The 72,089-nt window shown below is 39.4% G+C and overlaps 1 protein-coding gene across 4 annotated transcripts; it reads left to right on the top strand.

Annotated features, from left to right (window-relative positions):
* The first annotated feature begins 14,457 nt into the window (after positions 1 to 14,457).
* On the top strand, positions 14,458 to 71,634 carry CASD1 (CAS1 domain containing 1). Of its 4 annotated transcripts, none has more exons than XM_051852982.2 (18): positions 14,458 to 15,342; positions 23,623 to 23,719; positions 24,223 to 24,343; positions 35,204 to 35,248; positions 36,822 to 36,884; positions 41,907 to 41,951; positions 42,721 to 42,844; positions 44,201 to 44,415; positions 46,445 to 46,867; positions 47,892 to 47,981; positions 55,596 to 55,715; positions 56,685 to 56,841; positions 58,616 to 58,695; positions 61,528 to 61,629; positions 63,261 to 63,401; positions 64,207 to 64,284; positions 69,157 to 69,249; positions 70,096 to 71,634. In XM_051852982.2, the coding sequence occupies exons 1-18, from the start codon at positions 14,763 to 14,765 to the stop codon at positions 70,360 to 70,362; spliced, it is 2,841 nt and encodes a 946-aa protein (XP_051708942.2). In that variant the 5' UTR covers positions 14,458 to 14,762; the 3' UTR covers positions 70,363 to 71,634. The 4 variants fall into 4 exon arrangements, 3 of the variants coding, with proteins under 3 accessions (XP_051708942.2, XP_051708943.2, XP_051708944.2); XM_051852983.2 differs by having other exon boundaries at positions 14,574 to 14,697; XR_007922246.2 differs by having other exon boundaries at positions 14,714 to 15,342; positions 61,528 to 61,616.
* Positions 71,635 to 72,089: the final 455 nt, after the last annotated feature.

The following is a 72,089-nucleotide window of genomic DNA, read 5'->3' as shown; positions in this document are numbered from 1 at the left end:
GGATTCAGAGCGACTATTTGCATCAGTGTAGCAGGTAGAAGTTTAAGGACTGTGTTGAGAGTGCGGAGAGGTCTGTAATTCATATTAGAGAAGAAGCTGGGAGCATTGCTGTGGGAGAGCTGAGCACACGTCTTGTGCAGTGCACGAATGCTTTAACTTGGTTATAGAACCACACTCTAATGAGACGCAGTGCACACTGCTCTGGGCAGAGATTCCTACTTCTGCAGTTTAAAGCTAAATCCAAGAGGAAAGGTTTCTTATTCTGGGTGTTAAGTCAATAAACACCAAAGAGTAGGACTTTGAGCTGACATGCTTCCACTACTTCTATACAATTTATATATGCTAGAAAATTAATAGCCTTCCTTTGATATGATTAATATGAACTATTTATAAAAACACTTGGACTTATTATTTCAATATCTTAGCAAACAGATATATTATCCAGTTCCTAGATGTCAGTTAAAACTATTTAAGCACATGCATACAAGTGGTGGACCAGGATTTAATCCTTGGGTACTAAGTACTGAATGCAATGAAGATTAGAAGAGCATAAATGAGTTCTTCATAACTGCTTGGATACAGGTGTAACATTGGAGTTTTGTTTCTTTTTTCTTGTTCTTAACTAAGACTTTTCAATCGTTCATATTTTCTCAAATTCCGTAAGACTCAGGGACAAGTGGATACATGAAGCAACTGGGACAGTCTCAGTTCCATCATCAAGGAAGCACTTCATATGTGCGAAAGTCTGGTAGTAAACAGCCAACAACAGCTGTCATGGATGAGAACAGTATTTGGGAACCTAATTTTATGGTATAGTCATAACGACCAATCTCAGTTTCTTTTAGCTGAGAAGTTATTTTTTAAAATATTTATATATGCATAATTCAGAATTACAGAGAGGGAGACACACACACACACACAGAGAGAGAGAGAGAGAGAGAGAGAGAGAGAGAGGCAGAGAGACAGAGAGATTCAGAGAGAGGTCTTCCATCTTAAGGTTCACTCCTCAAATGGCTACGACAGCCAGAGCTGGGCTGATCTGAAGCCAGGAGCCTGGAGCTTCTTAAAGGTCTCCCCCATGGGTGCAGAGGCCCAGGCATTTGGGCCATCTTCCACTGCTTTCCCAGGCTAATTAGCAGGGAATTAGATTAGGAATGCAGCAGCCGGGCCTCGAACCGGTGCCCATGTGGGATGCCGGGATAGCCAGCAGCAGCTTAACCCACTGCACCGTGGCCCTGGCACTGAGAAATTATTTTTTAAAAATGTTTTGCTAGCCTTTTTTGTTTCTTTAACTATTTATGAGGTCAACTCAATTTAAGCAAAAAAAATTATGCTCATTGAGAGTAAAACATCCTTTTGAGATCTAAACTAGTGATTTTTATGATTCTGCATTTCCTGTTGAGGTTGTGGAACTGAAACTGCAAGTTCTCAAAATATCTAGGTTCTCAAAATATCTAAGACTGAGAAAAACCTTTACTTCTTTTTGTATGACGTTTGACATTTCTCAACTTCTAAAGTGTTTAAATAAGTTAAATTATAATTTGGCTCATAGAAAGAAACACTTAAATAATTCTAATATTCCCAAATTTCTCAGGAAAAAAAATTGAATATCAAAAACATAAACTTGGGAATTCTTATGGAAACCTCATGATCAACCCCAGGTTAGTAATAAAATACAAGTTCACATTGTGAAGATGAATCTTCACAGATTAGGCTTGTTTGATAAATTTCAATCTGACAGCCGCTCTATGACTTTTCTCTCATTTTATCAATGCACTGCAATTGGTCTGGTATTGCTATGGAGTAATATTACCAAAAAACTCCTCCGCTTAAAGCAACAGACATTTACCAACAACTCATAGTCCCTGATGTCCAATCAAAGCTAAGTTTATTTGGCCTACTGCAGTAAGGAAGACCACCTAAAGAGATCCTAGAACTATGTCAAAATGGGACAGTAAGAAGAAGATATTGGGGTAAATGGTGCCTTGCTGCAGCAGGCTAAGCTGCCACCTGAGATGCCCATATGCCATACCAGTGTGCCTAGGATCAAGTCCTGCCTCCTCTCCTAAGCCAGCTTCATGCTAACATGCCTGAGAGACAGCAGATGGTGTCTTGAATTCCTGCTAACCACATTACAGACCCAGATGAGAGTTTCTGGCTCCTGATGTTGGCCTGGCCTAGCCTCTGCTAGTTCAGCATTTGGGAAGTGAACAAGTATACAGAAGATTCTCTTTCCTTCTCTCTTTCCTCCTCTCCTTTGCCCTCTCCCTCTTGACTTCCTCTATCACTTTGACTTTCAAATAAATAAAGATAGAGGCATATAAACATTTTTAAAACAGGGCATTTACGAGGCTTAGGGATCTGGACTTAAGAGTTTAAGTAGGTTTATGATGATAGGGAATGGATTGAGCTGGAGGACAGTCCATGAGAAAATAGTTTAAGGCTGAGACACAAGAATGCCAGCTGTTTGATGTGAGTCTTGGGAAGCATTTCTTTAATAAGCTATCTACTTGGCTATGTGAATAATCTATTACCCTGATGGGACAGTTGTTTGGCCAGAAAAACAAACTATATAGATAAATTACTTTTCAGAAACTTCCTGAAGTAAATAATAAAGTTGTTATTGGTTTAAAGCTTTATGTTCTAGGGCAAGAATTTCTCAGAATAGTTAAGTCAAACTGATAGGGGGGGCTCTCCGTTCTCAGTCCCAATCAATAAGCTATGTGAATACAAATGGTCTACATTCTTAAACTACAGTGAAAATATACCAGCAAGTGATTTTGTAAGTTGTAGTTCGTCAATGTAACCAAAATCCTCCTTATTTAACTTTAAAACCTCATACTATTCTTAAATCAAGTTATTTGATGGATAGTCTTGAACACCTAGATAATTTTTAGCTGAAATGGAATACTGAAATGTGTTCATCCAAAGTATTTTCAGTACATGCATTTTGTTTCTTACAGTGCATATATCTGATGGTCATGTTAATGATTGTGTTTATACTGTTGATTTTAAAAAATAAAAACTGGATGTGTGTGACAGTAGGGGAGTTATGAGTGTATTTATGAGTTTTGCTAATTCCCTAAACTGTGTGTGATAGATACTTTACTCCCAGTTTTCTTTAAAAAGAGAAATTAGCTAACTTGAAAGTTGTCGTTCATGCAGGTAATTAAAGACTACTGAAGCAATAGTAGCTGAAAACTATGCACATAAGATAATGCAATATGTTATTTTCAAGGGAAGAATAGCTTTATCTTAAAGTAAAAATTCTGGTGCTTAATCTACACTTTGAAAAAGAATTGTGCAACAAAAGTCTTGAATAGATACAGAAAGTTTTAGGTATGTAGAAAACACTTTTACTTGCCTCAACTGAAAATAATGAGGAAAAGAAGAAGCAACAAAATGCATGCAAATGTTGCCAAAGTTCACTCAGTTTTCATGGGTTTTATATAAGATAATTTTAAAAGTAGGACAGGGAGCTCTGAATCCTTTTCTTCTAACATACTATTAATGTAAAACTAGAATTTTGTTTTCTATATATTAAAATGACAGCTTATCTTGAACTATTTGGTCTTCTCTTAACAAGAGGCAGTAAAAGGTTATTCTTTTACATTTTATGTGGTCTGCCTACATGGCAGAAATGCTATTTCCCATCAAAACTGTTTTATGTGTTTCATACTGACTTTGTTAAGTCCTTAACTAGTAAGTAACAACTTCCAATTTCTTCACTTCTTAAAGAGCTAGAACTCCATTTTTTTGTGCCTTCTTTGATTTTAAAGCATTGTATTGTCACTTTGACTAATAGGTATTTGATTTACTGTTTCTCAAACATACCTGATCCTGTCTTTTTTTTTTTTTTTTGACAGGCAGAGTTACAGAGAGAGAGAGACAGAGAGAAAGGTCCTCCTTTTCCATTGGTTCACCCCTCAAATGGCCGCTACAGCCAGCGCGCTGAGCAGATCCAAAGCCAGGAGCCAGGTGCCTCCTCCTGGTCTCCCACGAGGGTGCAGGGCCCAAGCACTTGGGCCACCCTCCACTGCACTCCCGGGCCACAGCAAAGAGTTGGACTGGAAGAGGAGCAACCGGGACGGAATCCGGTGCCCCAACGAGGAATAGAACCCAGAGTGCAGGCGCCGCAGACAGAGGATTAGCCAAGTGAGCCGTGGCGCCAGCCTGATCCTGTCTTAGTAGGTGATACAAAAATACTGTGATAACTCTTTTGATTTTTCAATCCCACAATCATATCTCAGATCCAGAAAAATAAAATTTTCAGAGTTTTGTTTTCACATAAAACAACAGTCACAATTTCCTATAAAACCCATGGAAAATCATGACAAATGATTATTTTGCCTTATAAAATTAGTGATGCCCAAAACATTTGCTTTCCTGACATTTTTCCCTAATTAGCTCAACATTATTGTAAAAATTAACCGAAAGAATGGTCCAATTAAAAGATAAATTTCATAGGTAAAATATGACTCATGTACATGTTTCTGATCCAGGATCCACTTGAGAATGACCAAGAAGCCATACATCTGCCCATACTCTCACTGGCCACAGTATGTTCTTACTCCCAAGAAAGACACTGGCTAAATTCTTAATGAGAAAAAAGATGTTTCATTCTAATGGAGAATGTTCAGATTTGACACTGCTGGTTTGCCAGTGAATTAACTGGCAATAATAATAATCATTTAGTCTCGTTGGCAGAGGATTTTGGTTATTTTCTGATGCTTGGCAAAAAGCCTCAGGAGTTGAGTTTTGTCTTCTGGAAAGTTCAGCCTAGGAACTTCAAAGAAAGGACTATCTCAGGCAATCTGAATTATTGACATTTCAATGACTCATGAGTAACAGCTTTGGAGTATAGAGATAACATTGGTTGGGACAGAGTTTCGACCCAGTGGTTAAGACATCACCTAAGAAACCCAAGTCTCCTGTCTATGACTCCCTTCTCCATCTTGGTAATACAGACCCTGGGAGGTGGCGGTAATGTCCCAAATAATTGAGTTCCTGCCACTCATAGGGGAGACTTGCACTAAGTTCCCAATTCTCACTCCCCCACTCACCCCCAATGCCACCCGACCCCAGCCAGGGGTTATTAGAGGCGTCTGGGGAATGAACCAGCAAATGAGAGCTCTTTCTTTCTTTTAAGATTTATTTTATTTATTTGAAAGAGTTACAAGGAGAGGTAGAGAAAGATCTTCCATCCACTGGTTCACTCCACAAATGGCCACACAGCCGGAGCCAATCTGAAACCAGGAGCCAGGGGCTTCTTCCGGGTCTCCCACAGGGGTGCAGGGGCCCAAGGCCTTGGGCCAACCTCTGCTGTTTTCCAGGCACATTAGCAGGGCGCTGGATCAGAAGTAGAGCATGCTCGCACGGCAGGACAGGGCTTGAACCTGCTGCACTACAGATCGGCCCCTCTTCCTCCCTTCCTTCTTTCCTTCCTTCCTTCCTTCTCTTCCTTCCTTCTCTTCCTTTTCTTCTTTTTCTCTCCCACTCCTTTCTCTTTTAAATCTCTCCATCCCCATCTCTCTCAAAAATAAAAAAGACAGCTTGGCTTTTACACTGAGATGTACAAGGAATCTTTTAAAAAATCACAAGTATTATGAAAAAACTATGCAGATTTTTGAAGTGTTTTTCACCTGAAATAAAGCTGTCTTTTAATTCCATTCTTCCATGAACTTTTTTAGATAAACTTGTATGTGGGTACTGAGCTGGGATTTCTGCTACTCCTTTCATTACAGAAGCAGAGAATTCATGAAAGCAACCAAACCACTCAAGAGTCAACAGAACAAGAAATAAATGATAAACTAAATGCACTGATGAGAGGAATTTAATTATACTTTTTTGGTTTGGAATATTGTTGGCACTTATTTGTAATTTGCCTCTTTTCTGACAAGCATATGGAGAAGTCCTTTCTAATACTTTGTAATTTATTTCTAACTCTCTAAGTCTCAGAGAGCCAAATACCTTTATTGTCTCCACATCTTCCACGGAAATAAATTTACTTGCATAGAAGCAATAAAGAAACTGTCTAAGTTCTCACCAGGAATCAAATTCTTATTTTAAAAAAAATTATGTATTACAGCACAATAAAGAATTTTGCTGTCTTCAATTTTGACATTGCCATACAAGATCATACTTGGAGCCATCTTTGAGAATAAAAAGCATTTAATCAAATATGGAAAGCCTATCATCTTGCCTACAAATCTCACCCAAGAAAATGGGCTTCTTGTACTGCTGAAGTCCCACAGGTGGTGAGCAACAGGCTAGGAACTTCAGTGTACCTATAGACTTCAAATAGAAAAGAAGTCACCCAAATCCATAAGTTATGAAGGTAAAATCATGGTGGACAGATTTTCTTGGGCTTGGTTTCCTTGTCTTGAAAGAGAAGGGGAAAGAAATAGTGGAGGCTTCTAAATTATTGAATCCCATCTTCCTTACTGAAGTCATCTAGCAGAATTTAGTTCTTCAGCCTTTGTAGTAAATCAATGTTGAGTGCTCAAGGAAGCATACAGAATTATTTAATACCTCTTGTTGAGCTATGTAAACAATCAGGCCATATAATGAAACTATTCTTGTGTGTGTGTGTGTGTGTGTGTGTGTATGAGAGAGAGAGAGAGAGAGAGAGAGAGAGAGAGAGAGAGAGGAGAGAGAGATAGGAAGGAAGGGGGGAGAGAAAGTGGGAGGGAGAGGGAGAGAGAGATCAACAATAATCTCCAGAGGTTATTTATGATCAACAGAGGAGACTTTCAAACAAAATTACTTAAAAGTTGGAAATAAAGTATAAAAGGGAATTGGTAAAAGAGGGGTTCCTTTGGTGCCATACTGAGTTATGTTTTCTTTAAAACAGGTTCAACCAAGGATTATTTAATTATCCCGGAGATGTGTCTGTATGTGACTTGGCTATATTCTGTTAATTAGATATCCAGTCTCTATGACACATAAATTTACTTGTAGATATACAGTGGTAGAGGGCAATTCAAGAACAACTGCTCATGAATTTACCAGTGACAATGAAGTTTGAAGGAGGAAAAAAAGAATTTTTTTATTGAGCATCACTCGAATGTCAAGAACTATATGTTCCTCATTTAGTCATAAAAACAACCTTGAGTGACAGGTGTTATTATCTTCACTTTACAAGTAAGAAGTTGAAGTTCAACAGGTAAAATGATTTGCCATGTTATTTAGCTAGTAAATGGTAGATACAGGTGTCAAATCCCAAATGTTCTTTTAAAACCTACGCTCTTTTTACTACATTATTCTACCCCCATAGTAAAAACTTTTTTTAACGACCACAAAGTTATACCTGCCACTTTTGCTAACTGAAAATGATATCTAAATGTCACCAAAAATATGCTAGTTAGGAAGGTGGAATTTTACGATGAGAAATGTAAGTATATGTTCTGGGTGCAGGGAGGGGAAGATCGATGAGTCATCGCTTGCAACCCACTAAGTGTTTAGTAGAAGATTGCTCTTTGTCATCTAGCTAGATGGCAATTAGGAGTGTGTGAGACAAAGTATCCCTTAAGAAAAATCCACTAAAGAATAAATCATTTAAAGTGCTTTACAGACATTACCTAATACATTTTCCCACATCCCTGTGAGCTACACAGCTCTACCCAAAGAGCAATCCTAATTTGTTTACAGACATTCAAAGGTGATCTAGTGTAAAGCGAAAGGCCAAGACTGCTAACAGCATTAGACTTACCTAAGCCCTAGGGCAGTTGGGGACATTTCAGCTAAAACACCGCTAAGTTAATTAACCTCTACTGTTTTCCTTCCCCTGCTTAATGAAAATGCCAGTACCTTTCAGGCCACGACGCTGTGAAACTGGGTATATCACTTAGAATTCTCTTTTCCCCTTCAAATTGCCCCTACCCTGGTCTGACCAATGGTTAACATCCTTCACCTAAGACACAATGGAGCCTATTCATAGTCACCTTCCCCCAGGGACACAGGGACTTTGGCAAAGCAGTGAACTGTGAACTCCCAGCTACTTTCCACGGACTGTTCTAAGGAGAGCAGAGTTTGTCTTAGCCTTTGAGGGTGACCCAGGACAACATACTTGCCCCACTACCATTCCTCTCCACCCTTTTGTTTAACTCATTGATGAAAAACATTGATTTCACCTGAAAAAGGTGTGCAGCTTGGGAACACAGTGGGTGGTGATATACATTTTGTATTTCTGTCCTGGGGAAAGGGTAGTAAGGATGGTGAGGTAGGGCAGAGTTTCCTATATAAAAATTTAGTATGAGTTGTACTTTCTAAGATTTGACTTGGAGACCTATCTGACTGTGAACAAGAATACACTGAAGCGATAGTGTGATGCTATTTCCTAAGCTTGTTCCTACCGGATCTTTACCACATCAGTAAGTGGTCCCCGAAGCCACGAGTGTTTGGACCAGAACCAGAAGTCAACTTTGATTCTCCCTCTCCCTCACCTCCCATGGGAAGTCCATCTGTGACAATGGTCAATTTGACCTCTAAAATCCATCTCCAGTCTGTCCACTTTCCCTCATCTCCTCAGCTCTCACCATTGCTGAAGAGTCTGCGACAAATGTGGCCACCGGAGCAGGAAGTGTGTCCTCTGAAGTGGATTTGATTAACCCTACAGTTGAGAGACTAAAGGAAAAATAGAAGCTTAAAAAGAATGTGCTTATCATAAGTAGAGAATTTAGAAAGGATAAAAGACTTAAAGTTGAATCTCAAGCACTTTTAATCTGAAGATAAACAGGACATGTACGAATATAGACTAAATTCCAAATGATTAGTGATATTCTGTGTCATTTTTTTCAAGGTGAAATATTAAAAGTTTTTAAAAATGACTAAAATGTATAAGAAAATATTGAATGATTATTGAATCATAGAAGCATTTTAAAGAATTTCTTAAATCTACTTTTTTATTTTAGTTTTTAAATAGTTGAGTAAGTACAATTTGGAATTTTTTTTTTGTTTTGGGCACATACACTTAATCAAAGGATCTAAAAGCTGATGTTAAAATTTACTGTGATGAATATAAGTCTTTTTCAATCTTCTAAAAGAAACTAATCCCTCATTTAGACAAGCAAAAATTCTGTTTAGAGAATATTTCTCCACTCCATACTCTTAAAAATTCTAAGAAAAGTATTTCAATTTCTTCCACTCTTCTTCATTAAATGATCTTTAATCTAAATTTAAGAAATATTAATATTTAGAAGCTTAAGAAACAGCCATAGATCTGGCCTTGTGGTATAGCAGGTCAAGCCACAACCAGCAATGCCACCAACCCATCGGAGCACTGGTTCAAGACCTGCCTGCTCTATTTCCAATCCAGCTCCCTGATATTGCACCTGGGAAAGCAGAGGAAGATGGTCTAAATGCTAGAGCCCTTGCCACCCACCTGGGAGACCTGGGTGGTGTTCCAGGCTCCTATGTTCAGTCTGGCCCAGTCCTGGCTTTTGTGGCCATTTAAGGAGTGAACCAGCAAATGGAAGACAATCTCTCTCTCTCTCTCTCTTTCTCTAACTCTGCCTTACAAATAAATACATTTTTTAAAAAAGATCATCAAGGCTTTCACAAAGATATAAAACTTTTATTAAATCTATTAACTATCGAGGGATCATCAAGATGGTACAACTGATTCAAAGGAAAAATCTAAAGAACCATACACTTATGAGTTAGCAGGAATGGTGAAATAAATATGCTTAATGGATGTACAACTTCACATCTGTTCTATACACACAGAGCAATAATCAGCTGAATCTCAAATGAGATACAATTTGCATTTCTATGGATGAGAATAATTTGCATTACTGTAAGTATTATATAATTTACAGCAATGCAAAATAAAGGGCACAGAGACTCCATAGAATCAGGTCATCTAGACAATGCTCAGTTTTCCACTGAAGATAACCACAATATTTTCATCTTTTTCAAAGTCTTTTACAAGTTTTCCTAACAAGTAATACAAAAAAGACTAAGTCCCTGTGCCCCAATCCATAAAAGCTGGAGGAAAGGGAATAAAGAAAGGAAAAATAAAAATAACTGAGTAGATTATAAGGTGCAGTGGTATATTCCTCAAAAGTAGAACTGATAATTACCCAATACATACAATATGTACAAGTAGAAAAAAGATAACTGTTCTGAGTGGTGCCTGTGCTGGATGCATACTTAGGAATAGATAGAAAAAGACGGCTATGAGAAATCACAAGAGAAAAAGAAACGTAGCAGGTGTTTAAAGAAGAAATATTCTAAATAAGCAGACTAGGAAATGTGGGGGACAGTATTTCAAGCTAAGGGAATGGTAAGAGAAAAGACGGATATATAGGTAATGTCCTTGCCTTGCAGTTTAGCATGTTTGGACGAAATGAGAGCTGCAAGGAAAGAGAAATTTAAGACAAACCAGACACACTGAGATGTTGGTATCATTTTCCTCCAATAAAGAGCTATCAAAATTTTAAACCAGGGAAGTGACAAGATCAAATATAAGTCTTGAAGAGAGAATTCTGGTACCAATTTGAAAACAAGAATTGAAGAAATGTGGAATTAGAAGCAAGGAGGCCAGTAGAAGCTTGTTGCAACGGTCTGGAGCCTAAACCAGCATGCTGAGGAGAAGGGGGGAGGGGGATTTGATAATTCATTAGGCAAGTGATTCCATTTTTTAGACAGTGCACCCATATCAGCTAAAAAGTTGAGCATGCGCCCCTCTAATTTACACATATTCAGTTATAAATTATAAATTGCTCTCATTTATTAATATAATACATGTAATTTGAAACATTCACACATGCTCACAAATCATTTGCTCTCAAAGAATAAGACTTAACTCATGTTTTAGATGTTTGATTTACAAATGTCTTGCTAATTTTGATGGTTCTATGTCAGTGGCAACTCACATCTCAAGGCACTGTGCACTTCTAGCAAGATCTATACTTGACAATGAGTGGATGTAAATTCTCACTCCAGTTTTGATAATTTCATCTTTTGCTGATTTCTCACAGATTTAAGTGGCCATCAGTCATAATACATATGATAATTTCTTCCTTCTTTTTTGCTGATTTCTGGCAGATTTAAGTGTTTATCATATATATGATAATTCCATCATTTTTTGCTAATTTCTTGCAGACTTAAGTGCTCATCACATATGTCAGATTATGATTATTTATATATACATACATACATGCACACCTTTTTTTAACAATGTAATGTAAAAAGATTATAAATACCTCATATTCAGAGACAATTCCATTCTACAGATTCTTGTATACTAGTACTATGAGTAGAATCATCTTCAATTCACAGTTCCCTGATAAATTTTGAAATAATTTTACATTCTGGGAGTTTAAATCTGAGTAGATAGTACAGTGTTAATCCATTTGATGGGCTCATAGGCACAGTCTGTTGAAAGTGAACAAATAAATGGATCATTGTCAACCCCTCCACAATTGCAATTCCCTCTCTTTCCTCTGTAACTGAACTTGACATGATTCAACATGTAGACCAAGTCAGGGTACCAACAGTAATTCTTACATTAAATATTTTTAATTTTGACTTATTTGAGAGACAAAAATAGAAAGAAAAAAAAAAAGAAAGGAAGGAAGAAAGCAAGCAAGTGGGGAGCTGCAATCCCCTGGTTCACTAGTAGTTCACCACTCAAATGCTAGTAACGGCTAAGGCTGGGCTAAGGCAAAAGCTGGGAACCAGAAACTCAATCAGGTCTTCCATCTGGGTAGCAGGAACCCAATTACCAGAACTACCATTGCTGCCTCCTAGGATCTGCACTGGCAGAAAGCTGGAGTCCACGGACAGAAAAAGGAATCAAACCCAAGTACTCTGAGCGTGATGGATACAGGCATCTTAACCTGCTGTTAAATGGCTGTTTCCTTCATATTAGGATAAATGGCTGTTTATCCTAGGATAAATGGATGTTTCCTTCATATTATATATTAATGAAATTGTATTTACTGTAGTTAGGAATTAGGTATAAACAGCAGCCTTAAGATTTTGTTCTGCCTATCCTTACTGTGAAATAAGGAGAGGGAATTCGTGAGATCAGAGTCTCAAACCAATGATACTGATATGATCAAGCCCACAGATGAAAATTACAGCTTTGGGAAAGGGAGAGGAATTTTTCTTTAGGTCAGAAGGGAAGAGATAAAAGTGTAGAAATCTGCTTTAAAGTAGTTCAGTGGAGAGAGTTTCTATCAGATGGTTTGCTTCTTTCTCTCTCAGATAATCAGGAAGTGAAGCAACAGGAATGGAAACTGGCAATAGGAGTGGACTTCAGGGACATACCTGAGGCAGAAGAATTAGGGAGGAAGTACAGGCCAAAAATCATGCCTCTAAGAAGGCAACAGGAAGGAGACAAAGAGGGGACAATGTATCTGAGAGTTATTTAGAGGAGAGCAAAGATGACTCAAAAAGTTGCTTAGATGACTGCATTCATGGGGGAAAGATGAAGTACATGGGTCAAAAGCAGGTCTCTAATAAATCTTGCTTTTAAATCTCAAAAAAAGTAGATAAAGGAAAGAAAGGAAAGTGTTGGGTTAGTTTTAGAAATGGTAAGTATTAAGTATCTGAGGGATATACCTGTAGAGAGATCCAGTAGGGAGATGGTTCTCCAGTACCAATGAAGAGATAAATATGGACTGAAATAATCAGAGGGGTGTGTGTGTAAGATAAGCGATCCTATGGGGGTGAAAGAACCACAAAGTAATGGCTAACAGACCCAAAGAGCACTTAGGAACAGCCAGAAGTGGGCTGACAACAGATGCCTGCTTGGTACCATTATTTAAAGGAGGGATCCAGAGAAGATCCAGAGAGGAGGGAAAACCCCGAGGATGGGTAGGTAGATGGTTGGATACCGAATAAGAAAAACGGCAGTGTCAGATGGTAGAAAATGGCCCAGGAAGACAGAGAACACACAGCATCCTTTGGCACTAACAAGGGGTCATGTCACAAAAACCTAGGAACAACAGAGCTGGCGGAGGAGAGAATGGGAGTGGAGCAAGTGAAAGCCACAACTCAATGCTACTCTTTAGACGCCTGTCAGTGGAGGAAGGGATGGGGAAGAAAACACGCAGCATCAGAGGGTCAGTCCACGGATGTTCTTCGTTAAACAGAGAAATACCTTGGTGAAGGGCAACCAGCCAGGAGAAAGGCAGAGCTGAAAGAGGACACAGACAGGGGATGACGGAGGTGAAGCGTAAAGACAGAAGCAGCAACACCTCCAAGAAGAGGGACAGGAAGAGATCCACAGCGCAGGCTGAGGTTACCATTAGGCTACAGGGAAGAGGGGGAAAAAAAGAGGTTCACAAGCTATTTACAATATTTCAGGGAGCCTTCTGGAAATTGCAATTAAATAAAATGTCAAGTTTCTTTACTTTTGGCAGGCATTGAATCAACCCTGTGGGCTAACAGCGGTTATTGAACGCTGATCAGAAATTCTAATTTGCTGCTGATGACATCACAGGAATATTGAGGATGTGATTGGTGGGCTATATATTGTTAGCAGAGTTATTTATCTGGTTTTTACAATATCTGATTTAATTCTTCCAGCACAGGCTCAACCTCAGATCCGAAGAATGACAGCCAAAATTGTGCGACCATTGGCAGGGAACGGCGCCTAAGTGTTTGTACACTTATTTAACTTTATTGCTTATTAGCATTACACGCGTGACAGTGATATATGTGATTTCATTTAAGTGACAAAATCTTGTGAGATATGAAATCCAATGGCTGCAAATATAATAAAAAGCCTTTGGATGAAAAGAAATGGGATTGACTAGACAAGATCTCGACAGTCCCTTCATAGCTAACGATCTATAATTTTAAGAGGGGTGGCCCTTAGGCACTTCAGAAAGGGCTGAATGGGAAAGTTGCAAGGCATACCCGCCACCCCATCTGTTGGAAGAAAGATAAAGGACAAAATGGGCAAACGCGGGGGCAACCTTCGGGGCTGTCGGCCACACTTTTTTTTTTTTTTTTTTTGGTACACATTTAGTTTTATTGTAACAAAGCAACTTGTACACTTTTAACGTTTAAAACTGAGCATCTTTCTTTTCCAGTGAAACAAAAAGAAAATTTAAAAATAAACAGGAACAAAATTACAATAGAGAATGTCAATTCCAAATAAGATCCTACAGGTTCTGCTGATTCTCCCATCGAGTGGCAGGGCTCAAGTCATCATTAGGAGAGAATTTTATTTAAAAGTGTCATCTTCAACTGCAAGGATGTCCGTTAAACATCACAATTAAACATTTGGCCACACTTTTTAAAGAGCTGATTTTTTGGTTTGCTTTTGTTTTTTGGCGCATCAGCCTAGCAGACCTCAGTGCAAACCCGTCTGAGAACCGTGCCCTTCTGAGCGACGCCCACACGAAGTCGGGCTCCCCGTGCGCCTTCGCCCACGGGGAACTGGGCAAACGGGTCATTCACAAGAAGACAAAGTTCCCAGAGAACCGGAAGGGCTGAGTCCCGGGCTGGGGGCTAAGAAGGCCTCCAGACCCAACACCTGGCAAGCGAGCGCCAAGGGCAGCCAGACTGGCCCGGCAGGTCGGCACGGCCCGACTCAAGTCCCCGGAGCGGAACGTTGGGGTGGCCTTTGCATCCCGCGGGGCGGGTTCTGGGCACTAGGGCGTGATAGGGAAGGAGGGCGCCGGGCGATGTGTACTTTTCTCCCGGAACTGTAGCTCTATTGCCCCAACCTGGGCTCAGGTAGGGGCCACTTCACCAGAAGACCGGGCAGGGCACGCCTCTGGGCCCCTCGCCTCAGCGTCCCCATGGCTCTGCTGCTGCCGCCCGCCGCCGCCGCCGCCCGCGACCCCGTGACCCCTGAGGGCCGCTCGGGGCCGGTGACCCCGGAGCCCTGGGCATCCGGAGCCCCCTCGCAGGCGCAGCCGCTACTAAGGCAGGAGGCTAACGAGGAGGAGGAGGAGGAAGGGGAGGAGACAGGCGTTCGGGGCGCCTGGGGAACCGGCACGGCGGAGCAGCGGCGGCGGGGCTGGGGGGAGGCCGCCGAGGCGGCTGCGGCCGAGGAGGGGCAGGCGGAGGCCGGGGGCGCCGCGGCGGCGGCGGCGGGGTCGGGCTCCCCGGCGAGTGGCGCGGGTGGCGGCCGCGAGGGCTGGCCGTGGGTCCTGGGCTGGCTGCGGCGGCGGCAGCCCCAGTGCTGCCCCTGTGCGGCGCCCCTTCCCCGCTCCGCCGCGCACTGTTGTCATGGAGGAACCAAGATGGCGGCTCTGGCCTACAACCTGGGCAAGCGAGAGATCAACCACTACTTCAGCGTGAGGAGCGCCAAGGTGCTAGCGCTGGTGGCCGTGCTGCTGCTCGCGGCGGGCCACCTCGCCTCCCGCCGCTACCGAGGTGAGCGGGCCCTCCCCCTGCCCGGGCCGGCCGGGGGAGGCGGCGACGCGGCTGCGGGAGGCCGCCCCCCGCGCCCAACACCGCCCACGCGCGCGCGGCCTCCGGCCCGCCCGCCCGCCAGCCGGCCCGCGGGGGAGGTGCTGCCCCCTCGTGCCCCCGGCGGCCCCGCGGCCGGCCGCGCCCCCGGCGGACCCCAGGCAGGGCCAGCCGCCCGCGTCGGGGCCTGGCGCGCGGGGCGGCCGGGGTCCGGCTCCTGCGGGAGACAGGCTCGGGGGAGCCTTGCCAGGCCCCGGGCTCGGCGCCTGGGTCGGCCGGGCCGCCCTCGGGGGGCTGCCCGGGGCACGCGTGGGCCGAGGCCACCCTGCCGGGGGCACCTGCGCCAGGAGCGCGGTCTCAGGGTCCGGCTCTTTTGGCTTTGTTTAGTGCGCGGCCTCTGCCCAGTCGCAGCAGGGCCGAGCTGTTGGACAGCGGCGAGGGCCGTCCCGTCTTCCTTTGCCAAAAAGGCGACAGCTGGCCAGAGATGGCCCCGGAGCCAGAGGTGCCCCCTCGCCTTTGCGAGTCAGAAGGGTTTCAAGGGTTCGGGTTGCACACTTTTTACAAACCAAGGCACTGGGGCAGGTGTTTGAAAACCAGTTCTGGGCTGACAGCAGAAGTGGGCAGTGAAGCCAAGTTGCAAGCAGTTTGGGAGTAGGCCTTCAAGCCTTGGGTGTTGGAATCGGTGTGGTGGGGAAAAGGAAGTCTGACCTCCTTATTTCAGAACAAATTCTCTTTCAGTGATGAAGGGATATTTGCTTGTCCTCGTTGATTGATTCTTTTTACAATTTTCACTGTGTAAAAATGCCAGTAGGAAAGTGGCTGAGAGATGGAGAATACTAATGATGGGATCTTTGGAGTACTATTCAAAGCCGTTATGTGGCCCACTCTTGGTGACTGGGCGATCGATTAGCCCAGATGGAAAGTGCGCATTAACGCTGTGCCCGTTTAACTTCACGCCCACTTTGGCAAGCTATCCTGGAGAATGGGCTGCAGGTACCCGGCACCTTGGTCAATGTTGCTGCTTTGTTTTCCCCAACTCTTGAGGGTTAAAAATAGCATACTTCAGTACTCTACTGGATGAGCAGCTCTTAATAGAATTCTTCTAAACTGTTAGGAAAAGATGGATTCTTTATACCCTTTTGGTCTTCTTCCTCCTCCAAGCCTCTCCAGGCCAAGGCCTTCCAGGGCCTCGCAGATGGCAGCCATGTGGTCGGGTCTGGCTTGGGTCTAGCCCTTTCTTTCATGTGCAAATAAAACTAGCAATGTTGATGCATTGGTTTGGGGTAGTTTTGAGGAAATACTTGTTTTTCACTGCTATTAATCATTGTGTGCTTCTTTGGTATGATATAACAATAATCTAACTCAGTTTTGTGTTTGTGATAGCAGTAGAGATAAATTTATAATGAGTGCTCTTTTCCTGAAGGTAGATATTTAGTTTCTGTTTTGATTGGTTTTTTTGCTTTTGATCAGCACAGAATACTGATTCTTACATTTAGATTATATATTTCATCTTATCAAGATCTGTCATCAGCAGGGAGAACAGAATGTCAGATGGGATTTTATGAGTCAGTGTAGCAATCTGGGGTTGTTTGTGAAGTCTCCTCCAGAAGCGAGTCATCAGCTTCATAGGTACTTTAGTGTCTTGAGTGTGAAGCAGTACACCTGGCATGTGTGCTTGCCCAGGCTGAATGTCAAGAACTTAGGAAAAATAAACATCTTACAAGGAACATTTTCACCATCCTCATACTATGGCATTGTCGAACCAAGTCAGGTACAATGCCCGTCACTAAAAGATATCCGTGCATTTGAGCTACACCATGCATCTTTAGGGTAAGAAAGGACTTTGTATTAGATGAAGGGGGTTAGATTGGGTGTTAGGATCTTGGACGGGTTTCTGTGAGTGTGCCTCAGGCAAGGTAGGGTGACTGCAGTATTGAGTACACATGTTCCACGTCTCTTACTTTACCACTACAGGAAGTACAAGAAGGAACTACACACTACAGAAAGTAAAGCTTGGCCAATGCTGAGTGCTAACACTGAACCCTTATTATGTCCAGGCGCTGTTCTACTAAAGGCGAATGTTTCAGCTCATCTGCCTTTACAACATACTCTGAGGGAGATACGATTATCATATTTCACCCCCCCCCCCATTCTCATTTTTAACATCTCTGTAATCAGGATGAGTCTTTAAAACTTTGATTGCATGTCAAAGTTTAATTGGTGACATTTTTTCTTATTATGACATAAAATAATGATACGTCTTATAATCAGTGGCCTTGGATTCCGTGAATTACACTATTATTTACATTTTAAAGATGAGGCATGAGAGGGTATGGAAATCACGTGAGGATGTGCAGCTACATAGAGTTTAGAGCCCGGTCTGTCTGCCCATGCCATTGCCTTCTGGTCAGCCTTTCTCAGCGCTTCTTGGTGGTTGGGAAGTGTAGACAGTTTAGTGGGACAGCACTTTCTAGGGGAGGGGACGTGGATTAAACAATTTAGAAACACAGATTGAACCTCCACAAAAACTCAGTGCCTGCCATGAGTTTTTTGTTTGTCAGCCAAGAGGTAATCTTCTAAAAGTTGTAAAACTTCGAAATCCGAACCAGACCTACTTGTGGTTACCTGTGTTTTCCTTATCCTTCCTAAACTCCAGGCTCATAGTCTAAACATGCTGCCATTTTAGATATCTCACAGCTATCTGATTTGCTCTGCCTTCAGAGACCTCATACTCTGGAAAAAAGTCAGTGTTTTTTCTTCAAGGCCTAGTTCAAATGTCACTACCACAGAAGTGGGGATTAGGAATTTAGTTCTGCTATAGCAACTTGGACCTACTTAATCTTGTTGTATTGTGGTAATTGGTACCTGCCTCCTCCACACAGACTGTGAGCTTCTACAAGTATCTTATTCATCATTAGATCATTAGACCCTGACACACAGTAGGAACTCCATAAATCACTATTGGATAAATAGACTTCATAGTCTTTGTTTTCTTCCATTTCCCTCCCTGCATTTGATTCTTTTGTGATTTTTATTGAATTTAGTGTTGTAATCTCAATTTTAGGAACTACGGTGGAGTGTTTTATTGCATTATTAATATTTTCACACAACAGAGTACAATGACATTTATAAAATAATTACTATCAACTATAATTTTTCTAACTTTTACCAATCTCCAACATTCCTGAATTTTAAAATGTCTATTAGTAGTGGAATTATAGATTAAAATACATCATTTCTGGGGCAACAGGCCAGTATCTGTAGTAGTAAGTATGGTTCCAATCTGGATAAGCTTTAATTTTTAAGTTGATAAAGTTAACTTGCTTCAGATGTCTTAAAGTTGTGGAAATTGAATGCCTTTCTGTCACCAAGGATATTAAATGCCAGTGTTAAATATTTCTGCATGCTTTGGAGAAAAATAAGTTGAATGTTTCAGAATTTTAAGAAAGCCACCCTTGGTCTCATAGCCTTTTCTTTCTTTGACTGCTGGAAAGATCCTGGTGTCTATGACACCATTTGTGGTGAGTGCCTCCTAGCTTGTCTAAAGAAAATTTGAATGTTGGTTTCCAGTACAGACTGAAGTACAACTAACTGGATTTTAGGCAAACAAAATACTCTACAAGCCAAATTGTAAACTTTATGATCTGGGGTGTTCAGGGCTTGCAATAGAAAACACACAGTTTGAGTTAAGATGATTCAGCCTTTAGAAACAGTGTGTCAGAGGCATCCCATTCAAACCAAAATACAAGTTGTGATCTACTTAGGACATCAGGTTTTTCTTTAGTTGTTGCTTTTGTGTGTTTAGCTTGTTCTGTTTGCTTTCTTGCTTATTCTGCTGGCTTTTTAAAGTATCTTTCTATTGTAGAAAAGTCATGCATAAAAATCTGAGAATGTAAATTGATAAACCAAATTCTTACACTTAAGAGAATGGAATAAAGAGGAAGTTAGCTATTCATTTAAATGATCTTAGTGTTGGAGATAACTGAAGTAGCTTTAGTTGCTTTTATATTGTGTTCCTAGCCTGATTTATCTGAACACTCGGCAACTTTCACCTCACCTTGGTTACATTAAAGTAGCTATCAAAATTATAGTAGGCAATTAAGAATAATGGCCGGGGATTTTGTTTTGGGTAAATTTGGAAAGGATAATACATGCTAGCAGATATTTATAAATAGTTATGATACATAAAAATACAGCATATTATTTTATTTTAGCATATTAGTTTACATTTAGTGATTTGATACAAAGTAATTTTTTTTCTTGAGAAATTATTTAATAGTATGGAATTTTGTGGAGCTTTCTATATCAGGTTAATTTATTTTTAATCAGATTATGATAGTATTTATTATTACAACTAAAGCCATCCTTGTCTTTTTGGTTGTGTGGTTAGCAATTCTTCTACTTCTCTAATAATTTTTTATGTTGGATTCTCTCTGCTAAAATAACTGGTAGAGTTTCTGTCTTCTGCCCAGACCCAGCTTATATGACACAGAAACTGTTTAATTCAGCTCAAGCAACGCTTATAGAAAAACTTTACATTATGAAATTTATTTAGAAGAGTGATCATCAATTAGCATTCAGTAACAAATTGAGATTTTTCTTTCTTGGAAAGACCAGTAGTCTCTATAGTACTGTCTGTGTAGTCTTCTTGGTTGGTGACAACTCTAGTCTATTTTCCTGTGGAGAAAGAACTTTGTGGCCGGCACCATAGCTCACTTGGCTAATCCTCCGCCTGTGGCACCGGCACCCCGGGTTCTAGTCTCGGTTGGGGCGCTGGGTACTAGTCCTGGTTGCTCCTCTTCCAGTCCAGCTCTCTGCTGTGGTTGGCTGCTCCATTTCTAATCCAGCTCCCTGCTAATGTGCCTGGAACAGTGGAAAATGAGTGAAGCACTTGAGCCCCTACCACCCATGTGGAAGACCTGAATGGAGTTCCAGCCACTGGCTTTGGCGCTGTGGCCATTTGGGAGGTGAATCAACAAATGGAAGGCTTTCCCTCTTTCTCTCTCCCCACGCTTTCCTCCCTTCGTTCCCACCTCTCTCTCTCCTCTCTCCTTCTGTAACTCTGCCTTTTTCTTTAAGAGGCAAGTAAAATGGAAAAAGAAAAGCTGATGGAGCCCACAGAATTAATACCTAATTATTGGCAAATTATAGTTTTTTTGGAAAATAGATGTGTTTCTAACTTTTAATTTGGTTTAACAGATGTGTTTGAACAGCTAGAAATGCTGTAAAGGCGATTTTCTTCCTAAATTCTAAATTTTTATTAGTTTTTTTTGTAGGATTTTACTATGTGGCCGCTATAAAAGAAAGCTGTTTTAAGAGAAATAACTTAATTGTATGCCTGGAGTCCTTTTTACTCAACTTTGGTTTATTTATGTAGCTTAATTTTGTTTTTTAGAACTAGAATTAGTTTTTAACAATTAAAAAGAATTAAGAACTAATTATTTATGGTTTACTTAAAGACAAGTTATTAAAACCATCAAAAGGCCGGCGCCGTGGCTCACTAGGCTAATCCTCCGCCTAGCGGCGCCGGCACACCGGGTTCTAGGCCCGGTTGGGGCGTCGGATTCTGTCCCGGTTGCCCCTCTTCCAGGCCAGCCCTCTGCTGTGGCCAGGGAGTGCAGTGGAGGATGGCCCAGGTGCTTGGGCCCTGCACCCCATGGGAGACCAGGAAAAGCACCTGGCTCCTGGTTCCTGCCATCGGATCAGCACGGTGCACCGGCCGCAGCGCGCCGGCCGCGGCAGCCATTGGAGGGTGAACCAATGGCAAAGGAAGACCTTTCTCTCTGTCTCTCTCTCTCACTGTCCACTCTGCCTGTCAAAAATAAAATAAAATAAAATAAAACCATCAAAAGATTCCCAAAATTCCTACTTAAGCTACATATGTAATCACAAAATTTCGATAACCAATATCTTGCTTTCATTTTCCAGTTTTCCACTAATAATTGTTTCACTTTTCTTCCTGTTCTATTTTGAATTTATGACCCCAGAGGAATGACACTGTCAGTATTTATGCACCCCTGTATTAGGTTGGTTTCACCTTTTGTCTGTGTTTCGACCAAATCAGAATAACGTCTCTGAAAAGAGAGGTGTGCTCTCCTTTCAATATCTCTGGATTTCCGCTCTCTACATCTGAGTATCTCAATGCTGTTTCTGTTCTATAGTGTTCCTCTTGCCAAACTAGGTTACACAGGACACAAAAGTTTGCTAGTTATGGAACTTTGTGTTTTTTTTTTTTTTTTGAAGATTTATTTATTTATTTGAAAGGCAGAATTACAGAGAGGCAGAGGCAGAGAGAGAGAGAGAGAGAGAGAGGTATTCCATCTACTGGTTCCCTCCCCAGGTGGTAGCAATGGCTGGAGCTGTGCTGATCCGAAGCCAGGAGCCAGGAGCTTCTGCCAGGTCTCCCATGCTAGCGCAGGGGCTCAAAGACTTGGGCCATCCTCCACTGCCCTCCCAGGCCATAGCAGAGAGCTGGATCGGAAGTGGAGCAGCTGGGACTCAAACTGCGCCCATGTAGGATGCTGACACTGCAGGTGGCAGCTTTACCCACTACGCCACAGCGCCAGCCCTGGAACTTTGTGTTTAAAATCAGCTTTCTACAGTTCATGTACTATGTATAATAATGGCTAAAAAGCAAGTCATTTCCAACATCTTCTCTTTTATCCTTTAAGCTTTCCTTAGAAGTAGGAGTGATAAACAGATGTAAATGCTAGTTTGAAGTTCAAATGATGTCCCTAGAAAAAAAACTTGAAGCAGAAGGGACTACTAAACCAGTAGACTTAGCATTTGAGAGTTTGGAGTCTCTTACAGGGGGATATATAACCGTTAGTGGCTCAAATCCTCTTATTTATTTATCTGAAAAGCAGAGTTACAGAGAGGAGATATGGATGACAGGGTCTCAAGCACTCAGGCCATCTTGCACCGCTTTCCCAGGCACATTATCAGGGAACTGGATTAGAGGTTGAGAAACTAGAGCTGGTACTGTGCTCATGTGGGATGCCAGCATTGCAGACTGCAGCTTAATCCTCTTGAATATTACATGCATAGTCATGGGTCAGTTAACAACAGCATTAGTTCTGAGGTTCTAAGAAACATGTCGTTAGGCTATCTCATCATTGTGTGCACATCATAAAATGTGCTTTCACAAACCTAGATGGTTTCGGGTAGTCACTCCATATAACCTCTTTATTCAACTGAGAGAGGTAGTTATCAAGATGTTTGAGGCTGCTACTGGGATAACTATACTATCTTATAGTAAATTTTGTTTAGTAAGTAGAGCACACTCTAAAATAACGATAAAGGCCGGCGCCGCGGCTCACTAGGCTAATCCTCCGCCTAGCGGCGCCGGCACACCGGGTTCTAGTCCCGGTCGGGGCGCCGGATTCTGTCCCGGTTGCCCCTCTTCCAGGCCAGCCCTCTGCTGTGGCCAGGGAGTGCAATGGAGGATGGCCCAGGTGCTTGGGCCCTGCACCCCATGGGAGACCAGGAAAAGCACCTGGCTCCTGGCTCCTGCCATCGGATCAGCGCGGTGCGCCGGCTGCAGCGCGCCGACTGCGGCGGCCATTGGAGGGTGAACCAACGGCAAAGGAAGACCTTTCTCTCTGTCTCTCTCTCTCACTGTCCACTCTGCCTGTCAAAAAAAAAAAATAAATAAAATAAAATAACGATAAAAATAATAAAATAAAACAATATAAAAGGCAAAGTAAGTGCATACTGTAATAAATAATAAACCAGTAACAATTGCTATGTCATTGCCATTTTCAAACACTGTATGTCATACATAATTGCATATGCTATTTTTTTAAGATTTATTTTATTTATTTATTTGAAAGTCAGAGTTACACAGAAAGAGAAGGAGAGAGACAGAGAAAGAGAGAGAGAGAGCGAGAGAGCGAGAGAGAAAGAGAGGTCTTCCATCTGCTGGTTCACTCCCCAGATGGCCCCAATGGCCAGAAACAGCAGCGCGGTAGGTTTGTTTAAACCTGCGACATCACAAACATGAAGAATTGCATTTTGCTCCAACATTATGAGGGCTGCAGTGCTAGCAGGTGATAAGAATTTTTCAGCTTGGTTAAAATATCGTGGTCCCACCATTATATATGCGGACTGATACTGACCAAAATGTCCTCATGTAGCCTATGGCAATATTATTATTTACAGTGCTTCTCATGAATGAATAACACATACCTCAAAGGTGTAGTAGAGTATGGAAAGCTGTGTACTCTCTGTGTTTAATTATTACAGGCAATGATTCATGTGAATACCTTCTCTCAAGTGGCAGATTTCTTGGAGAGAAAGTTTGGCAACCTCACAGTTGTATGATGCACAAATACAAAATCAGGTAAAATTTCATCTTGTTGTTTGTTTTCCTTTTCATAATGGATTGTATTATCTACTAGAGAGAGATTGTGGAAGTAGAGAGAGCACTGTACTTTTTTTCTATTTGGTGGCAGAGATCTGCTGACTGAGGGTAGAGGTGGAGCTGATCCACAAGTCCCTAAAAGCCGGAGAGAAAGGACTCTGGCCAAGTGTGAGGTTACCAGGCCCAAGGCAATAGCCCTGGAGCAAAGGATGCTTGCTTAGAGACTTGGATACTTCCCTTGTAGCTATAAAGCACTTAACACAGGTACATCTTAAACGCTTAATAACTGGGGTAGTTAGCAGTGAGAGTTAGCAATACCTACTGTGATGGCCTGGTACCTTAAACGAAACTGGCCTTCTCCTTCTAAAGCAACATAACCATATGTATGAGAATTCTGTGCAGCTTTCTTTATTAACCATGTATTTGAAGTGCCAATATATTGATTTTACTTATCTTAATTAATGTTTCTTTATTGATTTCAGTGAAGCAAAGAACTGCCTTGTTGATAAACATATTGCATTTATTGGAGATTCTAGAATTCGTCAATTGTTTTATTCTTTTGTAAAAATAATTAATCCTCAGTTCAAAGAAGAAGGAAATAAGGTAAAAGTTGTCTGTTCCCTTCTGTAGTGTTTGGTTTTAGAGGGTGCCCGAATGAATAGTCAATAGGAGGAATGTGACTCTCGAAGTGAGTAACAATAGGAACTGTGACTGTTTTACTTTAATTTTGGGAAAACTGAGGGGGAGGGAGTAATTTGCTATAATAGGGAACATAATAAAAACAAGTGGAGAGTATGGTATTAGTAGGGTTTTTATTAACTTAAACTTTTAAATGTCAGGAATCATAAATTCTTCCCATGGAAAAACATTTAAGTAGACAGAGAAAATATTTCCTATTTTCCTGTTAATATTTTGCAGCCTCAATGTGTAATTTTATATCTTACTTTGTTTCTCTTCTGCTTATCACAGTTCACCATATTGTTATATCATCAACTTAAGTATCTTCTTAATGGCAACACACATTGAGTAGATGTGATATAATTTTGTATAACTGTCCCTTCTCTAGCTTTTTGTAGTTTTATAACATTTTTTTTGCAATAGAAAAGGACATCTCCAATTACTTTGTGTGTAAATGTTGCTTCTTAGATACTTAGGATGGGATCTCTACAATGCAAACACTAAGCTAAAGAATATAAACAATAGGCCAGTGCCACGGCTCTCTAGGCTAATCCTCCGCCTGCGGCACCAGCACCCCAGGTTCTAGTCCTGGTTGGGGTGCCGGATTCTGTCCCAGTTGCCCCTCTTCCAGTCCAGCTCTCTGCGATGGCCTGGGAGTGCAGTGGAGGATGGCCCAAGTGCTTGGGCCCTGCACCTGCATGGGAGATCAGGAGAAGCACCTGGCTCCTGGGTTCAGATCAGTGTGGTGCGCCAGCCGCAGCAGCCATTGGGGGGTGAACCAATGGAAAAGGAAGACCTTTCTGTCTGTCTCTCACTGTCCACTCTGCCTGTCAAAAAAAAAAAAAATAAACATTTAAAAAAAACTTGTTGATTAGATTACTGAGTGATTTCCATTATGCTCTGGTTAGCAGTGTATGTCGGAGCCTAATTCTCTGGGCTTTTCTGGTTTCAGATGAACAACAACACAATACATTTCTGCTATAGTTTCTGATTTGAAAAGTACATGCTGCTTTGAAAGCTATTGAAGATTACTATCTTTATGTGCATTAATTAGGTAGTTTTTCCTGGTGAATTCTCTCATCAAATTCCTCAGTTTGTACATTTTTTGTAAGATCCAGGCTTCTAATCCCTGTTTTCAGGCAACATAGGACTGGGAGTGGGGAATGCAAAGGGGATAAAAATAAAAATATAAGAAAGTTCAAAGTTGTAGAAGAGGCAGCTCATGAATTCTTGATGAAAATCTACTTAGACCCAGCAACTTGCCCTGTAATACAGGGTTGCAGAATTAGGGACATCACAGCTAAGTAACTCTTTACCAAGAGATAGTGGTACCCTATCTGAAATCTTAGGGACTGCTCCTTCTGAGAATACTGGAAAACAGGAAAGGCAACTCTGCATTGTATTTGTTATCTGTGTTATTTTCCATCCTTATTTATACACACAGATTTATACACAAGAGTCAGAACAATTTAAGGACATTAAATTATTTCTTAAAGTTTAAAAAATTGAAAAAGAATTTTCTGATTTCAAATAAATAGTTTAATTATTTCTGAGCTTAGAGTCATGTGATTTTCTGGAAATTGGAATAATAGATTGGGTAATAGTTGAAAAAGCTGTAATGGTTTAGTCCATAGACTAAAGTATATACTAGTATGGTATGTTGTTTCTTAGTGCTAGTTATAACACTTAGGTTTGAAGTTTTTTACAAGTATCCATTTATGGCAATCAAATAAGATACATTTTAATTTATAGGCTTTTTTTTTAAGATTATTTATTTATTTGAAAGTCGGAGTTACACAGAGAGAGAAGGAGAGGTAGAGGCAGAGAGAGAGGTCTTCCATCCTCTGCTTCACTCCCCAATTGGCCACCATGGCTGGAGCTGCGCCAATCCGAAGCCAGGAGCTTCTTCTGGGTCTCCCATGCGGGTGCAGGGGCCCAAGGACTTGGGCCATCTTCTACTGCTTTTCCAGGCTATAGCAGAGAGCTGGATTGGAAGTGGACAGCTGTGACTAGAACCGGCGCCCATATGGGATGCCAGCACTGCAGGCAGTGGCTTTATCCGCTACACCACAGCGGGGGCCCCAGTATCCCAGTCTTAAAGAGGCAGTTATCGGCCGGCGCTGCGGCTCACTTAGCTAATCCTCCACCTGTGGTGATGGCACCCCAGGTTCTAGTCCGGTTGGGGTGCTGGATCTGTCGCAGTTGCTCCTCTTCCAGTTCAGCTCTCTGCTGTGGCCCGGGAGTGCAGTGGAGGATGGCCCAAGTGCTTGGGCCCTGCACCCGCATGGGAGACCAGGAGGAAACACCTGGCTTCTGGCTTCGGATTAGCACAGCATGCTGGCTATAGCGGCCATTTGTGGAGTGAACCAACAGAAGGAAGACCTTTCTCTCTGTCTCTCTCTCACTAACTCTGCCTTTCAAAAAAAAAAAAAAAAAAAGGCAGTTATCAAGAAAATATTTAGTTCAAACTGCTGTTAAAGCATTTGCCAATTGTATTTTATGTATTCTTTTATCTCTGCACATCTCTTTTTTTTAAAAGGTTTATTTATTTATTTGAAAGTCAGAGAGAGAAGAAGAGGCAGAGAGACAGAGAGAGGTCTTCCATCCCCTGGTTCACTCTCCAGTTGGCTGCAGCGGGCAGAGCTGCACGTATCTGAAGTCAGGAGCCAGGAGCTTCTGGGTCTCCCAGGCTGGTATGTGGCCAAGGGCTTGGGCCATCCTCTACTGCTTTCCCAGGCCATAGCAGAGAGCTGGAATGGACCAGCTGGGACTCTAACTGTCCGCACATTTTAAAATTTTTTTCCCAAGACGTTTCTTATTCCTAGTGGAGTCTGTCATGCCATAAAAGCTCACTAATATTTTTCAAGCTTTGGTGTGGTTATATTTGGATGGAATAGGTGTATGAAGATAATTCCTTGTTTGCATTTGATTTCCTTTTATTGTTGAGGTAAGTTTTTTCTTGAATAGGATTTGGAGCTGACATTTAGAATATATATATATATATATACATACACACATACACACACTCATATATATATATACACACACACATATATATATACATACATACACTTTGTGGAAGACTAATTCTGTGAGAAACTAATCAAATGAATTTGAGCAAGGTTAAATATCATATCTCCCTTTTAGATGGTTTTAATTTAGGCTAGGATATTAAAAACTTGGGAAGTCTGACAGTAGACAGACCTGCTTTGTATTGTTTCTTCTGCTTTAAGCCAACTAGACCTTGGATTTTTAAAAATGTGTGTATATATAAACATGTACACACACACACACACACATACACACTTATAAAAGCAAACAAACGCCAGAGATGCAAGCAGTGAGGTTGGCAAGCAGGGGAGATGCCAGTAGCTACAGTTTTCCATATGTAGAAAACTAAACTTGGGCTGGCATGTTTCTCATTAGCAACACTGGGGGCCAGAGCTGTGGCACAGTCGGTTAATTAATCCTCTGCCTGCAGTGCCGGCATTCCATATGGGCGCCGGTTCTAGTCCCACCTGCTCCACTCCCAGTCCAGCTCTCTGCTATGGCCTGGGGAAGCAGTAGAAGATGAACCAAGTCCTTGGGCCCCTGCACCCACGTGGGAGACCCGGAAGAGGCTCCTGTCTCCTGGCTTCTGATCGGTGCAGCTCCAGCCATTGTGGCCAATTGGGGAGTGAAGCAGAGGATGGAAGACCTCTTTCTCTCTGCCTCTCCTCTCTCTGTGTAACTCTGACTTTCAAATAAATAAATATAATCTTTAAAAAAATATGTAGAAACATAATCAGAATAAGAGCAAGTAACCTAAGCTTGTGAGCTTGGGTTTTTTATATTGCTTTTAGATTTTTCGTATTGCTTTTCAAAAGAACTTTCTGCTACTGCAAAACACATACATAAAAAAGAAAAAGACACAGGAAGGCTATAATTACAAATGAAGAATCCCCAAATACCTACTCTAGAAAGGTAAGCCGTATTAATGTAAGACAAAATAGATTTTCTTTTAAAAGATTTATTTTTTCATTTGAAAAGTCAGAGTTACAGAGAGAGTAGGAGAAACAGAGAGAGAGAAATCTTCCATCCTGGGCCAGGCCAAAGCCAGGAGCCAGGAGTTTCTTTTAGGTCTCCCGCGTGGACTCACGTGGGTGCAGGGGCCCAGGTACTTGGGCCATGTTCCGCTGCTTTCTCAGGTACATTAACAGGGAGCTGGAGCAGAAATGGAGCATCCAGAACTGGAACTGGCACCCATATGAGATGCTGGTGCTTCAGGTGGCAGCTTAACCTGCTACACCACAGCGCCAGTCCCCAAAAAAATAAATTTTAAGGCAAAAGCATTATAAGAGTTATTAAATAAATCATTTCAAATGACAATCCATATCAATAAAAAGATCTTAAACTTGTAAGCATCTAGTAAATTAGCCTTTAAAATAAAGTAGTAAAAATTAATTCTATAAGAATTTATTTTTCTATTATAGTGAGAGAATTGCTCATTGCTCCTTCAATGAAAGGACAAGGAAGTGAAAGTAGTAAACATAAAGTGAATATTAACATGCTTGGTTTATAAACTTATAGTTTAATAACTTAGAGAATACACTTTAAAATTGAGAATATATGTTTACAAAGTAATGTGGAATATTTTTTTGATCATATATTATGCCATTAGGCAAGTTACAACAGTATCAGAGGGCCAGGGCTGTGGCGCAGTAGGTTAATCCTCCACCTGCTGTGCTGGCATCCCATATGGGTGCCGTTCAAGTCCCGGCTGTTCCACTTCCTATTCAGCTCTCTGCTATGGCCTGGGAAAGCAGTGGAGGATGCCCCACGTCCTTGGGCCCCTGTATGCATGTGGGAGACCCAGAAGAAGCTACAGGCTCCTAGCTTCAGATTGGCTCACTTCTGACCATTGCGGCCATCTGGGGAATGAACCAGCAGATGGAAGACCTTTCTGTCTGTCCCTCTCACTGTCTGTAAATCTACCTCTCAAATAAATAAAAATTAAAAAAAAAAAACAGTATCAGAATTGGTATTGTTATTCTTTTAGGTAAGTAACTTTATATTTGAACCTTATCTGATCAACATTCTAGAAACCTGTGGTAAATGTTGTTAATGATGAAGTGATAGACACATTTCCATTAAAATAAGGGGAAAGGCAACAATGATCATTATTTAAAGATTTATTTATTTATTTATTTGAAAGAGCTACACAGAGAGAGGGCAGACAGAGAGAGGGGTCTTCCATTGGATGGTTCACTCCCCAATTGGCCCCAACGGCTGGAGCTGCGTCGATCCAAAGCCAGGAGCCAGGAACCTCCTCTGGGTCTCCCACACAGGTGCAGGGGACCAAGCACTTGGGCCATCCTCCACTGCCCTCCCAAGCCATAGCAGAGAGCTGGATGGGAAGTGGAGCAGCCGGGACTAGAACCCGTGCCCATATGGGATGCTGGCGCTTCAGGCCAGGGCATCAGCCTGCTGCGCCACAGCGCCTGCCTCAATAATGATCATTATTGATGCTTTTATTCATCATTATAGTTAAAAGTCCCAGATGAAGGAATGGTTTTTTAAAGATGTAGGTATTGCTGGCTCCTGGCTTCAGATAGGCGCAGCTCTGGCCATTGCAGCCATTGGGGAATGAACCAACAGACAGAGGACCTTTCTCTCTGTCTCTCCCTCTCATTGTCTGTAACTCTACCTCTCAAATAAATAAATAAATGAAATCTTTCAAAAAAATAAATAAAAAGATGTAGGTATTGGAGAGAACAAAATCTCAGGGATCCATATGATACAAGTACCTACACAGAAAATCCCCAAAAATCTATTGAAAATTTACTAGAAGTAATAAAGATTTTTATAAGGTAGTGAATTACAAGATAAACAAATACTAATGGCAAAACCTCAATAAGCTGCTAAAAGTTAATCGCATATGTATATACCAGCAATGTAGTTAAAATGTTTTTAAAACATACCATGTGTCATAGTAATACAATCTATATGTTCTAAAGAACTAAACCTAGCAAATGTGGAAAAAACATGCAAAAAAGTGATAAAATTATCAAAAGACAGTTTACAAAGACATAAGTAAATGCAAGATGTATACTATATTCTTGGATGGGGGGGGCTCTGTGTTATAAAGATGTTGGTTATTTTTGAATTGATTACAGGTTCCATGTAATTCCAATAAGATTCTAACAGGATTTGTCACAGAACGTAACCAGTTGATTCTAAAATTTATGCAGAAGAGCAGTCGACCAAGAATAAGCATGACAAATCGGAAGAACCAAGTGGAAAGGACTTGTTGTACAATCAAGATTTATTTTAATTCTGTAGTAATGAGACAATGTAGTATTGGTGTAGAGTTAAATAAATGGATGAAATAGAATACAGAGCTCTGAAATAGGCACACACGTGTACCAAGACTTAAAAACAGATATACAGTTGAAGATTGCTGAGGAAAGGATGGCCTGTTGGATCAGTTACACTGAAGCAGTTGGTTATACGCATGGGAAAAAGTGAAACTGGATCCCCACCTCACACCACTAAGTAAAATAATTTCTAGATGAGTTTAGATTTAAAGGTGGAAGTCAAAGCTTTGAAATTTCTAGAAAAGAATTCTAAGAAAATATCTTTTTTTAAAGTAATGTATTTTAAGCTATTTATTCCTCTATTTAAATTTTATTCATTTATTTGAAAATCAGAGTTATATATAAAGAGAGACATAGATGGAGACAGAGAGGTCCTCCATCTGCTGTTTCATTCCCCAAGTGGCCACATTGCCCAGAACTAAGCCAGGCTGAAGCTAGGAGCCTTATCAGGGTCTCCCATGTGGATGACAGGAGCTTAAATACTTGGGCCAGCCTCTGTTGCGTTTCTCAGGCCATTATCAGGAAGCTTTATCAGAAGTGGAGCAGCCAGGATGTGAACTGGCACCTGTGGATCCAGTGTCATAGGCAGTGGCTTCATGTGCTATGCCACAACACTGGCTCCAAGAATATCTTTATTATTCATAATAGGAAAAAGCATTTTAAGTAAGAAACAGGAAATATTAACCATACAAATAAAAGTTTACCCACCTTAAGAGTATGTATTCTTCAAAAGATACTTTAAAGGAAAAAACATGTTACAAATGGGGAGGAGATATTTGCAACATATATCCAAGAAATATAAGGAACTACAAATTATTAACAAAGGCAACCCAATAGACAAAAGAGGGAGGAGCAGTAAGCATGGCCAGGCATTTCACAGAAGTAGAAAACAGATCCTGATGTAAGTCTGAAAGATGTTTAACGTCACTAGTAATCAGGGAATTGTGGATTGAGGCCATAGATGAAGTATAATGGCAGAAAGTGAATCTGTCAATAGCAAAAAATATGATATCTGGTGAAATCTATTAAAGAGGGCTATGTATCAGTGGATGCTTTATAAACTTGAGATTGTAGGTGGTCACACTTCAGAAGATAATTTGTGGGATGGGCATTGTGGCACAGTAGGTTATGTGGCTGCTTAGAACACCCACATCGCATATTAGAGTGTGTGGGTTCAGTTCCCACCTCTTCTTCCCATCCAACTTGCTGCTAATGTGTCTGGGAGACGGCAGATGATGGCCCAAGTACTTGTGTTCCTGCCATCCCCATGGAAGATCTGTATGGAATTCCAGTCTTCTGACTTCAGCCAGGCCCAACTGTTAGCAGGCATTTGGGGAGTGACACCAAGTGGAAGATTTTGTGTGTGTGTGTGTGTGTGTGTGTGTGTGAGAGAGAGAGAGAGAGAGAGAGAGAGAGAGACTACCTTTCAAATAAATAAATAATAGCATTAAATAAATAAATTGTATTATCATATGAGGATAATATTTGTATAGCTTATGGAACCATCAGGAAAGCTTTTACTTATGTATTAAGAGAAGATAACTGCCATTAACGGTCTAGATTATGATATATTGTATCAATTGACCTGGACACTACACAAATAATATATTTGATATGTTTATTAATAATTTGATACATACAAGTTTTTAAAGGCCAGAGGATATTCTAGATTAAATGAGACATAGGGACATGGCCACTAAACATCATACCTGATTTTTAAGTGGATTCTAAATTAAAATATAAGAGCAATAGAGGCTGCTATTGGGAAATTGTGGCAATTTCAATATGGACTACAATTTAACAGTATTTTATCAATATCACATTTCTTAGATGGGATTCTAGTATCGTAGTTATATTTGAGAATGCCTATGTTCTTTGGAGTTATATACTGAAGTATTTAAGGGTGAAATATTATATCTGTAATTTACTTTCACAGAGTTTAACAAATAGAAAAACTGTATATGTGTTTTTAGAGAAGAAGAGAAAGCTGATATAGAAAATATTTATTGGGAGGTGGCACCATGGCCTCAGCCTACAGTGCTGGCATCCCATATGGGTTCCAGTTGTGGCTATTCCACTTCCGATCCAACTCCCTGCTAATGTGCCTGGGAAAGCAGCAGAAGATAGTCCAAGCACTTGGGCCCCTGCACTCATGTGGGAGACCGGGAGGAAGCTCCTGGCTCCTGGCTCCTGGCTTCAGCCTGGCCCAGCACTGGTCCTTGCAACTATTTGGGGAGTGAACCAGCAAATTGAAGATTGATTCATTCTCTCTCTCTCTCTCTTTCTCTCTTTCTCTCTCTCTCTCCCCCTTCCACCCTCCCTCCCTCCCCCTTTTATCCCCCTTCTCTCTGTATTTCTGCCTTTAAAATAAATAAATAAATCTGTAAAAAGAAAATAAATTTTTTTAAAAAAGAAAACATTCACTGGTAAAGGGTTTTGGGTGTTCATGTAACTGTCAAATATTTCACATTTGGAAATTTTCAAAATTAAAAGTATATCATCTAACATTGCATATATGTGATGAAAACTATATTTAAAAAAAAAAGCCAAGTAGTACTATGTAATTCAAAACCGTTTCCATTGGGTAAAGCAGAGAGTTAACAGGGAGGGTACCACATAGGTAGTTGAGTCTCTCGGTTATGCTCTGATTTGTGTCGTGGACTCATATTTATTTTTTTGCTGTGCTTTGTGGCTTTCATATATGTGACTTTTTGTATATGTCAAATGCTATATTAAAATAATAAAGGCAGGACCAGCATTGTGGTGCAGTGAGATAAGCCACTGGTGTAATGCTGGCATCCCAAATGAGCAATGGTTCGAGTCCTGGCTATTCCACTTCTGATCCAGCTCCCTGCTAATGGCCTGGGAAGGCAGTGGAAAGTGGCCCAAGTACCTGGACCCCTGCCACCCAGGTGGGAGACCCAGGCTTCTGGCTTTGGGTTGACCCAGCCTCAGCTGTTGCAGGGGACTGTCTTATCTCTCATTTTTCTTTTTCTCTCTCTCTGTAAGTCTACCTTTTAAATAACTGCATCTTTTAAAAATTTTAAATAATAAAGGAAAATAAGCAATTGAGTTGAATTAAAAGAAGGTTTATGACACATTATTTCTCTAAGGATAAATTTTAAAAAAGATCAGGGATGGAAGAGTAGGAGGGGAACATCTGTGTGATTTTTGATTGACCCAATTATTCCCAGATATATTTGTTCAAGCAAGTGTTTTCATGCAACGTACCTTGAGGTTCCCTAAAATTAATGGTCTCAAGGTTTCTTTCAGATATGATGTTTGAGGAGGAAGAAAAGGAATCTAAAAAGTTAACCTGTTGAAAAAAGAAAGCTATATTTCATAGTGATTTAAATATAAACACTGTAACTTCTCATCCATACTTGGGCCATCTGCTGCTGCTTTCCCAGGCACCTTAGAAGAGAGTTAGATCAGAAGTGGAGCAGCCAGAACTGGCATCCACATGGGATGCTGGCACTGTAGGCTGAGGCTTATACTTCTGCACCACAGCACCACCACCCCAGTTAACATTTTCTGCATCAGCCTTTCTCCTTCTAATTATCAAAATTAGCTTTGTATTGTATTGGCCATTCCCACCCAGGATTTCCAATTCTGAAAGGATTTCCATTCTCTATATGAGACATCCGGTTTCAAGAAATTGTAGTCTCCAAGTTTTAATTTTTCCCACAAGTAAACTATTTAGTGTCTTCAAAATGAACTTTATAATAACCTAGCATCATATATGCCCATTTCTGTTTTACCATGGCCTATGCTAGTGTACTGGTGAGAATGGATCAGATATTGCTGTGGCAATAAACCACTCTACAGTCTGAACAAGGTAGAAGTTTATTTCCCACTTAGCACTCATGTGCTGGGCAGGTTGGGAAGAAACTCTGTACTACAGTTATTTGAGAGTTCCTGCTGTTGGAATTTTTGCCATGGCCCCGTGTACTTTGGAACATTTAGTCTCCTCAGTCACTGCATCAGATCACAATAAAGACCAGAGAATTGCCAAGTGTCAATGTGGCATTTAGCATATTGCATTGCCAGAACTAGTCATGAGGCCTTGCCTAACTGGAAGACTCAGAAAATGTAGGGAAGCAGCCTGTCTCTGCATAGGTGGTAACAACAGGACGAAACTGGAATCCTGGTAAGCTTGGCAATAGTTTATATAGGCATATTCATGTGTCTGCTTATTTGTAGTTGAGTTTTTATCTTGGAACCATATCTTAGATGTTGGAATCACATATAAATAATTTAACTGATGTCACTTTTTAATATTCCATATAGATTTGTTTGCCTTCAGGTTGAATGTATAGATAGTTGAGCTTTGATAAAGAAAATAAATTAACAAAAGCAGGTAGAAGGGGAGTAATTTATGTGGATTTGATGTGTGCATTAATGTTCTCTGTCATCTTTTTTATGGCAGCATGAGAACATTCCTTTTGAAGACAAGGTTTCTTCTGTTAAAGTGGTAAGTTAATGTGATTGTAAGCTGGATGTTTTATAATGTTGAAGCTATAGTCATTGGCTTATTTGTGGTTCAGCTACTGCTTTGTATACACTAAATATATTTCAGTGTATTTTTAAGAGTGGATGTGAATGGTAAGATAATTGAATACATTGTGTTGTTTTGTGCAATAAAGTAGAAAACTTGGGCTCTCTAATCTTTTTTTAAATTTTTATTTGTTAAGGAGATAGATGGAGAGAGAGAGAGAGAGACAGAGAAGTGCTCCCCCATCCATTGGTTCACTCCCCAAATGCTTGCAATGGCCAGAGCTGGGCTAACCCAAAGCCAGATGTTGGAAATCTAATCCAGGTCCCATATGGGTGTCAGGACCCAATGCTTGAATCATCACTTGCTACCTCCCAGAGAATACATGAGCAGGAAGCTAAAAGCAGTAACAGAGCTAGGATCTTGAAGTCAGGCAGTTCAGTATGGGATGCAAGTGTCTTAACCAACAACTTAACTGCTAGGCCAAATACCTACCCCAGGTGTCTTAAATTTTTATCCAGGAGAAAAAAGAATTTTTTTTTTTACAGGCAGAGTGGACAGTGAGAGAGAGAGAGACAGAGAGAAAGGTCACCCTCCAATGGCCGCCGCGACTGGCACGCTGCAGCCGGCGCACCACACTGATCCGAAGGCAGGAGTCAGGTGCTTCTCCTGGTCTCCCATGGGGTGCAGGGCCCAAGCACTTGGGCCATCCTCCACTGCACTCCCTGGCCACAGCAGAGGGCTGGCCTGGAAGAGGGGCAACCGGGACAGAATCCGGCGCCCCGACAGGGACTAGAACTCGGTGTGCTGGCACCGCTAGGCAGAGGATTAGCGCCGGCAAAAAGAATCTTGTATGGACATTTGAAGCTCTTATATGTTCAATATTATTGTCTTTAACAGAATATATATGGCTTCAGTTAGAATCAAGAGAAAAATGTCCTTCCAGGAAATTATAATTTCCTGCACGCAAGTACCAGTTGCATCCGAATGGCAGTGGACAGTGGGGCAATAGAAACGTACAGAGCAAGGAACCACAAGTCATTTTCCTCCTCCAAGTGTAGATGTTTCACCTGTGGCCTCAGGCTAAGTGGGCCTTAGCCAGATTCAGTGAGAGAGTCTACAAGCATTAGGGGCAGAAGGAATGATAGGTGCAAAGTCCTGGTGACCAAGGAGTACAGACAGCATCCCAGGAGCTGAATGGTACCCAAAGAGCAAGGGGAAAGTGCAAGACAGTGCAGGTCAGATCCTGTACCTTCCTAGCAATTGTAGGGACTTTGGATTTTATTCTTAGGGTAAATAAAAGTCACTGGGTACTTAAACAGAATGTGGCAGGCCCAGACATAAATTTTTGAAAGATTTCTTTGCCAAAAATGTGAGGAGTAGATTACAGGACAGAAGTGGATACAAGAACCATTGTGAGATTCTTGCCCAGCTGAGACAAGATAAGAAAATGTCTTAGGGTGGTGATCTAGTTTTAAGTGCTCTGTAAGAGAATGTTAAGTTCATTTTCAGGGGTTTGACTTTGTCTTTGCTTCTGACATTTCTCTTTTAGGATTTTCTATGGCATCCAGAAGTTAATGGTTCTATGAAACAGTGCATCAAAGTATGGACTGAGGTCTGTATTTGAAAATGTAGGCCTTTTTTTTTTCTCCCTTTTGAGAATAATTTTAAAAGCCCATGAGCATTCGTGGCTCTTCTTCCCTTTACTTAATGGTCGCATTGTCCTGTGCTTTGTCCCTACCTTCTTGATCGCAACTAAGCCGTGACAGCAGGGCAGAGACAATGGATCCACACTGTTTGTAGCACCTCATTGGGAAGAAACAGTGTGGATCCATTGTCTCTGCCCTGCTGTCACCATTCCAACAGAAAGGTGGAAAGGTAGATTTTGCTTCTGTCAGACTTTGCAAGCTTACAATTTTCTGTTACTGGTATAGTTTAGCTCATTCAGACCCTGGTAATTGTTCCAGCTCACTGTTCTCTTGAGCCATTTCTCATTTTGTCCTTCAAACTCATGCCTAGATACTTAAGGAAACTTTTTGTTTTGTTTTCTTAGCCTTTCTTTTGTTTTATCATTGCATTTGTGCCAGAAGAAATGAGGCTACTATGTCTCATCTCAGAATGTGCAGAGATAAATTAGATATAAGGGCAGACATCCTGTTAACCTCAGAAAGCCCCTAAATTCTCACAAGTTTACAATCTCTACAGCAGTCTCCATATAGCTCTTTGTCAGGTCTGTAATTAAACCAATCTTCTTCTTCAGAGGCATTTGCATTTGAAGTGGATGAACCAATATTCAATTTTGTTGACCTTGTTTTGTGTAATTGCTTGTTCTGCAACATCATTTCTTTTTGCTTCTTTTCACAGAAAATGTTTAGTATTGCAGTCAACATCATACAATGAATAGGTTTTTGTAGAATCATGTGAGAACTTATCCAGTATTTCTAACTTTTTTCTTTGAGGAAAGGTGTCCAAGTCTCAAAAAACAAAACAAAATAAAACTTGGAGAGACAGTTTCTCAAATTCAGCTTTCTGATAAATTGAGGTCTGCACTTAATGTATTTTGCTTTTGTTGATGTCCAGAAGTATACAGCAGTATTATATGTATTTTTTAAATAATTTAAAGATGTGCTTCATATTTATGGCTGAAATTGAAAGAATATCTTGTAAAGGAATAGAAATTCATGGTTAAACATCAGTTTAGTGTTAAGTCCTGCAGGATCACACAAACCTTTAAGTTTTTATGTTACTTACTAACCTGGAGTTGCATTATGTAGCCAAATTTGCAGTTCCCATAATTTGCTAAAATTAATTTTGGTGTTTAATTTCTGTTGTGAAACTCCTTTTAGATTGTTGGAAAAAGGGAAAAATTCACTATATATTTAGATATAAGTATGTAATCACCTAAGATTGATTAATTGGTGATTCTCATTGACTCAAAGTATGTATGTATGTACAAGGGACTTTGTTCATAAGAAAGGAGAATTTTAAAACAACTTTATTTTGGCACAAAAAAAGTTTTAATCTGTGCATAGTTTTTCATAATGGAACTCTGTAGACCTCTCATGTGTTTGTGCGTATGTGTGTGTATATATATTTTTACATTATTTCTGTACTACTTTGCTAGTTCCTGAAAATAAAAAGACCTACATTTTTACCATTTATGTACTATGACTAGCCTTGTGCTGAATGTTAGGGATGTAGTTGGGCATTAGCCCCGCCTCAGCCCTAAGAAAATGTGCAGTTCAGTGGAGAGTGACTTGTCGATTAATAATGATAAGGTAAGTTGAAGTCTAACACAAAACTAAGCACAAAGAACTATGAAAACACCAAGGAAAAGAGGAACTAAGGATATGGGTGATGAGAGTATAGGTGATGGTCTAAAAGATTTCACCAAAGCTATAACATTTCAAGAAAAGTTATGGACTATGAGGATAAATTCATATAATAGAATAGCCTTATAAAAGTCTGTAGGCCTAAAGCACAGTTGAGTTGAGAAGACTCTAAGTTGTTATTCAACAGAAATTTAGAAGTCTCCTGCCACAGTCTGGGCCCTGGGCTGAACACTGTTGATGAGCTGGTCAGAGGGACAGAGTTGTCACTGGTGTAGGGCTTCCAGATGATGACATGTAGAGGTGATGAAGCAATTGACAAGGGACAAGGTTACAGGGGATAGGCTGTAAGTCTGATTGTTACAGTTTCCCGATAAAGCGATCTCAAAGGTGAGAGTGTGGAGTAAAAGGTAGGATTCATCCTTGAGAAGGAAACACCCTATGCAGCAATGTCAAGGAGAGTGTGCAGCCTGGGCCAGGATTCAGCAGCTTGTGTGGTGTGGCTGGAGCTGAAAGACAAAGTGATTCTTTATTTGTGTTCACTTTTGGTGGTTCTTTTTGTGAGCCTCATTTTGAGGGAAGTTGGTAAGAGGTACTAGATTGTGTGTGTTATGCTAAATCATGTTTGGGGGCATTGATTTTTATCTACCTCTGTCTATGTCTGTCCATTGTTGTTGTTGCTTCTAAATACATCAGGGCATGTTTCCTAAAAATAAAGACTTTGGGTTGAAGGGTAGTGGAAAACTATTGAAAGTTTTAAACAGGAGACTGATGAACAGTAGTAGGAAATTAGGCTACATTCTATAGAAATCAGTAATTTCATTTTAAGTAGGTGAATAGGAATTATTAAAGTCTGAACTTGGATGGATTTGAGGGGTCTTGGTATGAATTGAAGAGATATTTGAAGCTATATGAATGAAAAGATTGAATAGATAAAGGAGTTAGGAATTCAAGAGGAGAGCTTGTAGGGAAAGGAATTATGGAGAAGATTCTGAGAAGCAGCAATAAAGAAGAAAAGCAAGAGAGCAGAGAGTATAACCTCACATACAGGAGAGAGAAAAACTTTGAGAGGTGGCTAATAATCAGTGTCTCTTTAGAACTAGCTGAACATGGCCGGCCCGCGGCTCACTTGGCTAATCCTCCACCTGCGGCTCCAGCATCCCAGGTTCTAGACCTGGTTGGGGTGCTGGATTCTGTCCTGGTTGCTCCTCTTCCAGTCCAGCTCTCTGCTGTGGCCTGGGAGTGCAGTGGAGGATGGCCCAGGTCCATGGGCCCTGCACCCGCATGGGAGACTAGGAGGAAGCACCTGGCTCCTGGCTTCGCCGGCTGTAGTGGCCATTTGAGGGGTGAACCAATGGAAGGAAGACTTTTCTCTCTGGCTCTCTCTCACTGTCTAACTCTGCCTGTCAAAAAAAAAAAAAAAAAAAAGAACTAGCTGAACTGTAACAAAGCTCCAGGCCATAGCAGACCAGACTACATTAACTGGCTCTGACAGCAATTTTTTTTCCTTAAAGATTTATTTATTTGAAAGGCAGAGTTACAGAGAGGCAGAGGCAGAGAGAGAAAGAGAAAGAGATCTTCCATCCGCTGGTTCACTCCTCAAATGGCTGTAATGGCTGGAGATGAGCTGATCCGAAGCTAGGAGCCAGGAGTTTCTTTGGGTCTCCCACACAGGTGCAGGGGCCCAAGCACATGGGCCATCTTCTAGTGCCTTCCCAGGCTATAGCAGAGAGCAGGATCAGAAGAGGAGTAGCTGGGACGTGAATGGGTGCCCATATGGGATGCTGGTGCCACAGGCAGAGGCTTGGCTGCCTATGCCACAGTGCCAGCCCCTGACAGCAGTTTTAAAGGTGAAGCCAAATTCCAAATGTGGCACATTGAGACATAAGTGAGAGAGAAAGGAATTGGCTTAGTGGGAACAGAATGCTGCTTCACGTCATCTGTTGGTTACAGGTGTGAGATGGAAGACTGAGAGTAAGACAGGGCCGAAGCACGATTTCTGAGGGTGAAGATGATCGAACAGTTTAGGCTGAGGGAAGGAGGGAGAGTGGAGGAGGAGGATGAGACTGACACTGGGGGGAGGGCTCACAGTGGATGAGGTTCATGCTTTAGATGAGACTGATAGTGTTGGGGGAGGTAACTCATGAGGTGCTACTGCTCAGGGAGGAAGGATAACTAATGGGTTCTGGCTGCAGAAGTAAGAAGGGAGAAGGTCTGGGCCTGAGTAAGGGTCAGCCCGGAGAGCAGTAGGGGCACGTTCATAGGTGGAGATGTCAGATGGGGGCAGCCAGGCAGGAGCTCTGAGTTCTGTTGTCCTTGATAAGTTTGGTAGTTAGACTTCCGAGAGGGAGCGTGTAGGGGTTGTAAGAATCAGGATTACCACTGTGAGGATGAAAAATGGAGCCACCAAAGAATGAGAGGCAAAGTTAAAAAAAAATACAAAAAAAATTTTAAATAAAATAAAGATCGCTAAACTAGAAATGGGAATCTCTCTCTTAGAGCATTGGGTCATCCATTTTAATGTTATTTTACTGTTTTCAGAGCATGCTGCATTGAACATGTGTTACCATTGTAATGAGACTAACTGTACTTTTTTTAAAATATGAGACAGGTTTGTTATTACATTTCCTGTGTGTTTTTAGTTATTTAGCATATACATGATTGTACTGTTAGGTCTTTGATGTGGTTCAGAGTGTGCTGAACTCAGAAGACAGAAGCCTGAAGTTTTGACTGTGTTCCTGCCGGGCTCCTCCTACTTACTGTTCTGAGCTCTGTCCTTGCTTGATAAGATATGCATAGTATCTCAGTGTTTTTTTCACATGTGGATTTTAATAATTATGAATTTATTTTGTTAAATACATGTTGAATTTAATTTTCCCAAAAGTCTATTGCTTTAGGGCACTGACCTTGTTTTTTATTTACCGTGTAACACTGTGTACCCTGTAAGTTTCCATGAATACTTTTTACTAGACCGATACAACACACTACAACTTTACTGTACACAATTTATGTACTCTTTATTCAGAGTCCAAAGTAATATTAGTTTACATTAGATTTCAGTAGTGTTTTTTTTAAAAATACCAAAGAGGTAATCATATAAACAGCATGCCATTCGGTGTAACTGTATAATCATGTATTTTAGGCATGGATATTTATGTTGCTGTAACAAGTATCTAATAAGGAATTCTAAAAACTTAAAATACACTTAGAAGGAAGAATTAAATTTCAAGGGAAAAACTAAATGATGTTACTTACATTCATTCTCTGAACTGGTTTTAACACTATTATAAAGGTTTTTCTTCCTTCAGGATCCCATTGGAAAGCCCCATGTGATTGTAGCAGGAGCTGCCACAGTAAGTTATTATCTGTATTTTTACATAATAATTTTATTCCACAGTTGAGGACATGCTGAAAAAGTTATTTTAAGTAAAATTCTTAATTGTGCTTATATCTTAATTCCTATTTTTGTTATAAATCATCAGACTGATGAATTTTAATAAAAAGATCTGAATAAGTTTGAGTGAATTTTGTTGTTATATATCAGTATTATATCTAAAATTATATTCCTCATTAATGTACACATTGAAAGTCTGATTGGGCCGGTGCTGCGGCTCACTAGGCTAATCCTCCACCTTGTGGCGCCAGCACACCGGGTTCTAGTCCCGGTCGGGGCGCCGGATTCTGTCCCAGTTGCTCCTCTTCCAGGCCAGCTCTCTGCTGTGGCCAGGGAGTGCAGTGGAGGATGGCCCAGGTGCTTGGGCCCTGCACCCCATGGGAGACCAGGAGAAGTACCTGGCTCCTGCCTTCGGATCAGCACGGTGCGCCAGCCATAGCGCGCCGGCTGCGGCGGCCATTGGAGGGTGAACCAACGGCAAAGGAAGACCTTTCTCTCTGTCTCTCCTTCTCACTGTCCACTCTGCCTGTCAAAAAAAAAAAAAAAGTCTGATTTTATTAGACTGCCTTCATATAGTTGATGAACTAATTTGACCAGGTGTTATTCCAATATTGAGTAAAAATTGGAATTATCTTAAAATAAGATTCCTTGTTATGTTAGGTAAATTATATACATTAAGTTTTCTCTGATTAATACCAAATTAGTGCTGAATTTTCACTTCCTTTCAGTGGTCCATCAAGATTCACAATGGGAGCAATGAAGCGCTTTCACAGTATAAGATGAACATCACCTCTATTGCACCACTTTTAGAAAAATTGGCAAAGACTAGTGATGTTTATTGGGTCTTACAAGGTAAGAAACAAATAATTTGAAAGTGTCATTTTGTTTATATTTTAAGGAGTGGGTTTTTGTTTGTTTCAATTTATGAGAATATAGTCTAAGATTAGAGGAAACTTGAATTACTTTTTTTAAATTTAAACAACAGAGTAATAAATTTCATCAGGAACTTCAGCAAGCAGCGTGGCTGCAGAATGTAACAAAGGTCTGTTCACTGGTGCTTTACTACTTATCAAGCACACTTCTGCTGATTAGGAAACAGATATTAACATCTGCTTCATAATATTAGAGTCTTTGGGAAGTAAGTATACTAGAATATATTAAAATTCACACCCTCTAGTTTATACTTGGTAATGAAATTCCTTAAGAGAAAGTAGAATATTAGTTTAATTCTTTTCAGGAATTTATTGAATGTTCATTAGTTCATGCCTCACACAATATGAAATGCCTTACATATTTTAGTAATTCAAGTTATTTGTCAGAAACTCAGGATTATCTCCACGTTGAATGTCAAATTTAATGGAACAAGAAAGGGTGATAATAATCTGCTCCACAATCCCTATTTTACTCACAGACTCATTGTTAACCTTTTTCTTATAAAGATGAGAAAAAATTAAATTTAAATTATTTAGCGTAAGCAGTACAAAAATAGACATCTCAGTCCTCAAATAGCGTTACCACCTGGGGACTGACATTTGCTGTGGGTTAAGAAGCTGCTTGGGATGCCTGTGTCCTGGCTCGACTTAATGCTAGCTTCCTGCTAATGCACACCGTCGGAGGCCGCAGACAACGACTGAGCAGTTCAGCCTGAACAACTGGTGTGGAAGACTAAATGGAGTTCCCAGTTTCCAGCTCCAAGCTCTGGCCTGGGCCAGCTCCAGCTATGGTAGCCTTTTGGGGAGTGAGGCCGCAGTTGGGAAATGTTTCTTTCTCCCTTCTTCCCTCCCTCTTAAAAATTAAACAAAATATCTTACTTTCTAGTCCTATGAACAAAGTTTATAGAATTAGGCAGTGACAGAAAAAAATGAAATTGGCTGCTATTTATTAGGCAAACTTTCATAATCCAGTATTAATTTCTTGTTACCCAGTATAACCCAGAATCTAAGATTTTTAAACTCTTGAGATATACTAGAACATGAAGCTGTTTTCGCAAAACTGTGTAGAGATAAAAGTTCTTTAAATATGAGAACAATGTTAATGTACTCAAAAATTGAATATAAAATAGGAAATCTATTGTAAACTTTGGCCAGCTTTCTGTAAAAATGTTGAGGTACCTGGTGTTATTTGGACTTTCAGAACAAAATATGAAATGTGGATCAACTAACTTGCATGATCAGTTTCTACCATTTAAAAAATGTGTTTTGCATGTAGATCCTGTTTATGAAGTTCTATTAAGTGAAAATAGGAAAATGATCACGAATGAGAAGATAGATGCCTACAATGAAGCTGCAGTCAGTATTTTGAATAGTAGCACCAGAAATTCTAAATCAAATGTTAAGATGTTCAGTGTTTCCAAATTAATTGCTCAAGAAACCATCATGGACTCTTTGGATGGCCTACATCTTCCTGAATCAAGCAGAGAAACTGTAAGAATTCTTGTTTGTCCATAGACGTAGACTATCAGTTGGTTCAAGCCGAAAGTCACTGTAGCATGATTAGAAATAATTTACTTTATTACCATTTTCATTGCCATTTATTTTATTTAGATATGCTTTTAGAAATAACTTTGCTTTTTATCATCTACCTGAAAATACAGGGAGTGAGAGTCTACCATAATAAATAAGTTATGGAAGGGAGAAAGAAGAACTTCTTTTGTTGAGTGCTAATCAATATTAGTTTTTGATTATATGAAGCTTCAAGTTCTCAGAACCCTCATGTTTGAAAATTACCCTGTTCCTCTAATATTAAAGCTTAAGCTTGCAAAAGTAAGCTTCAATGAAGAGCACATTTGTTAAAGGTATAAAACAATTTCTATTATTTACTTACAGCTTATAGAGCCTAACCATTATCCAAGGTATAGATTAGATATTGAACAGATCCAGATCAACAGCTGGAAGGAGATTTAGGTTAAGTGTGAAAGAGAAGTACATAGTTGTAAATTTTCACATACAGTAGAACAGGTTAGAGTTTTTCTTAACCTTTTGAGGGTTGCATAAGCCCTTTGAGTATCTAATAAAGACCATGATTCCATTCCTCCTCTGCAGAAAGATATATATTTTTGCATGTACAAATAGTTTTTTTATATACACTGAGGAGCTTTATGGACAGCTTAGAAGCTACTTAACTTTGTAATGAAATTTGTAGGCTAGTGTCTTCAAGAGTATCAACCATAGAACTTCCTGAAGTCTCAGGGGCTAAAAGGGTAATGTATCTGACCATTTGAGTATTTTGAATGCCAAGGCTTAAATAATATCATCATCTAGAGTTCCACAGAAGTCTAAGCTATAAGAGTTTTATACAACTAAAATTTGGCTTCTTCTTCAACCAGACAGAATTTCAAAAGCTTGCCTAAAATAATTTTATTGTAATCAAACTATCTGAAGATTCTACATTTTACTTAACGTTAGAAGTCATAAAATACAGAATACTGGGGCTGGTTGTGGAACAGATGGTTAAGCCTCTGCCTGCAACATCAGCACTCCATATGGGCACTGATTCAAGTCCTGGCTGCTCCACTTCTGACCCAGCTGTCTGCTAATGTGGTTGGAAAAGCAGTGGAAGATGGCCTGAGTGCTTGGGTCCCTGCACCCACATGGGAGACCTTGATGGAGTCCCAGGCCTGGCTCAGCCCTGGCTGTTGCAACCTTTTGGGGTCTGAACCAGTGGATGGAAGATCTCTCTGACTCTCTCTGTAACTGTCTTTAAAGAAAATAAATAAATCTTTAAAAACAATTATAGAATCTGAAGTGGTCTTTAAACTGTTAACCAAATGAAAGGCATATTACAATTTTAGCTAAGAGTTAATAGTTTTTCAGTAGCAGTTATTTTACATTCTGTTTTTCACTTCTGAAAACTGGGACTCAATATCTTAAGTGAAGCCTGCCAATTAAAATTCTTTAGCCCATAACATACTTCAGTGGGTTTTTTTAGCTTTTTAAATTTTTTTAAACTATTTTATTTGGATTATACAAGTTTCATGTATTTCACATATACAGATTAGAAATGTAGTGATACTTCCCTTCCCTCTCCCCCTCCTGCCTATGCTCCAACCTTTCCTCCTCCCGCTCACGTTCTCACTCTTAAAGGTCACAACCCATTAGTCGCCATGAAATCAGTTTTTGCCTTTTTGTTGTTGTTGTTTTAAAACAATAGAATGGTGTTAGAGCACGGTGTAAGTCCTAAAGATCAGCATTGTTTCTTATAAATGTGTCCTGGTTCACTATAAAATTATTTTATTGTGGATCAACATCTCCGAAATTTGAAACACCCTGAACTAGCAATTGCAGACTAAAGAAATGTCATCATTTATTTGCATGAGGGTTTGGAAAATTATAGCAAAAAGTATGAAAGCATTTTGGTTTCAGTGCTGAAAACTCAGCAGTATTCACAGGAGAAAATCTTATGCTGAATACATCACCGACAAGATAATAACCAAATAACTCGATTTGTTCGCAGAGTGCAATGATTCTTATGAACGTGTATTGCAATAAGATTCTGAAGCCTGTAGACGGCTCCTGTTGTCAGCCACGCCCTCCTCTGACTCTCACACAGAAACTGGCTGCTTGTTTCTTCACTGTGTCTATTATTGGATATTTAATTTTTTATATAATTCATCGTAATGCTCATCGGAAGAATAAACCATGTGCTGATTTGGAAAGTGGAGAGGAAAAGAAAAATATTATCAGTACTCCTGTATCTACATTAGAAATACTTTTACAGTCTCTCTGCAAACTTGGCCTCATTATGGCTTATTTCTATATGTGTGACCGTGCAAATCTGTTTATGAAGGAAAACAAGTTTTATACACATTCATCTTTCTTTATTCCAATTATCTACATCTTGGTTTTGGGAGTATTTTACAATGAAAATACTAAAGAGGTAAGAGTCATTTTCTTTTTAGTTCATGTTATCCCTTTGCTTCCAATCTCTAGATTAAAGAAATAATGCCATTTATTGTGCCAGAATATATGGATGTGGATTTAGATGAGGATGAAGGACTATTGTAATTAACACTTCATTTAGTGGACACTGAACTGTTGCTTTTTTGGGACAGTTTGGAGAAGAGTCAAGTGAAGATTGTTGAAAAGTTGGAAAATATGACATATGAAAAAGATGTTGTGATGTAGTGTTATTTTGCCTGCTTAGGGATGGAGGAAGTAGAAAAACTCCTGATTTTGTGATCATCCGCAAGCACTAGTATCTTTTGTAGTAAAAAAAAAAAAAAAATTAACAAATGCCTGTATACACAAAAATTTTATATTTATGTATTTGTCAAACATTCATACATAAATGAGAACTTACATAATGATATGGCTACCAAAAATATTCTGAAGTTTGTATTTTAGAATTGCTGTCATCACTTCAGAATGTGTGTGTAACTTCTTTACAAGACATGATTTATTTGAATTAAGGAATTCTACTGTTAAAATAACTCCCAAATGAGGATGATTAATCAGCTCTTCACTTCTGATGAGAATACACTAGGCAAAATAAACTATAATGAGAGAACTTTTTCTGACAATGAAGTGTAAGAGAACTATAAGACTTTTTAAACTCTGAAATACTAAAATTTTACTAAACAAAACTAATTTTTAGATTTAACATATGTATTGTCGTTTGCATTTCACTCTAATATAAAACTATAAGAATTAACTTAAATGTTCAAAATCTTTTAGTTTACAGTTGTTTTTCAAATTCGGATTGTATTTTTAAAAGCTTTTTATTATAAATTTTTTAACAAGAAGTAAAATAATTTTTGACTGTCCTTGCCTATCACCACCAAAGTTCTTTCAATAGAAAGATTAGCTTTATATCTTACAAAAAATTTTAGCATAGTTAATAGAGACTGTCTAAATAATTACTTCATTATGAATTTTAAAACAGATTTTGTTCCTTTACACAGACTAAAGTATTAAATAGAGAACAAACAGATGAATGGAAAGGCTGGATGCAACTTGTGATTTTGATTTATCACATCTCAGGAGCAAGTACAGTAAGTATTTTGAATTTAAGTTTGGGCAGTATAGGAACTAATGTCACTTCACAATTGTAGGGCACTGTGTTTTTTTGTACTTTATATTCTCTGCCAGTTAGAGATCCTTCTTTCTTTCTTCCCACTCAACTTTTCTGCCTTCTCATTCTTCTCCTAACTCTTCAATTTTAAAAGCAAAATTAATTTTCTTAAAAAGGTAAGACAATAATATATTTATATTTATTTGGTCTTAATTTTAATACAGCAGAAATAGCTGATATCTAAGGATATTATTTCATATCATCTTGTTGAACAGTTAAAGTAAAGAAACTTTGTATATAACAATTACAAAGGATTTGGGGTAGGCAAGTTACTATAAAAAAATTGAGTTACACTAGTGTATTTTATATTCTACCCTTCGTTATGCTTTTGCATTTAGAAAACCTTCAAACTCTCTTGCCCCTATATTCAGAGAATCTAGATGTAGGTGTCTGTCATAGTAGACCAGATGTATATGCCATACTTGTCAGTATTAATCTCCTATGCTGTGGAGGACACCCAGTGTCTTCACTACCTGGATGAAGTTCTTTTTTTTCCTTCTCCTTAAGGGTCTTAAAAGACAGAATTCTCATTATCTGTATTCACTGAGTTGAGTTGGAACACTCCAACTGCATTATAGTTAAATCAAGCTTTTGTGGGTAGGCCTAAGAACCACTTTTTTATTTTTATAAGATTATTTATTTATTTAAGAGGTAGAGTTACAGACAGACAGTGGCAGAGAAAGAGAGAGGTCTTCCATCCTCTGGTTCACTCCCCAAATGGCTGCAACAGCCAGAGATGAGCTGATCCGAAGCTAGAAGCCAGGAGCTTCTTCCAGGTCCCCTACGTGGGTGCAGAGGCCCAGGCACGTGGGTGACCTTCCACTGCCTTCCCAGGCCATTAGCAAAAGGCTGAATTGGAAGAGGAACAGCCATGAAATGAAGTGGCGCCCATGTAGGACGCTGGTGCCACAGGTGGAGGCATAGCCTTCTACACCACAGTGCTGGCCCCAAGGACCACTTTTTAACCAAAGTAGTTATAGTGAAGATTCAAACTGATTTCCATAAAATACAATTGAAAACTCACTATTTGTGAACTCCTGAACTGTTGTTATTTTAAAAGTTGGATCCAGCTTTTCTTTTTAGAGAATTTTTTTTCTTTTTTTGACAGGCGGAGTTAGTGAGAGAGACAGAGAAAGGTCTTCCTTCCGTTGGTTCACCCCGCAGTGGCTGCTACGGCCGGCGCTCTGCGCCGATCCGAAGCCAGGAGCCAGGTGCTTCCTCCTGGTCTCCCATGTGGGTGCAGGGCCCAAGCACTTGGGCCACCCTCCACTGCACTCCCGGGCCACAGCAGAGAGCTGGACTGGAAGAGGAGCAACCGGGACAGAATCCGGTGCCCCAACCAGGACTAGAACCTGGTGTGCCGGTGCTGCAGGCGGAGGATTAGCCTAATGAGTTGCGGTGCCGGCCTTTAGATTTTTTTTTAAAGATTTATTTATTTATTTATTTGAAAGGCAGAGTTACAGAGAGGCAGAGGCAGAGAAAGAGATGTCTTTGATCTGCTGGTTCACCCCCAAAATGGCCACAATGGCCAGAGCCAGGCCAATCTGAAGCCAGGAGCCAGGAGCTTTTTCCAGACCTCCCAAGCAGGTGCAGGGTCCCAAGAATTTGGACCATCTTCAACTGTTTTCTCAGGCCATTGCAGAGAGCTGGATTGGAAGTGGAGCAGCTGGGACCTGAACCGGTACCCATAAGGGATGCTGACACTGCAGGTGCTGGCCTTACCTGCAATGCCACAGTGCCAGCCCCCTGAACTGCTTTTTATTTCTTTGTTTGCTTATATAAAGCGCATATCTGTAAACAGCATCTGAATCAATGTTAAACTGATATAAGAGGGGAGTGTTGCCCAGAAAGGAATATTTTGAAAATCCCATAGGTGCTGTTAAGAAAGCAAATAATGTTATTACTGAGATTTTTCAGATAGCTCTAAAAATTGGAAAATGATGTTATCCTTCATTGTATATTATTTTAAAAATTGTTGATGGTTTTCTTGAGAGCAGAGGAATGGTGTATAATTTTTACTGAAATTATATGACCATGGTATCACTGGCAACAGTGATATTCCTGTACTTATTGCAGTTGAAGGGAGTTAGTATATTTGAGTGGTTTGGGAAGAGCCATAATAGTAAAAGAGGTCTGGAAGGAGAAGTAAAGATAGGAAGACTTAGTTTATGACTCCAGCTTGGAATTTATAGAATATGCCCAGATATTTTCCACGAAATAAGTGGAGATGAATCTTGAATCCCATTAGTATCTCTGACATAGGAGTAGACTGGGTTAATCTGAGGAAAGAAAGGATTTCGTTTTAAGAAAATGCCACTGAGAGACATAATTAATTGCTGACATATTAAAGGTTAAAACTGCTATAAAATTAGATAGAAAAAATTAATTGCAGATTAAAATTCTTCAATTCAGTGATTCCAGAAAGAGTTTAGATCATAAAGGGATGAAGGCAATTTGGCATTCTATTATAATCATTTACCAACCTAGCATTCTAATACATCTTCTTAGACTGCATCCCAATACACTCTAAATTGCAATTTTAAAATATCCTTGTTCTGGAAGGACATACTTTTAATTAACAAATCGTTTGTAATGATTAATTAGCATATCCTCATACCTTTTTATAGGATTTCGTGGTTAGAAATTACCTGCTTCTACATTGGCAAAGCATTAATAGCGTAAGTTACGTTTGGGGACTTGATTGTTAGATAGTTGAAGAATTAGTCTTATTAAAAACTTTTTAGGGGCTTCCATGGTGGTAACAAGTTAAGCCGTCACCTACAATGCCAGTATCCCACATGGGTGCCAGTTCGAGTTCTGGCTGCTCCACTTCCAATCCAGCTCCATGCTGATGCACCTGGGAAAGCAGCAGAAGACGGCTCATGTACTTGGGCCCCTGTGACCCATGTGGAAGACTTGGGCAAAGCTCCTGGCTCAGCACCTATAGCCTGCCTCAGCACCTGCTGTTGCTGCCATTTGGGGAGTGAACCAGCAGATGAAGATCTCCCTCTCTCAGTCTCTCCCTCTCTCTCTAATTCAGCCTTCCAAATAAAAAATAAATCTTTTTTATTAGATTATTTGTATTTTTTGACAAACAATAATTGTACAATAAATAAATCTTTAAAAAATACATTAAAAAACTTAAGCTGCCATAATTATTTTAATTACCTAATCTTAATGTGTTTATTTTTGGTAAAATAAGTTGCACTATATTTTTATGTTAAAAGAGAAACTGTCAAAAATTCCAGAGAATTATTCAAATAATCCACATGGTCTGCAATACCCTATTTGTTGGTATAAATATTCTTTAAAAATTATGACTAGGGCTACAAGTTTGGTATATAAAGTGTAGTATATGATTATGTGATCCATCATGCTTTGTTTTTTCTTTAGTTTTTTTTTTTTTTATTTTTAAGATTATTTTATTTGAAAGGCACAGATAAAGAGAGGCAGAGACAGAGATCTTCCATCCACTGGTTCATTCCCCAAATGGCCGCAACAGCCAGGAGTGGGCCAATCCGAAGCCAGGAGCCTCTTCCTACGTGGGGGCAGGAGCCCATGTTCTTGGGCCATCCTCTTCTGCTTTCCCAGGGCATTAGCCGGGACCTGGATGGAAAGTGAAGCAGCCGGGACTCAAACTGGCACCCATATGGGATGCTTGCATCGCAGGCAGCAGCTTCACCTGCTGTGCCACAGCACCGGCCCCTTCAAGTTTTAACTTCCTCTTACTATGAGACCTGAGTTAAATTTTCTGAGGGGAAATTTGGGGACTAGAAAAAGAATAGAAACAGCATTCAGCTTAGGTATTAAACTTAATGAAGTTGGAATTTCAAATATAGTTTTATACTAAAATTTTATTCTAACTGGTACTTGATTCATGAAAGACAGAAGGAAAAATTATTTGGATGAAAGGAGACTAAAGAGGCTTCACAACTAAATGCAATGTGTGATCCTTGATTCAAGATTCCTAGACAAAAAAAAAAAAAAAAAAAACATTTTTAATCCTGTTATTGGGGTCATTAGAGAAATCTGATTATGGATTAGATGATAGTATTATATTCATATGACATTTCTTGAACATGATATTGATAATGTGATTATGTATCAAACTATTCTTTCTTTCTAAAAGATACATAGTGAAATATTTGGTCTGCAACATAATGTTAAATGGTTCAACCTGGTATATAGATGTTCATCTTACTAGCCTTACAACTTTTCTATTGGTTTAAAATGCCTTAAACTTTGAAAGAAATATTACATGAAATGTATAACATGCCAGGATTGATAAGAACTTGGCAAATTGTAATAATGTTTAATTCAGTTAAATGAATTGCATTTATTGTTTAAATATAATAACCAAGCCCAACAGCTTTGCTGTCCCAGCCCCAACCTGCAGGGGCCTGCAACCTGAGTTTAATATTGAGAAGTTGAGGTAATTGTGGATGGTTCACCCAAATCCGCATCTGCTCCCAAGTGCTTGTGAAGCTGTCACGTGTGAGGGGACTTCCCGGGCATGTGACCCCAGAGCTAGATGCTCCATTCTGGCAGCCATGAAGTCTGTGTGGCTGTTACGTGCTTGAAATGTGGTTATCCTGGCTGAGATGTTCTGAAACTATGACATACATACCAGCTTAAGTATGATTAATTATGATAAGTTCATACTAAGTTCAAAAACTTCACATAAAAATAATGTAAAATACCTTATTACATGTTGAAATAATATTTAGATATATTGAGTTAAATAAAAATATGTATTAATTAAAATTAATTTTACCTGCTTTAGCTTTTGTTTTTTATTTGTTTATTTACTTATTTTGAAAATCATGGTTAGAGAGAGAGTTCTTCCATGAGTGGGTTCACTCCACAGATGACCACAACAGCCAGTGCTGGGCCAGGCCAAAGCCAAGAGCCAGGAGCTTCATCCGGGTCTCCCAAATGGGTGCAAGAGCCCAAGGACTTGGGCCATCCTCCACTGCTTTCCCAGAAGCATTAGCAGGGATCTGGATCAGAAGTGGAGCAGCTGGGACTTGAACTGGCACCCATATGGGATGTCGACATCGCAGGCAGCAGCTTTACCTACTATGCCACAATGCTGACCCCAAGGCTCACATTTTATTTGTTAGACAGTGCTGCCGTAGAGTATTGAATCTGGTAGTTTTTACATATAGATTTCAAATTTTCATGAAAAAAAAGTTATAGCAGTTAATGACCAACTGAAAATAGAATGGACTGCCTTGAGAGTTTGTATGTTTTTTATCAAAATGTGTTGGATCAGATCCATAAAGGAGATATTTTAGAGTGAATTCAAGAATGAGGTATAGAGACACCTTTGGACTAAATAAATTCTGAGGTTATTTCAGTACTAAATTTCCTGTTTTCATCTCTATGATTCTAAAATGTTATACCTTCTTTGAAATTTTCTGATCTAATAATTAGATAAGACATCTTAAGAGACTAATGATAAAAGGCAATAAATAAAGCTGTTTCATATATAGCTTGTTGCTGTAGGAACTCAGAGGTAGGAAAAATTATTTTCCTCAGATAGTAAAATATGGAGTTTTGAATGGACTAAAGAATGAGGTTTGAACAAGTAAAATGTGGCTAGAGAGAACATTCTAGGCCAGAATAAACAGATCCACAAAAGAGAGTTGATGTGCAGGCATAAAAAGGGCCCATTTAGGAAACAATTCGTCGGTTTGGTTAAAGTAGAGGCTGTTTGTAAGCATTTGTTTTCTTCTATCAATTCAGGTGCTTTTTCTTCCAAAATAAATATTATCCCTCAGAAAAGGAAATGAACTCAAGGAGGTATGCAAAAGATATATACATTCAGGAATTACAAGATCTATTTAAGATGTCCACTTAGCCGGCGCCGCGGCTCACTAGGCTAATCCTCCGCCTAGCGGCGCTGGCACACCGGGTTCTAGTCCCGGTCGGGGCGCCGGATTCTGTCCCGGTTGCCCCTCTTCCAGGCCAGCCCTCTGCTGTGGCCAGGGAGTGCAGTGGAGGATGGCCCAGGTGCTTGGGCCCTGCACCCCATGGGAGACCAGGAAAAGCACCTGGCTCCTGGCTCCTGCCATCGGATCAGCGCGGTGCGCTGGCTGCAGCGCGCTGGCCATGGCGGCCATTGGAGGGTGAACCAACGGCAAAAGGAAGACCTTCCTCTCTGTCTCTCTCACTGTCCACTCTGCCTGTCAAAAAAAAAAAAAAAAAAAAAAAAAAAGATGTCCACTTAATTATTTTATCACTTGGCGGAGACCCATTAACCTAGAGTAACCAAAAGCAGTGTTCATTCTGAATCATTGCATGGGAGATCAGATGAGTCCATAAAAAGGAAGCCAAAGAAATTTATGCAGACTTATTAATTACCCCTCAAAGAATGGCCATATAATTGCAAGGGTTGCATGTCACTAAACCGGCCTTTTAAAGATCACTTAAAGGGGACTGGTGCTGTGGTGTGGTGGGCTAAGCTTACTCTGTCTGTGGCGCCCAGTATCCCATATGGGCACCTGTTCAAGTCTCAGCTGCTCCACTGTCAATCCAGCGTTCTGCTAAGGCCTGAGAAAGCAACAGAGGATGACCCAAATGCTTGGGCCCCTGCACCCACATGGAAGACCCAGAAGAAGCTCCTGGCTGTGGATTGGCCCAGCTCTGGCCCTTGTAGCCATTTGGAGAGTGAACCAGTGGATGGAAGACCTCTCTCTCTCTCTTTCTCTCTCCCCCTCTTTTTCCCTCTCTCTGTCTGTAACTCTACCTCTCAAATAAGTAAATAAAATCTTTTTTAAAAAATCACTTAAGATGCTGTGTACTAGTTCTGTTGTGGATATGGTAAATGTACACCACAGGGACCAGTAGATTTTGGACAGGTGAAATGACTGTGTTCCAAGGTTACAAGCAGTACTTGTGGGTCAGGTTCCATTTCAGTGGCTCATATCCTGTGAAGATTTGATGATCTGAAAAACCTTAATAAATGACTGTTATGGTCAGGGTGTACTTACATAGGAATATAAAACAAAATGGTTTCATAAATAAGAGTGAGAGAGAAGTAATGTTTCTAAATTATTTGCATATGCATTTGAAAAAAATGTGCTTTCACAGCATAAATAGTCTAAATGTTCACTTGACTAATTTTTTAAAAGATTTATCTGTTCATTTGAAAGGCACAGTGACAGAGATCTTCCATCTGCAAGTTCATTCCCCAAATGTCTATAACAGCCAGGGCTGGGCTAGTCTGGAGCTGGGAGCCAGGAATTACATTTGGGTCTCTCACATGAGTAACAGGAACACCCAAGCCAGTATCTGTTGCCTTGTAGGCACATTAGACAGAAGCAGCATCAGAATTTGAACCTGGATCTGATTCCAAAGTCTACATTTTATAATCACTTCTAGAATACCTAACTTTTGAGAATAAAACTTCTCATTGAGCTAATGCCAGAATGAAAATGATATTCATTGTCTTTGTTAAATGTGCTTCTTATGATAAATCAAGGTGTAGTTGATGACATAATATATTTTACCTGTTTATTTTTGTCCACAGTTTTTGCCTGTGTACATGCACATTCGAGTTCTGGTTGCTGCCTATTTATTTCAGACAGGTTATGGACATTTCTCATACTTTTGGATCAAAGGAGACTTTGGAATCCATAGAGTATGTCAGGTAAGAATGCATTTAATTATTTTCTTTTTCTTGCAATTTAACATACTTTTGTGCCTGTTAAGAAAATATAAATATCATTATTGTAAGACCATGAATCATTTGAACTTATAAAATAACATTCTAAAATATATTATTTCTGTGTTTAGTAATTTGAGATAAAGAATTTACTATAGGTGGAAGGCAAATATAATTTGGATGAATATATAATAAAAACTCTGGTATACTAGGTACAACATTGCTAATTCACTTTAGTTTTATAGAAATATAAACAGTTATCTAGAATTATAATATGCTATGATATTTTTAGAGGAAAATTAGTATTGCTTGTTTTCACCATGCACTAGGCAGATTTCCAAAGATTATTTTTATGTCCCCCTTTCTCCCATTACAATCCTAAATGTCTTCATATTCACAGATGAGGAAACTGAGGTTTAGAGAATTTAAATAATTGTCCCAAGGTAACATTAAATGATGTAATACTAATATAAATCTGCTCAAATTCTGTGTTTTTAAATGGCATCAGCTAATACCTAAAATGAATGTTGCAAAGTTCCCAAAGACACTTTTTAATTTGAGTAATATTACTTTGTGTCTATGACAGCTCTCAGTCAAATCCCAAATGGAGTCAGTCGACATCACACAAGAGATGAAATGAACACTCCTTTCTTGAAGTAATCAAATCTCTTTTCTAGCCCTGGAAAGGAGGTTGATGGTTTTTCTCCCACATTTAACAAGATGGCAGTTGTAGTGGGAGGCCAATTCAGGCCGGTGTTTTGCTGGGATTTAGTTAAAATAATGATGCTTAAATATTTTATTTTACAGTGATTATAGAACAAGTGTAATATCAGGGATTAGTAAAATATACTGCACAGTCATTATTTGGGTCTTAAACATTTATAAACTGTCAGAGAAAATCTGTCTTTGCTTGTTTCCTGGAATGAAAACCATATCTTTCTCCTTTTTAACTAGGTCTTATTTCGTCTCAATTTCCTGGTAGTGGTGTTATGCATAGTAATGGATCGGCCTTACCAATTCTATTACTTTGTCCCCTTGGTCACTGTATGGTTTATGGTCATATATGTTACATTAGCACTATGGCCACAAATAATCCAAAAAAAAGCAAATGGTAAATATACTCTTTTTACTGTTAAATACATTCTTTCTTTGTATTAGGTTTATTTTTAGTTGATGAAGGCTATTACTTTTAATAAGAGATGTAGGCAATTTAAATTTGTGGGTAGTTTTGACATTTTGAAATTCTGTTCTTTTTTTTTTTTTTTAAAGATGTAGTTTATTCATTTGACAGAGTTACAGAGAGAGGTAGAATGAGAGCGAGAGGGAGAGACAGAGAGAGATGTCTTCCATCTGCTGATTCACTCCCCAAATAGCCACAATGGCCTGATCTGGGCTGATCTAAAACCAGGAGCCAGGAGCTTCTTCTGAGTCTCCCATGTGGGTGCAGGAGCCCAAATACTTGGGCCATCTTCCACTGCTTCCCCAGGTGCATTAGCAGGGAGCTGGATCAGAACTGGAGTAGGTGGGACTCAAACTTGCATCCCTATGGGATGCTGGCACTGCAGGCTGGGGCTTTAACCTGCTGCGCCACAGCGCCAGCCCCTGAAATTCTATTCTTAAACTCTTTTTCTAAAATATTACAACTAAATACCAGTGCAGAATAGTAGTTTACATTTTTCTTATATGTGTCTTCCCTTTCATATTACCTTATGCAACAGATTTCAAACTGTCTGATATAGAGCCAGAGGAGAGGTCAATGAAAGAGAGAAGGGAAAGCCGAATAGGATTCCATGCCCCTGCAGCCTGCTTCAAGCTGCAGATCTGCTTTATTTGATTTCTTATATGTGTTGGGAAATATATCAATGTATATATTTCTTATGTATATTTGAGTAAACATTCAACTGCGAAAAGACTTCTTATTTCAAAGTTTAAAAGTACTGATGTGGGTGGGTATGGTAGGAAGAATCACTCTGTTCCTAAATTTGTGTTTATGAAAAGTTAAAAGGTAAAAAAAAAATTAAAAATAAATAAAAGCACTGATGTAATTTATCTTTTAGACAACTGTTTAAGCCGTTGTTACCAACCTCTTTTACATATAAGGAAACTAAAGTAGCTCCAAAGTTGTCATTTTCTATTTTACGTACCCTGTTACTACTGATAATGCAAGGCCACAGTCATTTATCTTAATGCTTTTTTCTCTTAAGATCATGTCATTAAAATCTTTACTTTTATGGAAAAAAATACATTTAACTTGACTCTTTCAACCAAATAACTACATATCAAACAATATTTTTCCTTTGCTTCCATTCCTTTAGCAAATAATTTTTCTGGGGGGAGTTGAGTTTCCAATCTGTATTATAAAGTTCACTAGGGTCTTAGGGCAGCCTCTGTAGTTTAGTTACTCTACACAGACCCAGTATGTCCATCAAATAAATAATATGTGTAAACCTTGAATACATAATTTAGAATGTGTGTATGTTAGAATATATCTTGTGGTAAGACCCTAGTTCATTAAAGAGTTTAAACTCTCTCTTTGGAACTTTAATGTTTAAGAAATATTACCTAAGTTATACTCAATGTATTTGTTAAAATTACATTGAACATTGTGGAATAGGTATAACTGAGTTTCAGAGGTATTTTAAATTATGTTCATAGCAGATGACTAGCAAATATATAGGGTTTCAGTTATGCCTTGTTCCTAGAAAGAATCATCCATCTTTTTTTCCTTTTACCCTATTTGTAGTTTATACTTTCCAGATATATTTTGTGCAGTCTCATAAGTAACCTAAAATTATTGTAAGAACAATTCAAATATAAATAGAGATTTACTCTGTTTTCAAATATAAACTTATATTTCTTAGTAAATTACATATTTTCCCTTTTAGGAAATTGTTTGTGGCATTTTGGTTTACTATTGAAACTGGCCTTTTTGCTGTTGTGCATATGTTTTTTGGCATATTCTCAGGTTTGTACAATTTTCGGTTTATATTTTGTAATCAAGTTCAGTTCTGTTAAAGTATGTGAGAAGAGTGAGAGCTTTTTTCACTCCATTTTGTAATGACTGCAATAAAAGTGTCACTCTGCAGTTGCCTACTCACTGGAGTTCTTCGAGCCCTCTCTGCTTTTGTTAGCACTGTTTCTGTTGTCAGAGCATTTAAAGCTCTTCCTCTGGCACTTGTTCCAGACCCATTTTACCTGACTTTGATCAAATCAGTCACACGTTTATTGAATGCCTCTTATAAGACACTGCTCTAAGTGGAGATCAAAATTCTGACAGAATGCGCAGCCTAGTTTGTGCATTATTCATTGCATCAAAGTGTTACTTGATGTATCTCTAACTGCAAGGAGTAAAATTTGAGCAGTTTGTAAAATCAATGTAGGGGCAAAGGGGTTTGTATATTTGTAGTTTAATTTAATAAACTTTTTGGTCATTTTCTTGCTCTAAACTTGTATTCTCTTATTGGGATGGTTGAGATTTTCTAGTTGTATCAGCAGGACGGCAGTCTGCTGCTTGCTGGTTAAGTCTATCTGGCAGACTTATTACTTGGGCAGCAGGATTTTTATAACAAAATATCTTAATTTGAATGCTCATAGTTGTGACATATTCTGTAGTTTACTCACATCTCCAACACTTTATTTTGTACCTAATTGTGTTGAGTGTAGGTGCCTTATAAGTATTTTATGTGTATGTGCAGTCCTATAAAGATGGTTTAGGGGGCCGGCACCATGGCTCGGTTGATTAATCCTCCGTTTGCAGCGCCGGCATCCCAAATGGGTGCCGGGTTCTGGTCCCTGCTGCTCCTCTTCCAGTCCAGCTCTCTGCTGTGGCCCGGGAAGGCAGTGGAGGATGGCCCAGGTGCTTGGGTGCCTGCACCCACATGGGAGACCAGGAGGAAGCATCTGGCTCCTGGCTTCGGATTGGCGCAGCGCCAGCCGTGGTGGGAGTGAACCAACGGAAGGAAGACCTTTCTCTCTGTCTCTTTCTCTCACTGTCTATAACTGTACCTGTCAAATAATAATAATAAAAAAAGATGGTTTAGGTTTTTTGTTTTGTTTTGCTTTTTCATAGGCTTTTACACTTATTTTCTTTTTTAAGATTTATTTATTTTATTTGAGAGGCAGAGTTAGAGAGAGAGGGGGAAAGAGAGCGCACTCTTCCATCTGCTGGTTCACTCCCAAAATGGCTACAAAGGCCAAGGCTAAGCAAGCTAAAGCCAGGAGCCAGGAGCTTCTTCCAAGTTTCCCACATGGGTCCTGGGGCCCAAGGAGTTGGGCCATCCTCCGCTGCTTTCCCAGTCTATTAGTAGGGAGCTGGATTGGAAGTGGAGCAGCTGAAAATCAAACTGGTGCCCATATGGGATGCTGGCACTGCAGGAGGCGGCTTAACCTGCTACACCACAGCCCTGGCCCCTGCTTATTTTCAGACTTAGAATTATTTCTTTTTCTGCCAGAAACTTGAGATTTTTCATAGATAAATAAAATAATAATGAGATAGCAGATAAATGCATAAAGAAATAGCCAGGTAATAGCAGCAACTACTTGACAGTTAGTCATTGAAATTCCTACCACTCTGTGGGTACTTCTGAGGGAGAGAAAGGCAAGCTGACTCGAGGTTCAGCAGAGGGACTAAGAAGGTTTTTCCAGCTTTGATTTGGTGTTGACCATTGAACAACAAAGAAAATACACACAGTGCAGCCCTCTGTCTTTTGTGAAATGGGTACTCAATATTTATTTAGCACATAAGAAATACTTTTTTAATTAGAAATAAAATATTGTTATACATATGTGATAGATATGCCACACATCTATCAGATCATATCTATATGCCCATTATATATATATATTATTAATATCAGTGTATATATGATCTGTAAGTAGTTTGAATTGGAACTCTTGGTAAGAGTCATCCTTAATTTTCTCAGTAATAGATTTTGATATGAACTATTTTTAATATGTTACGTATGTCACATGGAAACTTACATTTTGTGAAAGTAATAAAATTCTTATGACCTAAGGATTTTGTGTTACCTAACATATAATATAATTTTCACATTTTTCTTTGTTTTTTTAATAGCCTTTTAAAAATCATGATGTTACTTTTATATGCTATGGCGTTAGGTCTAATAATGGAGCTTTCTTTAATAGAGTTTGTTGTCATTGTTTAGCCTGGAAATTGAGGTTTTTGTTCCCTTCTTTATAAAACTTCATTAGTGTACATGAATGTACCTGAGACTGTTCCCAGATTTTCCAGATTAATCAAAGGGTATCATCACTAACTTGACCAGAGTGAAATTATAAATTTTGTTTCAAAAGCTGGTAATGATAGTTAGGTATAGCTGATTAAGACAGCTAATTCAGAGGACTCTTTTTTAACTCAAATCGTTAATTATAGTAATAGACATTAAGGGCATTAAAGAAAGAAAAACTGTAACATTCATTCTTTAGGCTATTGATACTATATTGGCTGAGGTATTTTACATTTTTTCATTTGATTAGTATATATTTTCCATAATTTAAATAGAATAATTTTTAGGCAGCAGTTTTAAAAAAATTGCAATCTCTGTAGCCTTTCATATGAAGTAAACATAAGTTTAAAAACCTGTAAGTCATTTTTAATGGCCTTTGGTAAAAAAATTAACTTCAAATGAAATCATGTTTCTGAGTGGAATGGAATTTTTAAACTGTGTATGATACCTATATTATCCTAGCTTTAGAAAACAGATTTTATAACAGAATGGTAAAGAAAGTACTGACTTATATCATCTTAATCTAGTGTTTTCTGGATTTCTTTTCTCAGGGTGCATTTGAGAAGATATTTTCTCTCTGGCCATTGTCCAAGTGCTTCGAGCTGAAAGGGAATGTGTATGAGTGGTGGTTCAGATGGAGGTTAGACCGTTACGTATGTATTTACTCTGTGCTATTTTGCCATTTCAATTGATAGTACTAGAAAATGACTTGAAATTTTTTGAACTATTTTTACTTACTTTTAGGACAAAAAATATGTTTTAGCAAGTCAAAGAAGTCCACCACAACCCTTTTTCTTGTATGGCATACACATGAGATGCATGTGTATTTATATCAGAAGGAAAATATTGTAAAAATGTTGATTACAAAGTGGCTTTTGTCTGAGTTATAATTTTGATTTATGGGTAATCCATCACATGTATGCATCAGCCATTCAAAACAATATTTATTGGATCTCAATATGTACCCTGATGGAAGACATACCATAAGGGTTCTAGTAAGCCTTAACAATCTAGTTTGAAATCCAAGATTATTATTTCGAATGAAGCAATAAATATGCAATATGAGTTTTGTGGTAAAAGTATCAGAGAAGAGAGAAGAATGTCTTGGATTACCCCATTAATACCATCTTGAAAGATGATTAAGATTCACTTGGCCAAGACAATGTAAAACATGTAGTACAGCATTTGGAAAATAATAACTACTACATAAATATTCATTATTTCACTTCACTCTGTCTCCTTTCCCTTCCTCTGTGACTACTCTGTTCCTTTCAGCAAGTGTGTTCTTAATACTTGTTTTGTGCCACTTAATGTATAACCTAATGCCTATTTTGAGCACTTTTCAGTGTACACTATTGTATTTCTAAACTACGTATGAATAAAAATGTTTGCTAAAGTCTTCATATCAAATAATTTTAAATTCTCAACGTTTTCATTAGAGCAGTCTACTATGATATGATTACCTTAATCTGTTTGGGCTGCTATGACAGAATACCAGAGACGGAATAGATGATAAGTAATAGAAATTTATTTCTCACCATTCTGGTAGCTGAACAAAACAGATCAAGGTACTAACACATCTGGTATCTGATAAAGGCCTTCGTCTCTCACTGGGTCCTCACGTGATAGAAGGAACAGGGAGCTCTCTTTAGAGGGTGTGTGGTAAGAGCACTAGAAGGCTTTTACCTCATGAACTAGTTAATCATCACCCAAAGGCCCCACCTCCAAAACCATCATACTGGGGATAAGGTTTCCACCTATGAATTTCAGAGGATGCAAACATTCAGTTATTGTCATGATAGATCAAATTAAATCTTTGTTTCAAAGAGAAAATTCAGGTGCTTTTGGCCCACATATATTTTTTTCTACTCCTATGTGCATGTATGAATATTCCTTGTGAGGGTATAACTTGCCAGTGCTATTTGTTTTATCTGACTGAAAGGACAGTATAAAATGTGGTTTTTCTTTGTTGGGCACATTAAAATTATCATGTGTTTTTATCAGATTTTTGGCCATTATTTTTGAATTGTCCTTATGACTTCACTTACTGCGGAGACCTCTCTGAAGTAACCAGTTGTGTCTCACACTTTTAGGGAGATGTTTGCTTGTTTATTGCTCCTGATTTCTGACAATCATTATTTTTTTCACTGCTTAAAGATTTACTCTTGAAGCTTAAGTCCTTCTTAGAAATGCCAAGCCTCAAAGATTTTAACGTACCTGCTTACATACAATAATTCCTCAGCACAGTAGCTGTTGAAAACAGATTTCTTCTCTGTTTTTTCAGGTTGTCTTCCATGGAATGCTGTTTGCTTTTATTTATCTGGCTTTGCAGAAGCGTCAGGTCCTTTCTGAAGGAAAGGGCGAACCTCTTTTTTCAAACAAAATTTCAAATTTTCTGTTGTTTATTTCAGTAGTTTCTTTCTTGGTAAGTTTTAAGATGTAATCTAATTTCTGAAAACCCTAAATGGCATAGAAAATTTACTTTAATATATGGGAAAGTAACCAATTATTTTTAATAAATTTTTAATTTTAAGTTATTTTATCCTTACTTTTAAACTAGATATAACTTTTAAAGAGAATAAATATATAATTTGAAATATGAAGAAGTAGTTAAGACAGTGCTTAAATTACCTGTATGCCACATCACAGTGCCTGGATTAGAATTATAGCTCTGCTCCCAATTCCTGCTTCCTGCTCATGTGCACCCTGGGAGGCAGCAGCGATGGCTCCAGTTAGACTGATCCCTGCCACCCATGTGGGGGACCCAGGTTGAGTTCATGGTTCCCAACTTCAACCAGGCCCCTCCCCGGTATTTGGGTATTTGGGGAGTAAACCAACAGATAGGAAATTGCTTTCTCTCTCTCTCTCTCTCTCTCTCTCTCTCTCTCTCTGGCTTTCAAAGTAAATATATTCTTATTATATACATATAGTATATATAAAATTAATTTAGGAAAAATACAGTATAAGGTTTGTGATATGAGGAGCCATCACTGCCTTGGGACCACTCTTTCCAGAAAGTCACAGACTTGTGCTGTCCTCTCTGTTTCTTCTGTTTGGGCAATTGTGTGAATCAAAACAAGTGAAAAGCAAACCTTTGGGCAGTTTTTGCTGATGCTTTTTTATGGCATAATGAAGCACAAGTTATAAACAAAGCTATGAGAAAATTGTGAGAATTGTACTCTTCCAGGCTTCCCTGTGTTCATGAACTGACCTGTACATTTTGGTTTTAGACCTATTCCATCTGGGCCAGCAGTTGTAAAAACAAAGCAGAGTGCAATGAACTCCACCCATCTGTTTCTGTGGTCCAGGTAATTATCTTGACTTAGAGACTTTTTACTTCCTAATTCTTGGTAAGAACATAGTCCTTAGGGGCACAGAGATTTCAGATCAAACTCCAGAAAATATAGAGAAGTAACTTAATCTTAAGTCCTTACTTCCTCTGAAGCAGTAAGATATCAAAGTTTCCTTCAAGGGTTATTGTGTCACATACACAGATATGATCTAGCTCTGTTGTTGTTGTTTAATAGACATCTGGAAATTGTTAATTCCCATTTTCATATTTGCTTTTTCATCACTTATTCAAATGTCTTTATTTCAATGTTTATCATGCTTATCAATTATCTACCAGCTATTAAGTACTGTGCTAGGTGTAAGAGGCTCAGTGTTGAATAAGACATAGCACCTGCCCTCAGAAACATACAATCTAATAAAGATGAATATGTAAATATTTTTTCATGTATTTCAAAACTATATTTAATATTTGATACCATGTGCTAGGTATTATACGAGGGGATACAGTGGTAACCAAATCAGACATAATTCCTATCCTCATGGAGTCTATATTATTCTGTTTCGGAGAGAAATCATATAAAACCACATAATTATAAATACAAGTATATAATGCAATAGGAGAATAGAAGGAGTGTACACTGAGAATGGAGAGGTGAGGTGTGGAGGGCCCTTGTCAGCTTTGTGTACAGCAGGTTAAGGGTTAAGCCACTACCTATGATGCTGGCATCCCTTACGGGAGGGCTGATTCAAGCCTGGCTGCTTCATTTCCAATCCAGCTTCCTACTAATGCGCCTGGGAAAGCAACAGAACACTGCTGGGCCCTGCCATGCCTGTGGGAGATGAGCATGGATTTCCAGACTTCTGGCTTTGGGTGGCCTAGACCTTTGTGGGGAGTAAACCAGTGGATGGAAGATTTCTCTTTCTCTCTCCTTCTCTCCCTCTATCCCCAACCCTCTCTCCCACTCCCCCTTCCTGTCTCCTACTCTTCCCTTCCCCTCTTCCTCTCTTTCTCTCTTCCTCTCCAACTCTCCTCCCCTTCCCTCTCTCCCGTTGTCCCTCCCTCTCCCATCCTTCTCCCCTCCTTTTTGCTCTCTCTCTCCCCTTCTTTCTCTCCCTCTCCCTCTTCCCTTCTCTGTTGCTCTTTCTCTTTCTTTCTTTCTTTCTTTCTTTCTTTCTTTCTTTCTTTCTTTCTTTCTTTCTTTCTTTCTTTCTTAAAAAAGATTTATTTATTTATTTGAAAGGCATAAATACAGAGAGAGAAGGTGAAAGAGAAAGGGAGATCTTCCATCCACTGGTTCACTCCCCAAATGGCCACACTGGCCAGGGCTGGGCCAGGTCAAACCCAGGGGCCAGGAACTTCATTCAGGTCTCCCACATGGGTACAGGGTCTGAAGGACTTGCCCCATTCTCCACTACTTTCCCAGGCCATAGCAGAGAGCTGGATCAGAAGCAGAATAGCTGGGACTCTAACATGTACCCAAATGGGATGCTGGTACTGCAATGGAGGCCTAGCCTACTATGCCATGGCACCAGACCCCTCTGCAATTCAGTAAATAAATAATTCTTTTAAAAAAAAGAACTTAAGGGGCTGACACTGTGGCATAGCAGGTAAAAGCCACCACCTATAGTGCCAGCATCCCATATGGGTGCCGGTTCAAGTCCCAGCTGCTCCACTTCCGGTCCAGCTCTCTGCTATGGCCTGGGAAAGCAGTAGAAGATGGCCCAGGTCCTTGGGCCCCTGTACCCAAGTGGGAGACCTGAAAGAAGCTTCTGGCTCCTGGCTTCAGATGGGCACAGCTCTAGCCGTTGCAGCCATCTGGGGAGTGAACCAGCAGATGGAAGATCTCTCTTTCTCTCTCTCTCTCTCTGCCTCTTTGCCTCTCTGCCTCTCTGTAACTCTGCCTTTCAAATAAAATATATCTTTACAAAAAAAATAACTTTGATCCTAAAATGGATTGGAGCATGGCAGATCTAAGGAGCTTAAAGAAGGCTGGAGAGGGGAGGGGCGGAGTGGTGGTGGCACTGAAACAGCCGGGGTCCAGAGAAGTATGTGATGATGATAGAGACATAAGCAGATGCCAGAGGCGGTTCACATCAGATGGACATTTTGCAGAGATACAATGCTTCTGGTTGCTCCCAGGTAATCGTAGGCCATTGTGATGAGTGTGGGAATAGTTTAGTACAAGTTGCTTTGGAAGCACGTGGGAGTGCTTCCTGGCCCTCCTAGTAGCCTATCTGGATATTAACAGCGTTCTTGGAGGACGCAGTGTCTGAGCTGCGCTCTGAGAGATGAGTAGCCTGGCAAACAGGAGCAGGAGAATTTCTAGAGGACTAATTTCTTAGATTTTAACTTCTGTTTGATTTCCCTTAACCTTCTGTATTGTTGGTACCACCAGGTAGTTGATAAATACTCCAAAAGCAATTGATAATGAAATTTTAGACATTATACTATATTCATTTAACATTTTTATGGCTTCTTTAGGCAGCAGTAGTTCTTACCAGTAACTCTCTGTATATCATATCTAGTATCATTTCTGCAGCTCACAGGATGAGGGGGGAGACATTACAACTCACAGTGCCCAATACAGAGGACTATGAAAGTGGCTGTATGGAGAGTAACCCTAGCGTGTGCTCCTGAGGCTTATTGCTTGCCCTTCCAGTCACCACCACCCACATACTCACAACTCTGAGGTTCAGTTTTTTGTAAAGGCCTCAGATTTTCACCTCAGAGTAAAAGGATGGACTATGAACACAAATGCAAGCACAGTTACTTTTCAAGGGCATTTGTCCCCCATTGTAAAAGTCAAGAGCATCCTGGTGGCTTCAAACACTAAGTTTCCATCTTTATTTTGAGCATACTGCACTCTCAGATGCAGACATGTGTGTGTGTGTGTGTGTGTACACAAATCCCCTAGGGCATTGTGATTTTATACACACACACACACACTCATACACACACGCTGATATGATTGGTTTCTATCTTTAGACCACTGATCTGAAGAGGCTACTGAAGATTGGACACACATCCAGATCCTTGCTTCCTATTGGAAAGCATTTCCCAGCCTGATCCAGCAAAGGCAAAATCCTGACTTTTTGGTTTTGCCCTTTAGTCTGGATAGAAATTTCCAGAAAGGCTTAGCTATAGAACAAATGATGAACAATAAATAATGTTTGCAAAGTACTTAGTACAGTACTCGTCAAGTCACAAATGCTGATGAAACTTAAGCCTTATTATTTCTGTATCAAGCTAGTAATTCCCCAAACTCCAGTTGTCTTCTCCATAGTTATTATTTCTTTGATTTTCTACTCCCCTAGTCACTTTTGTTTACTAAGCGTATGACAGAACCTAAGACTTGAATATGCTATGGAAATAAAATACACATGGGGAATATTACGGGCAGAAAGAAGAAAAGTGACTTGCTTAGGACAGTTTCCGTGTTTCTGTTGCTGAGTCTACTGATTTGTATGTATGTGTCATTCTGACTAGCATTTTAGAGCTAAGGAGTTGTTATAATAACTCATTAATTGGTGTCATGTTTAAGGGCTTTATTTCAGTTTCACCTTCATGACTTGTATCATTTAGTACATTATGAGTTGTCTCATTCATTTCCTTAAATGACTTACAATGTATACTATATTAAGTACCTTATCTATGTTTTCTCATGTAATATTCCCATCAATGTTTCAAAGCTAAGCTTACCTCAAGCTGTAGATGAAGAAATAGATCCAAAGATGAAGTGCCTTGCCCTAAGTTCCAGAACTAACGCAGGCAAAAGGCCAGACGTAACCTGGAGTCTGTCCGTCCTGTGAGAGTCGTTCACCTTGTCTATATCTGAGGAGTTCCCCTGGGTCCCTTTTTCCCAGTGACAGTTCTCCACATGCCTCTCCCTATTTCCTCATCTTCTATGTACCCCACAGGTTCTTTCCAGATCTTTCTACAAAATGCCCAGCGTGGTCAACAGTGAATATGGAGATGTTCTGAAGTGTCAAGAGTTTCAGTCCTTTTCTAAGAGCTTGAAAAGTAGTTGTGAAAGTGGAAACCATTTTTTCTTCACAGTTTCTTGCTTCTTTATAAGGAGGGTAGAATTTTAAGGAGAGTCCTTTCCTTGGTAAACTGGTTAGTTAATGTGAGACTATGAATTGGAATGTTGAAAAAAGCGAAATTGCTGTACCTGATACAAAGGATAAGGGAGATGGGTGAAGGCCAGGAGCCCTCAAACTGGAGATTTTTTGGGATAGGGAGAGATGCATAAAGGAAGTAGGCTATATATGAATGCGGTTCCAGATATCATGTTCCAGGCCATGAAGAGCAAACATGAAGACATTCACGACCATACCCTTTTTCCGTATCAGTGTGGCTGTTAGAAGAAGCATTTTGAAGCGAGTAATGAGAGGGTAGCTGTCAACCAGACAGATACTAGGATACTTCAGAAAGTTCATCAAAACACTGAATTCAAAGATAAACTTATTTTGGAAAATAAAGGCTTGAAATCCCTGCATAAAATATTCATTTTCCATAAACTCTTTGAAACTCCCATGTACTTTATAAAAGAAATAATAATATGGTATTTTATAACATTATTTAATATCAACTTTTTCTACACAAAGGGCTTCAGGAAGGTTTATGTTTTTTCTAATATACACGAAATAAAAATGTTCAGCCAGGTACTAACTCAGCCTACGTTGGTATAGGAAGCAACATATATTTTGCAACATATATTAAGAAACACAGGAGCAAATTAACTTACTAATACTTTGCCTGTTTTATAAAACTATTGTACATGTGTCAAGTTAAGGGACATAAAGATAATATATCACTTTAAGGAAAGCTTCATGCAAACTACTTTTTAACAAATAGATTATTAATATTTACCTTTGCTTTTCCTTAGATTTTAGCCTTCATCCTTATAAGGAATATTCCTGGCTATGCCCGTTCAGTTTACAGTTCATTTTTTGCCTGGTTTGGGAAAATTTCATTAGAGGTTGGTACATTAATATTTTGATTTTGCTTTATTTTTTAGTCAGGTTTAAATATATGTTTGTGCATGTATGTGTATGTGTGTGTTATGCATGTGTAAATCTGACATATACTTTCTTTTAAACCAAAGCTATTATTTATGGAATTTTAGGGGGAGAGACTTAGAACTTGTATTATCAATAACGTATTTTAGGATGTTTTTAAAGCCTTTCTTTTAAAGTGACTAGATTAGGAGACTCTTAATATTATTAAGCTCTTTAGCACAACCATGACCAAGATGCTGGGATCAGGAAAGAAAAACTTGAGACCAGAATTTGAAGAAATCAAGCTGAAAGTTTATTTGTTGTCTAACTGTAACTAAATACATATTACTGGAATAAATTTTATTGATGTTTACCATAATAAAATTCACCCTATGTTTAGATATTGTGTGAAAATATTCTATGCAAGACAGTATGAGTTTATCCACAAAATCAGTTTAAACAATAGGTTTTAATGTATATTCTGATTGGCCTGAGCTTTATTATTTGAGATAGAATATCTTTAAAAAGTATTGTGATCACAAGAGGTACATTTTAGAGTATAAATTTATTAAATTGTCTTAAAATAGGAAAAGTATACTTTGTGCTCTTGAGTAAACATTATTTTCTTCAGTCTCTTTTATAGCACAGATTGTGTGGACGTAGAAGTTGCCTCTGAAGTAGATTTCTCAGAGCAATAGTGATTTTGAATCAAGTGATTTTGGAAAAGGTTTCCAACATTATTATGCTACCAATTGTTTATCAGAAAAAATGCGATTTATTCATGGACCCTTGGTACATACCTAACTTTCAATATTTTTTTCTCCTAGCTGTTTATTTGCCAATATCACATATGGCTGGCTGCAGACACGAGGGGTATCTTGGTACTCATACCTGGAAACCCTATGCTCAACATCATTGTCAGCACTTTCATATTTGTCTGTGTGGCACATGAAATTTCTCAGATTACTAATGATCTTGCCCAGATCGTTATTCCGAAAGATAACGCAGCCCTCTTGAAAAGGTTGGCAGGGATAGCTGCGTTTTTTTGCGGACTTCTCATCTTATCATCCATTCAAGATAAATCAAGACATTAAATTCATAAAATCCTAAAAAACAAACTCTTCAGCTTACATTGTATCCACGTAGAGGAGAAGAGCATCTGTCTGGAGATGTAAATATAAACATGTGCGGCAAGAGGAAGTTCGGTGACATTGTTGAATATGTGTGGTTGTATGTATATATTGGACATGTACATATTCATGTGAAATACTAAAAATGAAAAAAGAAAACAAACAAAAAAATAACCACAGAGGTTCATAAAGGATTGCATGTGAAAAATCTTTTCTACTGGATCAATATTGCCATTTGTAAATGATTTTAAGTTAACATATGAAGGCAGGGAAATGATTACCTTTCCAGTGAAAAGTGTAGATAATTAGCTTAGCCAACACCGCTGGGTGTTTTGATATTTACTAAATGTGTGGTAATGAGACTGTCTTCATCCGTATTCCTCATGGGACTTCCTACTTCACCGAAATGTTCTTACTCAAGAATGACTGCAGTATTGTTTGCTTGTCATATGTGCAATGGTGTGGAATGCTGAACAGTAGGCCTTTTATTAATGTGCGTTCATGTTCCGATGTTCTGTGTTTCCTGACATGGTGTTTCTTCCTCGCTCTGGCTTTCAGGTTTGCAAGCCTGAATCCTTGTACGTTTTGTCTCACAGAGTTCTTCTAAGGCTCCACAACAGGGTTTTGTCATTGCTGATGTTATCACTGCTTCTTTGTATAAAACGGCCAACTTTTCTGTCCAATCCAAACATGTACTTTTTCTTCTTTCCTTAAGCTATAGCAGTGTACTAGCAGATACCCTGTGGATCCATTTTATGTGCTTCCCCCCTCTACAAATAATTTTGTATATTATTTCCAATGTTTGGAAAGCTCTTTATAGCCATTTTGGTATTTCTTATTACTCCTCCTCCTATTTAAAAAGAAAAATATTTATGAACCTAAACTTGTTCAGTGTACTAAAGATTCACATTGTTATGATTGAGTTGTATGACCATAATAGAATTTAAGTAAACTGGTGACTTTGGGCAATAAATGTTTTTGTTTTGTTTTGTTTTTATAAGCCGTTAGAGGTATACTTTTATTTATCTGTTGTACAGATTTCATTATGATTTTTAATGTTTGAAAGATTGCACTTACTTGCTTTTCTATGTGTGGGGTAAAATATTTTCTGTTCACAGTATGTGAAAATATGGAGTAATTTAAGCGGTAAATAAATGTTCTGTGAATGATTATTTTTTGTATTGGCAAAGTGTCAATTAAACCTTTTTTTTTTTTTAATAAAGCTGGATCCATTAATGATTGGTTCAAATTTCTATCTTGAGGGTCAGCATTGTGGCATGATGGGTGAAACCACTGCCTGCAACATCAGCATCCCATATCGGCCCCTTTACCCACGTGGGATAAAGCTCCTGGCTCCTGGTTTTGGCCTGTCCCAGCCATGGCTGTTGTGTCCATTTGGGGAGTGAACCAGCGGATGGAAGCTTGTATTTTCAGGGCCGGCGCTGTGGCATAGTGGGTGAAGCTGCCACCTGTAGTGCTGGTATCCCATATGACCTCTTGTTGGCATCCCGGCAGCTACGCTTCTAATCCAGCTCTCTGCTGTGGCCTGGGGAAGCAGTAGAAGGTGGCCCAAGTCCTTGGGCCCCTGCACCCACGTGGGAGACCTAGAAGAAGCTTCTGGCTTTGGATTGGCCCAGCTCCAGCCATTGTGGCCATCTGGGGAGTGAATCAGCAGTTAGAGGATCTCTCTC

The sequence above is a fragment of the Oryctolagus cuniculus genome, chromosome 16 (genome assembly GCF_964237555.1).
Source record: "Oryctolagus cuniculus chromosome 16, mOryCun1.1, whole genome shotgun sequence".
NCBI classification, from domain to species: domain Eukaryota; kingdom Metazoa; phylum Chordata; class Mammalia; order Lagomorpha; family Leporidae; genus Oryctolagus; species Oryctolagus cuniculus.
This window is presented reverse-complemented; position numbering and strand designations above follow the sequence as displayed.

Excerpts from the sequence above, each read along its gene's own strand:
- CASD1 (XM_051852982.2), top strand. The coding sequence starts at position 14,763 with ATGGCTCTGCTGCTGCCGCCCGCCGCCGCCGCCGCCCGCGACCCCGTG. Across the intron at positions 41,952-42,720 it reads TTGTAGCAGGAGCTGCCACA|TGGTCCATCAAGATTCACAA; the intron begins GTAAGTTATTAT and ends ACTTCCTTTCAG. Across the intron at positions 44,416-46,444 it reads CTGAATCAAGCAGAGAAACT|AGTGCAATGATTCTTATGAA; the intron begins GTAAGAATTCTT and ends ATTTGTTCGCAG.